At 38.4% G+C, this 72,089-nt stretch overlaps 2 protein-coding genes, 1 long non-coding RNA gene and 1 pseudogene across 3 annotated transcripts; 2 read left to right on the top strand and 2 right to left on the bottom strand.

Moving 5' to 3' along the window:
- Positions 1 to 32,016: 32,016 nt before the first annotated feature.
- Positions 32,017 to 34,747, bottom strand: LOC145801973 (uncharacterized). The gene is made up of 2 exons (XR_014343944.1): positions 34,613 to 34,747; positions 32,017 to 32,717 (listed from the first exon to the last, which is right to left on the bottom strand). It is a non-coding gene; the product is annotated as an uncharacterized LOC145801973 (long non-coding RNA).
- LOC145801972 (uncharacterized) lies at positions 34,672 to 39,576 on the top strand. Its single transcript, XM_082893978.1, has 3 exons — positions 34,672 to 35,075; positions 35,654 to 37,799; positions 38,347 to 39,576. Exons 2-3 carry the CDS (start codon positions 36,710 to 36,712, stop codon positions 39,396 to 39,398), a joined length of 2,142 nt encoding a protein of 713 aa, XP_082750104.1. The 5' UTR covers positions 34,672 to 35,075; positions 35,654 to 36,709; the 3' UTR covers positions 39,399 to 39,576.
- A 2,302-nt stretch (positions 39,577 to 41,878) lies between these two features.
- LOC145801971 (uncharacterized) lies at positions 41,879 to 46,541 on the bottom strand. Its single transcript, XM_082893977.1, has 5 exons — positions 46,404 to 46,541; positions 43,874 to 44,832; positions 43,644 to 43,784; positions 42,156 to 43,005; positions 41,879 to 41,942 (listed from the first exon to the last, which is right to left on the bottom strand). The coding sequence occupies exons 2-4, from the start codon at positions 44,828 to 44,830 to the stop codon at positions 42,202 to 42,204; spliced, it is 1,902 nt and encodes a 633-aa protein (XP_082750103.1). The 5' UTR covers positions 44,831 to 44,832; positions 46,404 to 46,541; the 3' UTR covers positions 41,879 to 41,942; positions 42,156 to 42,201.
- A 5,463-nt stretch (positions 46,542 to 52,004) lies between these two features.
- Positions 52,005 to 57,497, top strand: LOC114292443 (21 kDa protein-like; annotated as a pseudogene).
- The last annotated feature ends 14,592 nt before the right edge of the window (positions 57,498 to 72,089 follow it).

Consider the following 72,089-nt stretch of genomic DNA (forward strand, 5'->3'; position numbering starts at 1 on the left):
TCGAATGGTCGAAAAGGGTGCCCCGGTAAAACCGGGGTTTGTGTTCCCATACTGTCAGAGCCCATAACCGTCAGCCTTATGGTCATGCCTTGACAAGACAAGCCTCCGGCAAACCGTTCAGGAATGGCAGATGGCAAACACGGTGTCCTAGGCGCACCAATGCACATGCAATGCAAAGAAACACATAAGTGAAATCAAAACAGGATATCACGAGTTCGAGTCAAGCTCTCTAAATCCCCAGCGGAGTCGCCAGAAACTGTAGACGCGCCCGAACGCCCCGGGAGGGTGAGTCCCGTTCTGTTCATTTTGGGCTAACTACAGTTCGGACTCTCAAATTGTCACGGTTCTTAATCTGAACCAAAGAGTCCAAATCCGGCAAATCGTTTTGAGAAACAGATTTTTGAAAAGAAGTGTCAAACATGGACTGCTTTGCCAGATACAGAGTCGCCACCTAAATATTTTTTTTATGGGGGAATTTAGGAAACCCTGACTCGGTGCTAAAGGCCACGTGTCCGTCATCGCCAAAGTTGCCTCGGCTCGGGAGCTTGGGTACGATTGGGGAAGGTCAGCTATGAGCACCCCCTCTCGCCCGATCAAAGATCGGCCTCTACTAACCGTGATATCCAGTTTTGAAAACGTTATGTGTTCTTATTCCATTTATTAGCCTAGAATTACTATGTTATGCGCGCAGCAAACAAGTATAGACCAAATCGCCTACATTGGTACAAAACATTGCATGTTCATTTTGAAGATGGTTTGCTACTCGCAAGTAGGCTAAAATGCAGGTTTTGCCACCCTCGAGTGGGCTTTTAGAAAAGATGGTTTTTGCCACTATCTAGTGGGCTTAAAACTCACAGTTTAATGCATTATTCCAATTTAGGTAATTCAACCTCTATCCACAGGCATTCAAGCAGTTATATCACATAAGCAGCTAGCCTCATGGTAATCATGCAATTATGGAAACACTCACACGCATGCGGCATGCTAAAGCATAAAAGCTCACCTAATACTCCGAGCCAAAACAAAAACTAGTTAGTAATCATATGCACGATCCTAGTTCATGTTAAAATGGCTAATGCAACACATGCAAAATGTGACTAAGATAGGCTCGGATAATCTAGAATGACATGTGAAATGCTACAACTAACACGTATTCAATTTGGAATTGAAATACAAATGCAGTTAGAATGATGCGCTGAGCCCGGTGCATGCAAGACAAATGTATGAATGCACGCATGCATAGCATAAGGTATGCTAATTTAAATATACCCTAGTTTACCATCATAAGCGGGTAAATAAAAGGGAAGAAAAACGTGGGGTTGGAAGACATACACACACTCACCCACACTTATTACAAATTTGCCCTCGCTCGGAGGGACCAAAAGAATAATACAAATTAACTAACTCTCAAGCTAATAAATTATTACAAATCACCTAATTAATTAACAAACTAACTAAGCTAAGGAAAGCAGTAAAGGCCTCGGGAAGAGGATCAAATGCGCGTGTGCTCGGGTTTGCTCGGAAATCCAATGCCATGCACAAGTTTGCCTCTGTTTTCCCTGCTATGCTCCTCTGAGGACTGCCAAAGTCCAAGGGTATGCTCTTTGGATGCTGGGGGGTACCACCGACCAAGTAGAAATGCCACCGGCCGGAGGGGATGATCACCGGCCACTGAATAAGCTATCGGCCAAACATGTTTTGCCGGTCGGCAGTATATATGGCCGACCAGCCAAAACTTCCTGCAGAAACCTGTTTGACAGCAGCAAAGGGCAGACAAGGCATGGCAATGCATTTTCAAAGCAATGTGTGCACCACCACATCCCTTATCATGTTTGTGACTCAAAGGGGTATGGTGCTCGATTCTCAGACCACCAATCGCGCATTTCAATGCGTGATGGCCCAAAAGCCAAGTGTGCAACTTCAATATGGAATGAAATGCACAAAACAAACAATGGGCCCCAACCTCCATCATAATCAATTCAAGAGGCAAGAGATGCATGCTAATGTAATGCAACCTAGGCATGTGAGCTAAGTGTGCAACATGATCATGCAAACAACAAAACCATGTGCAATAGGGACATGAACTAAACAAGTAAGCGTGCAAGGCATATAACATCAATGTTAATGACACACATGCAACAACATGAAAGGCATAACACATGTAAATATGCAAAGCGACTTAACACAAGAAGCATGCCAAATGCAATGACACTTAAACATGCAACATGTTAATAGGCTAAGTACCTAAAAATACAAACATGCATAGCATCCAACAACATACCAAAGGGATGGTCTTAAACTAATTTGGACAGCTCTCTACTAGGTCTAAAATAGTGGCGACAATGATGCAAGTGAGGCATGAAAACACACACAAGCATGCATGCACAAGGCCTTAAACATGGAGCATAAGCCATCAACTCTTCAAAGCATGAAAGGGATGGAAAATGCAAGTATGCAAGCATGGAACATGGACTGAAATGTGGTCTTCAATGATGCCAAATCATGAGAACAAGCCAAGTAAAGCATACTAATGACCTACACACCTAAGGCTAGTAAGCTAGAATGCAAAGAAGCTATACAAAGCATGGAAAACATGAATCCAAAGAGCCAAGACAGACCTTAAGCATGTTAAAACATGACCAAAAACTTCACAAAGCTAAGCCAAAATATGCAAGCATGGTGGTCCAAAGGCAAGATGCATTTCTAGGCAAAATAGAGGAATACAAAGCAAGTGTATGATGCATGCCAAGGGTCAACAAACCAACATGGGACAAAGGCAAAACATGCTAAATAAACACCAAATACCTACTGAAATAGAGCCAACACATGTTAGAATGAGGTGCTCCTTTGGAAGGCCATGCAAGGGGTTGTTATACACAGGCAAGAGGGACACTCAATATGACCAAAACAACTCTGGAAATGGCTTATGGGGGTCCTAAAACCCACTGAAAAATGCCTGAACCGAGCTCAAGAAGTGTGCAAATATAGGCCCCTTTGTAAGGCCAAAAAGGGCATCAAACAAGACAACAAGGAGAGGGGATGGCCCTCTCCTTCTTAGGACCTTAAACCACCATCCTCACCACTAAAATCCCTCAAGATTTCAGTGGTGAGGAGGCCCAAACAAGGTGGTCCCGGAGCTCACTAAAAATGCACAAAAATGAGGCCAAACAAGGCCTAAGAGGGGTCAAACAACCCCAAACACCAAAGTGGTCTTAAACAAACTTGAAAAGGAGCTAAAAACAAGACTTTTTTCAGTTATACACTAAGCTCAAAACAGAAAGCAAGACAGGCTAAAAGTGTGTACAAAAATGGGGGATAAAAGAGGGTTAAAGGCTCACCCTTGTAGACCAACGAAACCAGCAGCTTCTTAGACAAAAAACCAGTCCCTTAGCCTCTTAAAATGGCCTCCAAGCACCTTAGGTTGATGATGGAGGTGTTAGGCTAGGGGTTGGTGTGCAAAGGAGCCAAGAACCAAGCAATTTGGAGCCAAAATGGAGGAGATATGGAGAGAGATATATGTATGGAGCCTTAGACCAATTCTTGGAACCTCTTGAATGGAAGGATAGGCTCTATATTTATAGAGCAAGACGAGGTGCCAAGCTTCTTAGAGAAGCTAACAAAAAAGGGGTCAAGGGGGTCAAGCTTCTCTTAGAAGCTTGGTGCAAAAGGGCCAAGAAGGCCAAGCTTCTTGGAGAAGCTAGACAAAAGGGCCAAGCTTCTCTTAGAAGCTTGAAGCAAAGAGTTCAAGCTTCTTGGAGAAGCTAGAATAAGGGTGCAAAAGGTGCAAGCTTCTTGGAGAAACTAAAACCAAGGGTTCAAAAGGTCCAAGCTTCCTCAAGAAGCTAGAACCAAGGGTTCAAAAGGTTCAAGCTTCCTCAAGAAGCTAAAAAGGGTCAAGCTTCTTGGAGAAGCTAAAAAAGGGTCAAAAGGTTCAAGCTTCTTGGAAAAGCTAAAAAAAGGATCAAGCTTCTTGGAGAAGCTAAGAAAAGGGTCAAGCTTCTTGGAGAAGCTAAAAAGGTTCAAGCTTCTTGGAGAAGCTAAAAAAAGATCAAGCTTCGTGGAGAAGCTAAAAAAGGGTCAAGATTCTTGGAGAAGCTAAAAAGGTTCAAGCTTCCTCAAGAAGCTAAAAAAAGGTTCAAAAGGGTCAAGCTCCCTCAAGAAAAGGTCTCAGCCAGGAAAAGTATACGATTGATCAAAAACAGTGGTCGGCCGACCAAACACAATGCCGACCGACCATCAATAGTGCCGACCGGCCATCACCAATGGCCGGTGGCAAGGAAACAAGGCCGGTGGCCTCAAGCCATGGCCGGTGAGGTGTAGGGATGGCTTACAAGCTACTTCCCACCCTCAGAAGCAAAACCACAAGTGTTTGATGCCAAACCACAAGTGTTTGATGCAAAACCAAACACAAAACAAACAAGTCGAGAGGTCTTGAGGTAAAGCGCGTAGCCGAAACCTCCGAGAACTCAAGACGAACACAAACAAGGGTAATCATCGAGTGTTCAAACGATGACGTCCAAGTCTTGAGGACGGTCAAAAATGGGGTGTCTACACTTGGCTTAACTTTAACTTGTAAATTGTCCACAAATTTCAACAAGTGTTAAACAATGATTTCGGTTTAACTTCAACTTGTAAATTGTCCACAAATTTCAACAAGTGTTAAACAATGATTTCGGTTTAACTTCAACTTGTAAATTGTCCACAAATTTCAACAAGTGTTAAACAATGATTTCACCTCTCTCTGCCCCCTCATGTGAACCTAAGTTCTACTTGGGTTCTCATTATACATGTATTCTAGAGACAATGTCAAGTATCTTGAAAAAAAAACCAAGCTGAATCTTTATTTATTTACTTTGGCTAATGACAAAAGAACAAAGGAATTCTAATGATAGAAAAATTTCAAATTGCAACTGTTCCAAGGACTTGGCAACTCTTTGCCCTCATTATCTTCAAGCCGATAAGCCCCATTACCTAGTACCGAGATTATTCTGTAGGGTCCTTCCCAATTTGGGCCAAGCTTCCCCTCTCTGGGATCCTTTTTGTTGCCGACGACTTTTATCCACTTAGTGAAGTAATCAGTTGTCACCAGCAGGTACTTCCTTTGGCCAGTTGCTTGGGGTAGTTGCCTAACGAGATCCATGCCCCATTAGGCAAATGGCCAAGGACTGGATACAGGGTTCAGGTCTGCTGCTGGTTGGTGTATCAGTGGTGCGAATCTCTGGCACTTTTCACATTTCTTCACATATACTTCTGCGTCCTTCTGCATGTAGGGCCACCAATACCCCTGGGTAATGGCCCTATGGGCGAGTGATCTGCCCCCAGCGTGGTTTCCACAAATTCCTTCATGAATTTCACATAAAAAATCTTTAACTTGTAAAGGATGTATGCACCTTAAAAAGGTCCAGTGAAGGACCTTCTGTAGAGATGCCCCTCTGCTGTCAGACTGAATCTTGCCGACTTCAATCTGATCTTGTGTGCCTCTTTGTGATCGTCTGGCAGCTTCCCTTCTTTCAGGACTGAAACGATTGCGTCCATCCAGCTTGGTCCCATGTCCATGCACATTGCTTCATGCTCTGTGGATAGTGGCTCGACGCTCGGGCCCGACAAATAGTTGATCATTATTGTCCTTGCTTTTCCAGGTTGTACTGCACTAGCTAGGTAGGCCAACGCATCAGCGTGGCTGTTATCATCTCAGCTAACCTGAAGTAGTCGGCAGTTCTGAACAAGGCTGCCAACCTGATGACCTCCTTTGCGTAGGCCGACATCCGTTCATCTCGGGCAGTAAACTCGTCCGTTTTCTGGTTGACAATGAGCTGGGAGTCGCAGAAGACTATTACCTCGTCTGTCTCTGCTGCTACTGCCAGCTTCAGTCTTGCAATCAATGCTTCATACTCTGCTTCGTTGTTTGAGGCTTTGAACCCCAAACGAATGGACTGTTCCACTATCTGTCCATCTGGAGATATCAGCACTACTCCTGCCCCCGCTCCCTGTTGGTTTGAACTCCCATCAACGAACAGTCAAAAGGATTCACCAATGTAAATGCTGCAGGGTCTAAGTTTTTCCTCTTTTTTTTGTTTTTTCGCCTTTGGCTAAGCTTCTCCTTTCTTGTTTGGACATCGTTCACCTTGGCTCAATGGAGCCCGATGTTCGATGGATTCTGGCGTGAACTTGGCCACGAAGTTGGCCAGAACCTGGCCTTTGATTGTTGTCCTTGGCCTGTACTCCAAGTCATACTGGCCTAGGGTGACTGCCCACCTAGCTATTCTTCCTGTCAGGTCTTCTTGTTGCAGTAAGGACTTCAAGGGGTGTTCTATTAGCACCACAATTTTATGGGCCTGGAAGTAATGGTTCAACTTCTTTGAAGCCATTACCAAAGCCAGTGAGAATTTTTCTAAAGGTAGATACCTCGTTTCTGCATCGGCCAGGGTTTTGCTTACATAGTAAACAGCCCATTGTTCCCATTTGTCTTCTCAGACTACTACTGTGCTTATCGCATTCTCTGAAACGGCTAAGTATAAAAATAGCTCCTCTCCAGGTTCTGGATTTGAAAGGACTGGAGCTGTGGTCAGATACTTCTTTAGGTCGGCCAAGGCGGCCTCGCATTCTTCGGTCCACAGAAAGTCTGTGGCTTTCTTCACTAAGTTGAAGAAAGGTCTGCACTTGTCTGAACTTCTACTGATGAATCTATTCAGGGCTACGGCCCTTCCAGTTAGCATTTGCACCTGTTTTGCCGATGCCGGGCTCTTCAGTTCTAGGATGGCCTTGATCTGATCTGGGCTAGCCTCAATGCCCCTTCTGGTCACCAGGTATCCCAAAAACTTACCAGATCCAACTCCAAATGCACACTTCGAGGCATTGAGTCGGAGCCGATATGTCTTAAGGATTTCAAATACTTCTTTGAGGTCGGCCAGATGTCCATCGGGTTCCTTGGTCTTCACGACCATGTCGTTGATGTAGACTTCCACCGTTCTGCCAATTAGATGTTTAAACATCTTGGTTACCAACCTTTGGTAAGTCGCTCCTGTGTTTTTCAACCCAAAAGGCATCACTCTGTAGCAGTACAGTCCTTTTGGGATGATAAACGCAGTCTTCTCTTCATCTGGGGGGTACATGACTATCTGATGGTACCCTCTGTAGGCATCCAGGAAGCTCATCCTTCCATGCCCTGAAGTGGCGTCTACCAGCTGGTCAATCTTGGGTAGAGAAAAGCTGTCTTTGGGACAGGCTTTGTTTAAATTGGTAAAGTCTACACAGACCCTCCATTTACCGTTCTTCTTCTTCACCACTACTGTGTTTGATAGCCATGTTAGGTAATTTACCTCTCGGATGGCCCTGGCCTCGAGAAGTCTGTCTACTTCTTCTTCCACTGCTTCGACGTATACCAACGTCGGTCTTCTTGCTCGTTGAATTACAGGTTTGGCCGACCTGTCAACGTTCAGCTTATGGCAAGTGACCTTGGGGTCGATGCCTGGCATTTTGTAAGGCATCCACGCGAACACCTCAATGTTTGCTCTCAAAAAAGCTTCCAATTCTTTTTCCTCTTCTTCGGCTAAGCCCGAGCCGAGAAGAAAGAAGTGTTCTTCATTCTTTTCCTAGACTAGGATTTTCTTCAGTGCTTCTTCACTCTTCTCAGCTGGCTCCTTGCCGACATCTTCTAGGACTTCCACGTCCTCGTCTTCGATCTCTGCCTTTTCTGGTTCTCGAATGCTGCAGGTGGATTTCATTGCTGCCATGGAGCAACTTTTTGCCTGCAGCTGATCTCCTCTGACCTCTTCAATCCCATGCTCTATTGGGAACCGCAATAGTTGATGCAGTGTTGAGGGAACAGCCCCCATTGCATGCAACCATGGCCTTCCCAAGATGATGTTGTAAGGGGAGGGTGTGTCAATTACGGTGAACTCTGTTGTTACCTTCCTGGTGCCTACCCGCACCTCCAAGCTGGTTGTTCCCAGTGGCCATGTCGGCGTTCCATTGAACCCGACCATTGGGCTATTGGATTGCTCCATATCGTCTGGGTGAAGGCCAAGCTCCTTGTAACATCGAACGTACATGATGTCGCAAGAGCTGCCTTGGTCAATCAGGATGCGTTTTACTTGGAACTCCCCAACCTGGAGGGATACTACTAAGGCATCATTATGTGGACGCTGTACCATCTCAAGGTCGGCTTCTGAAAAGGACACTACTAGTCCTTGGCGCTCCTCTGCCCGATGTCTTTTCTCCCCGACTTGGTAGACATGTTGCAGGTGCTTCAACTTCTAGGTCTCCCCCCTAATTTCGTTCTCGTTGACGTTCGAATGAATCACATTGACTACCCGAGGTCCTTCTGCCTGAGGTTGTGGTGCTGGGGGAGGCGGGGCTGCTGGCGCCTGAGGCAATCTTGCCTGTTCTTCCCTTGTCCTGGCCTCATCGACGAGGTCTCTCAGATGGCCTTGCCTCACCAGTTCTTCCAAGTGTGTTTTCAGGGCTCTACAACCCTGAGTCGTGTGCCCATCTTAATTGGGGTAAGCACAATGTCTGCTAACGTTCCTTCTCATAAACTCTCCTGGTGCCTTCGCTGGCATTCTGAAATAGGGTTGGTTCCGAATCCAGTCCAGGACTTTGGGAATCGGGATTCAAAACACAGTCGTTACTTCTTGTGTGGCCCGCAATTCTGTTTCTTGTTTGCTTGATCCATTGTTACCTCGGCATCGCTTCGGCGAGCCGTTTCCTTTCCTTGTTTTGTCTCCTTAGTCCCCGGCGTGTCTTCTTCGGCTCTGGCATACTTCTCAATTCTCGCCATGAGCTCTTCCATACTTTTTGGCAATGTCTGTGCCAAAGACTTTCGTAGTGGACAGTTGTCTTTCAGGCCGTTCTTGAAGGATACGACCGCCACCTCTTGATTGCATTCGGGTATTCTGTTGAACACCTCATAGTATCTTATGCATAGGCCCTAAGGCCTTCATCCTTGCTGATTCTCAGAGCCATCAATGCGTCCACCCTTAATGGCTGCAGCTTGTTTGTCACGAACCTAGCCACAAACATCTCGGCCAGGCCTTCCCAAGTCTTCACTCTTCCCTTTGGTAGTTTGTGGAACCAATCTGATGCAATCTCCCCGAAGGATGAGGGGAACACTTTGCAGAGCAAAGGCTCGTTCCCACTATACAATGCCATTGAGTTCAAATATAATCCAACGTGGAAGTTGGGGTCTAACTTACTATCGTATATTTGAAACCTCAGCATACTGAATCCCTTCGGCGCCTCAAACCTATCCAATTCCACCGAGAATGGTGTCATCGGCTTATCTGGGGAGGTTACCTCGGCGTAGGCATTCTGTTGCTTCCTCTTGAGGTAATCTCTTAAGTCCTCCTTTATCCGCCCAGGAGCTCAGCTATCTCCTGCTTTCAGTCTTTTTGGTGCACTACTTTCAGTTTCGTGGTGAGTCCTCTTCGACCCTTCTCCATGAGTTGTGTCGAAGCACAGCGCTTGCCCCTGAACATTCTGATGTCCTTTGGGGTCTACCTCCTTTGTGCGATGCGTCCTCCGTGATTCTTCTCTTCTTGACTCTCTTCGTCCGACTTCCCTAGAAGGTCGGTGAGAGTATCTTTTGCTCCCGTTGTGCTGAGGGGCTACAGGGATTGTTTTCTGCCCTCCCTTCTGGGCATTGGCCGCTGGAATCGGCGTGTCCTGCAGCGGGAGCGGTGGCTGCATGACGTTATTTTGCATCATGAAATTGACGACCGACTGCAGGTCTGCCAATTTTTTTGCCATCTCTTTTACCTCTTCGTCCCTCCGCAGGCACCTATCCTTCCATACCTGGAGGTCGTCCTCGTTGTAGTATCCACTTCGATCTGGTTTCTTTGGTGGGTCGCCAGTCTAGCCGACGTCTTTTACTCTGTGATTCTGGTCATGAGTTTCTGCGTTGCATTCGTCTCCTGTGATATCAAGGTCAATAGATCTCCCACTCCCAACAGAAGTGTCGTCCCTAATCTTTTCCTTCTGTCCGTTACTGGCCATCTATTCTCCTTTCTTTCCCACAGACGGCACCAAATTGTGTAAGTGATTTTCCGATCACACTGCCCAACTTAGTATTCAGCTGGAGAACACTGGCAGAATAGATGACACTTGGCTAACCTGCAACAGAAAGAGAAGATTCTGACGGTAGTTCGTCCACCCGGGGGCACTCCGACGATCAAGGAAGTATATCTCTCAAAGATAATCAATAGTGTTAAACTCATTATTCAGAATATAAATTGCGTACCTTAGACCCATAGGAGTGCCTTTCTTTTATAGCCAACATAATCCTAGTCCCAATAGGAGCCGAGCTCTAATGAACTTAGGATTACTGCTAATCTTGGACTCCCAGTAGGATTGGGATAAACTCTCTAAGAGTCTTATCATTTCCTAACTGAAGTCTTCTTCTATGCTAGGACTCTTGTCCCCTATCCGCTTATCCCGGACTCCGATATCTTCGAAGATAACCTCGGCCCAGCCGAGATCATCTCGGCATCTCGGTCAAGACACGTGGCACCTCGGCTGAAACGTCGGCTTCACCTTGCCACGTGCTGATATCCTGAAAATATATCCCCACAAAACCTATGGCATAAGCAGTCCGTGTCAAACACATATTACCACTAGAATCCACTTCTTCCAGCTCTCCAGGGTCACATACAAGGGTCGGTTGTGGTTGCCACCCTCAGGTGGCAACTCTTTATCCGTAAAGGATATCATTGGCGTAACGCCACAAGATGTAACCAATGACACTAGCTGGTCAATGGTGGTGTCAATGGTCAACTTCATTCTGTTCATGGCCTCCAATAGCGCCTGCCTATGATCCCGAGAAGCCATCAGTAGCCCCTAGATTGATATGTCTACCTGAATCTTCTTAAGCTATTTCAAGACTAAGTCTTCTTCAACATCATTCTCGTTTGATTTCTCAGCCTCTTTACTAGAGGATTCTGGTTGATCTAAAGTTAGGGGTTTGAAATACCAAGCACTACGGGTCATATAATTGATCTCGTCTATGTACCATGTATCATCCAGGGTGTCAGATTTCCACCCTTTGTTTGTGTACGCATGGCTTAGATCACTATCTTCCCACCACTCCCCTACAGCCATGGCTGGGCTACTCTCAGGTTCCATCCGGAGCATGTTCACATCACGCCCCCTATCATCATACCATTCCTCTTCCACAATAGTTTTGGTTTCTGCATTCCAGTACTTTCTGAGTTTTCTTAGCATTTTCTTCCTATCACTAGGCTCCCACTCGGGCTTTCTCGTGCTTTGGACATCTACCGTTGTTGTTTCAGTCTCTACTTTCCCTTTTCCTTTTCTTTTTCTGTGCTCCAGGGCTATCTTTCTCTAGACTTCTTCTATCATTTTCCGTTGGAATTGCTCTAATGCTTGTTCCCTCTCAGTCAAAGGTGCAGCCTCAGCCTTGCTGCTATCACCAACTTCATCCTCTTTCATAGTCTCTCTCGCATGCTCCTCCACATCTGATTCCTCACTTAACCACCCATTGCTGGTTTCAGGTTGGCTTGGATCCCACCACCCAATTTGTACACTGCCCACATCTTTTTCCCCAAAGAAGTAAAGGTTCTCCAAATCTCTTTCTAGGTTACTCAGGTCCTCTTCTAATTCTGCCAAGTCATTTAGGCCTTGTTTAGGCCAATCGTTCAGATTTTGCCCCAGTTCATCATCCCCAATAGCATTAATGCTGAGGAAGTCCGGCATTATGACTATTGGCTTTGGCTGATCAATGGCCACAATGTATAAGCTGGGGTCATACTCCTCTGCAAATGGCGCCCCCTTCTCTATGACTTGGGTGTCAAGAAACCCCTTTTCTAGTGCATTCTCCTTTTTCTCCACCTCTGCCACCACGGCCCTTGGTTAGGTTTGTGGTGTTATGTCCATCATGCACGTATCTGTTCTTTGAGGAATAATCACCTCAGGATTTGGTAGGTGGGATGGAGTAATATATGCGCTGGGATTAAAGGAGGATGGCAGTGTATGGATGTGGTTAATATTTCTGGGTTAGAGGACTTGGTTATGAGCGGGAAGTGGGTTGGTGGTTACGTTTGGTTTCGCGGGTGGGGCGATGATTTTATTGTCAATGAGATCATGGATCTCATGACTTAAGCGGTAGCAACAGTCGGTGGGGTGACCGTGCTGTTGGTGAAAGATACAGTATTGGGTATGGTCATGTCTAGGTGGTAATGGGTCAGGAAGAGGACGAGGATCGAGGGGCTTGAGATGTGCCTTTTCCATTAATAGTTTAAGGGCGCAAGCTGGGCTCATGTGAAGAGAAGTGAAGGTTCTTTCGTTGCGGCTTGGGCCGGTAGGTTGTGAGGGTTATGAGGTTGTTGTGGCAAAGGGATCGACTATCTTTGCCGTTGTGACAACAGTACTGACATCTGCAGGCTGTGGAATAGTGTTATTGCTAGCCTTGTAGTCCTGGTGAATGGCCTTTTTTGCAGGTTCGCTAGTTCTCTGGATGATGCATTTCTTGAATGCACTCTCAATTTGGACCCCCAACTCGTGTAAAGAAGCAAACTTGGAGAGTGGTACCACTATCATTCTCTGCAGCATATCTGACTCAAGATTCTGGACCACCAACCGGACTTGCTCTCTTTCAGATGGCCTATTTTTCATTCTCACTACTTTTGCCCTCCATCTGGCAAAAAAGTCAATGAAGAGTTCTTTGGGGTTCTGGGTAATGACTTCTGGCTCACTGATGGTTAACCTCTATCTGAGTGTTAATATGAATACTGGTTGACAAACCCCTCAAATAGCTCCTCTCAATTCCTTTTCGTAGAATCCTCTAATTTTGCATACCAGATGGCCGCCACATCGGATAGAGTTCTCCCGAACAATGAGAACTTCTGAGCCCGAGACAGGCCCATCGGTCTTAGTACATCTGAAAACAGGCAAACATGCACTATCGGATCCCCACTCCCATCGAATCTATCAATGTGGGGCATTTTGAACTTCTCTAATAACCTGACCGAAGCCTCAGTGTACCCATCTTCAATATCCAGAATGGAGTTGAAGCCTTGGGACTTTTTTAGTGCTTTCTCTAGCCTGGTAATCTTGATCAATTCCAAATCAATCTCATTGATATCAAAGGAAAGGATTCTCATAGGGGACTGTGCCATGCGTTTGTAAGCTAGAGCTGGTGCAAACATCTCTTGAGGATTCGGGACTTGGGGTTTTCAACTGGTGGAGGTGGATCAGGATTCGGCTGAGCAGCCGGGATTGGGTGGACAGTGGATGCGAATGCCCCAGATGGACGTCGCAGATCGGTGATGATTTCATCTTGTGTGACCATCCTTTGATTTACAATATCCATGGTTCTCTGAAACGCTACCATCATGGCAGCAACTTCTTCTGCATTCTGTGCTATTACTGATCTGGGTGAGTCAGGTACTGGTGAACTGATTGGGTAGGAACGGACAGGTGTTTGTTGAGTGTTCTGTACTGGTGCTGCTGACTTTCTGTTCCTTCTTCGTCGAACAACTGGTGGAAGTGAGACTAACATTGGTTGACCACCAACAAGGTCTCGAGTTTTGTAAACAATACAAGAATGAGTCCACACAACTTAGGGGATACTGGGTTTTTCTGAAGCTATGATGGTAAACTACCTAGCAAAAGAAAGAAAAGAAAAACAACAATCAAAATCGAATAGCACTTCGACCTAATTTCACAACAGTCATGATCATAATTGAAGAACATTCACTAAACTCTACCCTTCCCCCCCAAAAAAAGATACTTGTACTACTGATATGAACATTCCTGTACAATTTCATTGTAAAAACACCTACCAGGTAAAAGAGAACCAAAACACCCCTATGAGGGGGTAGGGTTACCCTGCCCTAGATTTTGACATGATCTAGGCTGCACTATTTCAAACAAAGAGTTTCACAACATCTTGTATATAGGTGGCATCCTATCTTAATTTGGAATAGTCGCTTTGGCTTTACTATATGAAGCTAGGCAAAACAGTCAAAAGGGGTACCTCGGAAAGACTACCTAATATATCTCTCACACCTAACACCAAGAAGTGAAAGGTGGATCAAACGATATAGTGGTAATCCAGATCCAAGGTTTGTGTTCCCAATATAGCAGAGCCCATGGCCGATCAGCCTTTTGGTAAGCTTTAGGCCAGCCTCCGGCAAACCGTCTAAGAATAGTAAATGAAAAACACAGTGTCTTAAAGTAACTATCCAAATGCAATGCAAAGAACATATAAATGTAGATAAAATTTCATATCATGACTTCAAGTCAAGTTCTCTAATTCTCTAGCAGAGTCGTCAGAAACTATAGCTTGCTTTTCGAGCACCTTTCAGATACAATTAGCCCTACAGTTCAGACTCCTGTGATTCTGAATCTTTCTTAATCTGGTTTCACAAGTGCAATGTGAAGCGAATAAGCACAAAAGAGTCCAAATACAGCAAACCTTTTTAGAAATTTAAGTTTTAATCAAAAATGCTAAAAAAAAACTGCATTGCCATATTTTAGAGTCGCTACCTAAAAATTTTTGGGAAATTTAGGAAACCTGTGACTCGTGCCAAAGGCCATCAGTCCGTCATCACTAAAGTGTCTCGGCTCGGGAACTTAGATATGTGAGGGGAAGGTCATCAATTGAGTACCCCACTCACCCAATCAAAGATCGGCCTCTACTAATCATGATGTGATTTTTATCTACATTATATGCTCTTGTTCCGGTTATTATGCTACTGTTACTAGGTGATGCACACACGTATAAACCAACTCATAAAATTTTGAATGCATTAATTTTATATTTGTTTTGAAAAAGTGTTTTAAATACGTGTCACTTGAAAAAGCGAGCTCGTATTTACATTAATCAATTTATTCCAACTTAAGTAAAAAGGCATTCATCCACTGACATTCAAACAGGTATATCACTTAAGCACTTAACCTCATGGAAAACATGCTCAATATAGCAACACAAATATACAATGTAATATGCTAAAGCAATAAAGCTCACCTAGTATTCCAAGACAAGCCAAAAGAAATAAAAGGGTAAGAAAAAAATGCATGATCCTAACGATGTAAAATGACTAATGCAATGCACACATTATGCAAATGATGGGTTCGACTACTAGCATGGAATTTGATTCAATTCAAGACATGGGATAAATCGCGTATTCGAGCAATAAATTTGAAATTAACATTTGATTAGTATGATGAGTCGAATCTTATACATGCAAGACAAATGGATGCAAGTCATAGAAAATGCTAAGTAAATATGATGCTACCATTATAAGCGGGTAAATAAAAGGGAAAAAGAAATGGGAGTTGAAAGGTATACACAATTATTACATATTTTGTCCTCGCGCAGGAGGGTCTGAATGTCCGAGTGCCTGAATTAATTACTAGATATTATAACACCAAATGAATAACACATAAATTAACTATCTAATTTATTACAACAAGGACATTATGCTAATTACAATCAATAATAATTACATCAATTACATTAAGATAAACAACAATAAGAATGCACAATGATCACATGCGCGTTGATGAAGACAGTGTTCAAAAACTGCTCTATCTACCCAGACTGCTCTGTTTCACTCTCTGCCACTGCCCTCTGTTTCTGCCAAAATATTCTGTTTACCAAACACTGGAGCTCGGCTAGCCCCCAATGAGGCCCGTCCGGGTCCAAAAGAGGACGGTCGTGCCCTATTTTCAAGCAAAAAAATATTTTTGTGCTCTGAGGTGAAAACAGTGCACACAGAGCCTTTCTAAGCCCTGTTTGTCCCTTCTGCTCTTCTCTGTCACGGGGAAACTCAAGAGAAGAACGAATTCGATTCTGAAACCATCAATGGCAGTAAATTGATTACTTGATGATTTCGAGCATGTTTGGACAAAAATTTAATAAATGCAATAAAAGACAACCACCCCTCCCTCTTATCATAAAGTGAGCTCAAAGAAGGAGGTAGACACGCCTCAAAATTCATCAAGATATCATGAATTAATATATGATGACTCTTGGCACGATAGACTCGGCATAATGTCTGGCTGAATCCAACCAATTTTATTACTCTTCTTTATGTCGGTTTCATTAATTTTAAAGCCAATTTTATTAGTCATTTGTGACTTACCTTTCCATTTTTTAATCAATTTGTCCCAAAGTGAGATTTAAGTCCACCAAATGAAGAGGAATGCCAAATGAGAAGTGATCCTTAGTATGAAAAAGTGATTATGCCTTGATGATGAACCTTCGAAGACATTAAGCCGTTAAGCATAGTAGACCTCCTTATCATGCCTTGAATAACAATAAATCACTTGAAACCACTCTTAAACAAAGAAAACTAAGAAAGGAGAGAGGGCGCAAAAATGATTATGCAAAGTTGATTATTACCAAAATGAACCCCCTACATGGAAATGAAGTAAAGAGAGCTATCGACTCGAATGACTCAGTGTCTAAGGCCTAAACAACCGAAGCCATGAGGACATACAACACAACAAGCAAAGTATTCAAAGCATAAACTAATTAAATGAATTAAAACAACCCTAAAACATAAGAAAATAGTAGCTAAAAGTATGTTTGAAGAGCACAAAACATAGCCAAAAACAAAGAGATACAAAGACTAGTAAACAAGACCAAGAAGGGATGGCTAACCCCTCCACTTTTGGACTTCTAAACTATTTTTTTTTTAGCCCTTTTAAACTCTGAAAATCAATTTGTAGATACCTCATTGACTTTGTTAGATATTTTTGAGTATCTTGTGCATAATTATTTATTCATGTGGTTTTATGGCATAATTGATACTATTAGCACACATTGTATATGATGTCACCAGGCTTAGATCGGCCTTCTCACACTGGCAATCACCCTGGCACTTGTAGAGCGAGTGGGATGAGACATTAATTATCTTGGCGCTTAGAGAGCGAGTGAGGTAAATGTTTTGTAACTTGAGAAGTGAACAAAACTGATTTATTATTATAAGATGTCGCCTTAGCATTAGCTAAGATAAGACTTTAAAAAAGTCAAACATGAAGTTATCTACTGCTTTATGAAGTTGGAATATAGCCAAATGTGAGATCTTAGATAAGCGCTTGATGAGCGAATATGATAAGAAACTCAGGTTAGGCACTTGTATAGCAACTAGACTAAGACTCGTATGGTGTTAGAGAGTGACAGACCCAATTTAGTGGGAGCTCCGCCATAGCATACATATCATACTGTATGTGCTACCGTCAACCACTTAAAGGAATGGCTAGATAGATCCCTGCTCTAGCACTATATAAGCCCTGTTAGGCCAATAATAGGCCTACTCTATACCCTTGTACTTGGAACTATGTCATGATGCAATGACTTGACATCGCTACTTTAGCATGTCATCCAAAGGTCATGATGAATACAATCCAGAAGACCATGTCTAGGAAAGCGGTCAAGTTTGAGTGAATTGACATGAGTGGCTAGGGAAGATTGTTGGAAATCATGCTCTTGTATTGTAGCTCATTGCCCGGGCGATTATGTCGGATTTGAGATCACAATATAATCATGAGTACAGATATAATGTTGAAGTCAAGCATGTTTACGAGTCATGACTCGCGAGGGTTCTTTTAAATGTTTGATCTAGTGTGATCCAATGAATCTGGGGTATAAACAAGATATTTGGAGTGATGTGCTATGTTAGTTTATGGAGACTCAATATAGCACTCCTACCTTATACCTTCTCATCAGGTCGCTCGTTTCATTTTTTCGTATAAGGAGTGCATTAAATAAGAGATTGCGAAATGATAATTGAGTATATAAGACATGATATGGATGTATGGATGAATGGGAGATATTGAAAATCATAACTTAGAAACCATGTGGTACACATGGTGTGGCCTAACCTTAAAGGCCACATGGTACACATGGCCCATCAACACAAGGCCTAACCATAAGGGACACATGGTCTTGGACATGTGGTACACATGGTGTGGCCTAACCATGGCGTACACATGATTTGCCTTATATGTCTATATAAGGGCTCATGCTCAACATTATATAGACATACCAAAAAATAATAATAAGTTCTCTCTCTATTCATCTATCTTGAGGCTACTACCTTGAGAGCGTAGGAATTTGGAGTGTGGATAATTATTAAGAAACTCTAGTAGCTTCTCAATTGACGAGGAATTTCCCAGACGAGACTCGCAATTCAAGTATTTGATCCAAACTGTTTCCGAATCAAATAATATGATTACCCATATTTTTTTTTTCTTCAACAGACTTTCCCAAATCCACCAACTCAAAGCGGTTTTCTTCTTTGTAAAGGCAGTTAGTAAAACTCATTACTAATGCTATAATTTAATTTCATTTATAAGTATCACATATTCATTTAATTTGTATTTTATTTTTTATTTTTTTGATAACTGTGGGTCTGGTCAGCTTATACACATCTCGATTAATTCTGAAAAATTAATTCCACCACCCACTTACAGGGCCCTATTAATTTAATTTTTATTTTATAATACAATATAATACAAATTAAATAAATATTTTTTTTTATTCTTTTGTATATGTTTTTTTATTCTTTTGTATAATTTGTATTTTATTATTTTGTATATGTTTTTTTATTCTCTTTTTTTTCAATAAATCATCCATTGTATATGTTACAACATATTTTTAAAAAAATAATAATTTTATAATATAATTTAAGTTACGATTTTACAGCACAATGGAAATAAAGATTATTTTCCTGCAATATGCTTTTTAAAAAAATTATTTTGTATGGACTAATTACACTTGATATTCTTATACTTTATCAAAATATCACTTTAGTCCGTATATTTTTACTAAACTCTCATTTTAGTCTCTTTTTTTTATGTTTTTTTGTCAATCTCATTAATGGTAAATGGATAGAATGGTAACTTTGCAACTTAATTTGAAATGGAGAGAGTTAACTATCACAATTATAAGTAAATGAATTAAAGTGATATTACGGTAAAAGTTTAAGGATGTCATTAACCCATTATATATATATATATATATATACAGAAAGAAATAATAAAATAATGACTAATTTAATTAAAATGTATGAAATATTATTTTAAAATATTTTTTCTCATCTATTACGTCACACAGTTCAAACCACTAGGAAATAAGTAAAACAATATAGAGAAATCAAATAAATTTTACAATTTATTTAATTATTTTCAAGTTAATAATTTAAAATTTTTAATAAAATTTTAATTTGAAGTTTTTTTTTTTTTTTTGTTACAGGGAAATCCTCCCACCCTCCCTCAGGTCCAAGGCAGCGCCCCATGAGGAGATCACCAGGGTGTCCTGTTGTCTGTTCCGAGTAAGAGACTATAACCTGAAAGCTTGTTCCGACCTCCCAAGACAAGTTTCGATTAAGTCAGCACTCGCACAGCGGGAGAGCATTAAACCCACACCAAATAGCTGATTAGGCATCCTTGAGGTCCAACCTCCTAACCAACAGTGTTTCGCCCAGGAGATTGTGATGGGTCGTTGAACACACCAAAATTAAATACTAAACTATACCAAATTCTATCAGAATAATGGCAAGTCCAGGTATCGATCCACAGGGACTATTGTGAAATTAAACTAATTTAATTGTTAAATTCCTAAATTAATTTTGATAAAAAGATTGAATGATCATAACCTAATTTAATAATAACTAAATTAAACTAAGGAATTAAATTATCAATAATAAATGAAATTGGATTTACTAAATTGGGGAAAAATCCTAGGGTAGAGAATTCACCACCAACCACATAATTAGGGTTTCCAATTGAAATTAATTATGCTATAGTTTGAACGAATTAATGCTTCACAACTACAAGCTCAAAGCATTTAACAAGAAGATCATCACATTCAATGTACAAGCACGAACCATCTCAAGTAATACGAATCGTTCACTCTAAACTAGGGTAGTGATACGACTCGTTCCTCGTAGCATGGTTCGTCCCATACCTTGAATGTGAAGGAATAGAAAACTCATGTATGGATAATATTCAACAATCACAGAAAGTTAAATATTTGAAAAGATAATGAAAATTATATATAAAGAATTTCTAAAACTCCATACAATGGTTCAAACCTTTACATAATATAAAATCAAAAAAGAAAACTACATCATTACATGGCTAGGGTTTCATCAAAACCCTAGAAAAGAAGACTAGCCACTCATGGAGGAGTGGAAGGAGGTAGAAGGAGAAGGAACAACCATGGGAGACATCTTTGAAGCTTCTTGTTTCTTCCTCTTTTGCAAACCCTAGCCTCTCTCTTTAGGTCAAAATAATTTCAGAACCCTAATCCAGCCTTTTTCTTGTCTTTTTATGCTTCCAATCTCGTCCAAACAGGTTTAAAACGTCGGTTTGACTTTCCCAGAAAAAGTCAACGCACGTGCGGGAAAGTCAACGCACGTGCGGAAAAAGTCAACGCACGTGCGGGAAAGTCAACTCTGCCCAAATTCTGGCTTTTTGCTCATTTTATGCTCCGACGATGTACAACCTGATTGACACTCAACACACATAAAATATACAGTTTGACCAACAAGTGAAGTTAAGAGATTCTAATTAACGGCCTCAATGATGTACATTTCGGCCTTAATCACATCCCCCAACTTACTACTTGCTAGTCCTCAAGCAAGTAAAATAAAATAAAATTAAACAAAATGTATCTATTTCCTCTTTCGTGGGAAAACGATTGCATTTAGCATATGCAACAAGCCTTTAAACCACAAGGTTACCCCAAGTGGACGAGTAAAGTCTCGTGAGGGTTTCCAGAAATGATACCCACAAACATTAATATATTCATATATACTCAACAACAAATGACCACACTACTCCACCTAACAATCAACTTATGTGCCACTACAGTGTGATATTTAGACATCATGAGTCATTAAAGGCACAGTGGACAAGCATGAAGGAACCTATTGAGTCAAAACCACAATTCAGTTAATACAAAAGTAAAGTTCCCTATACTTGTGCATGCTAGTAGACAAGTCATGAGTACCCTCGGTGTAAAGTGCAATCTCCATATTAGTTAACTATCCACTATAATAGCCCAGTGTAACTCATAATAACACCCATCATATACAGAAAAACTAACCTGTTGCAGCCAAGATTTTCAAAAGTTTTTTTTTTTATTATTATTAATTTTTTTTTTTTTAAATGACTGTGCAATGTCTTGATCCTTTAAGCTTTCTAATCAACCCATGTAACGAGCATTGGGCCAATGACTCCCAAACCAGATGATTTTAGGGCACTAGGTGTAAAGACACCCCTACGGGCTTAATAACTCGAGTTGAAAAGGCTACGAATCCGAACAAGTCATTCTTCTTATTTTTCCTTAACTGTGCAATGTCCAAGTCCCTTAAGTTTTCTAATTAACCCATGTAGCAAGTTCTGGGCCAATGACTCCCAAACCAGACGGTTTTAGGGCATTAAGTATAGAGACACCCCTACGGGCTTAATAACTCGAGTTAAAAAGGCTACGGACCCAAACTAGTTAAGTTTTTTTTTTTTTTTTTTTTTGTAGGAATCTTGGCTCCTCATTTATTTTTTCCTGCAACTATAGCTATTATCAATGATGTACACTAGGGATTATAATAAAAAGATCACCGCTATGATAGTGTGTTCATGTGAATTAAGACATACTCATGACAAGTGTACTAAAATCACAAACACAGACAACTCTCCTCATGCAAACATGGCATGCAAGTATCTACCCAATAAATCCTTTTCATACAAGTTACTATGATCTCCAAATAACATATGCAAATATCATCACCCTACTAGCAAAAAGTCACATCAGGTGAAGTAATGCAGTCAAGTGAAACAGGTATAAGCATGAATTATGAGCCAAATAGGAATGCACAAAATAAAATATAACCCTCATCCCCCAACTTGAATATGACATTGTCCTCAATGGAAAAGTAAAGAGAAATGAGAGAAAATTACCAGAATTGTAGGTGCACATCTAGGCAGGTAGAGAGTAACATATACACACTTCACTTTTGTTTGGTTTTGTTTTGTTTTGTTTTTTTTTTTTTTTTTTAGATAAAGGAAAATAAAAATAAAAATAAAAGAGACAAAGCAAGATACAGGCGGGTTCTAGGGAGAAGCCGGTGGTGGTGGTGGTGGTGGGAAATGTTGGGCAAACAAGGCTTGCATCAAAGCGCGCATCTCGAAGGCGTTATCCTGACCCTGTTGCTGGATGGCGAGGTTGTCGGCGTGGAGCTGATCGAAACGCGCCTGAGAATAGTCGCGATAAGCCTGAAAATCCGTGCGCAACTCCAAGAGACTCTGGTGGTGATCACGAAGAGTATGATGGACCTGATCGACAGAGTGCTGAAGCTGTAAGTACTCCTCGCGAGTCATGTAGAGTGGGGCCCTGTGGGGAGGCACAGGGGGAATAGGATGAGATGGGTGGTCATGGACGGGGTCCTGGGCCTCATCAACCGGGGCACCTACCGGCTGCGGGATGCAAGATATGTTGTGCTGCCATTCCCGCTGGCCGAATGTCGGATACCCTCTATCAATCTCCTCATCCTCAGCAATGGGGAGGTGGTTCAGCGCAAACACAAGGGTCAACAAATTGGTGAATGGTAGTGGCCAAGTCAAGTTCTGCATAGGAGTAGGCCGAACTGCCTCACGTAGAAATTTCTGCAAATGCAGCAAAATGAAATCCTCAAGCGGGACCTGATAGCCAAGCTGATACCCGTGTAAAATCCGCACAAACTCCAAACGGCGCTCAGCTCGATGCCCAAGTGGAAGGACATTCTTATGGACCACAGAATCAAGGAAAAGCAAGCGGCTAGGTAGCTTGCTCCGCCGCAGGCAAGTGAAACTGTTGTCACCGTGGGCTCCCGGGAAGTATTGCTGGATGAGGCGATGTATGGGTTGGCGATCCTCAACTTCCGGGAAAGGCTGATATTCCGGTTTGGCAAAAAACTCTAACACTGTGGCAATCATGGCCGAGGTGATGTGAACAACATGACCATCAATGTCAGAGAGCAATCCAACCGTAGTGGGTGTCTCATGCAGGTTCTGGTAGAATAGGCGCACCAGACGAGGATAAGTGGGCGCTGTCACAACACAAATGCCCAACTGTTGCCGGAGTCGGAGCTGCTCAACCGCCCAAGTAGTGTCCTCGTCCTGCTGAAAAAATGGCAGGTTGAACTGTGTGAGCTTGTGAAGAGGCCGTGAAGCCCACTCCGGCCGGGGCAAGTCTCCTGGTGGTGGTGGCGAGGATGGTGGTGATGATGGTGGTGGTGGCGCCGAAGAGGAGGCACCCCTGGCCTTTTTGGAGGCCCGAGCAGTGACACGGCGACTCATATCCTGCACACACCAACAAGAAATACAGATACCCGTAAAACCAGCAGGAGAATCAACTAAATTATGAAAGAACAAATTTGCCCATTAATGTACCACATGCAATTCCCACTTTTTTTTTATTTTTAAAAACGAAATTAATTAAATAAATGAAGTAAAATGTCATTAAATTAAATTAACTAAATTATAAAATAAACTAAACTAAACTAGACTATAAAATAACTAAACTACAAAATAGACTAAAGTATAGAATTAAACAACCAAAACTAAACATGTTTATTTATGTATTTATTTATTTTTTTAAGTGAAGAGAAGAAAATTAAATAAAACTTCAGAAAACAAAATAAAATAAAAATTAAACTACTTAGTAAATATATGAACAATGACATCATAGATTAAGATAAAAATAAAATCATTAACTACACAAGTATAAAAATAAAACCAAATTTCACTAACTAATTAACTTAACCAGAATCACTACGAAGCAATTTAAACTAAATAAATATAACAAATAAAAAAAAAACTAAATTAGGATTAGTGTTAGTACCAATATTTTTTTTTTTTTTTTTTCTGCGCACGTGCGGGAGTCAAGCCGCACGTGCGGCCTCATCTTTCTCCTTAGCCGAGCTTGAGTCTGGTTTTCGTCCTTTTCTTTTCTTTTTTTTTTGTTTTTTTTTTTTTTTTTTTTAAAGAAACAAACAAACATGCATTCTAAAAATAATAATAGGCATAAAAAAAAATAAATAAATAAAATAAAATAAAATAAAATCATAATGACCACCAAAAATACTATAAAAAAAAATCTTCTTTTTTTTTATTTTTTTGTTTATTATTTTTTTTACACTAGATCCAGATAAAATAAATAAATCAATCAATCAAAAACGTTACAAAATAATTTCTACTTTCACAAATCGATGCAAAAGAAAGAAAAGAAGAAAAAGAAAAATTTACCTTGAAAAAGTGGAGAAAGAGAGAAAAAGAATGGAAGTTCGCCGGAAAAAATGGTGGTCGCCGGAGTTTCGCCGGACGGAGAGGGAAGTGGTGTCGACGGTGAGATGATGGTGGTGAGGAAGAAGAAAGAAGAAGAAAAGGGAAGAAGAAGAAGAAGAAGAAGAAAAAAGGAAGAAGAAGAAGATGGGTTTGTGGGGATAAGAAAGAGAGAGAGAGAGAGAGAGAGAGAGAGAGAGAGAGAGATAGAGATCTGAGAGTGTGAGAGTGATTGGGAGAGAGTGAGTAGATAAGGTGGTTTTTTTTTTTTTTTTTTACGAAAATTAAAATAAAATAAAATAAAAATTAGTAAATGAAAATAAATAAATAAAAAATAAAATAATAAAATAAAATAAAATAAAAAAATAATAAGAAAACAAAACAATTTTTTTTTTTTTTTTTTAAATTTCCCCGCCCCGCACGTGCGGGAGTCAAGCCGCACGTGCGGCTGGTCCACGCACGGGCCTCCGCACCTGCTTATTTAGCAGAGTGCATGGATGGTTTTGAGGAATTTTCCCGCACGTGCGGGAGTCAAGGCCGCACGTGCGGTGATTTTTTTTTTTTTTTTTTTTTACAACAAATACAATACAAAATTATTATTATTAATTTTTTTTTTTTTTTTTTTGTTAACATGAACAAGTATAACTTCTTTTTTTTTTTTTTTTTTAAAATCAAAACAAAGCATTTCTATCTTCAATTGACATCCGAAATAAATATAGTACATAAGAAAATAATGGAATGTCCACTAAAGGTATAATCTTCACGCGAAAACCACAGGTACTACTTTTCTCCCTAACTGTATTTGTAACTTTCCCTATTCTCCAACAGGGTGACAGACTAGGTTGATTTGGTATCCAGAATCGAGGTGCATAAAGCTACCTCAATCTATGGGGCTGCCATACAGAGTTCAAGCCGAGGTAGTTTTGAAGCAATCTCCACACCCCTGGGTATTTAAACCAGACTTTAGTCTCGGAAATCCCAAACCTTTGTGTTCTAGGCTTTGCCATTCGAACTCTAGTTTCCACCGTCTCAGTTGGTCTCCTAGGAACTCACTACAAACACAGTTAGGTGGCTATACCAGACCGTCAGATGCCGTTCGGGCACGACAAACACCAAAGGAATTACACCTTTAGAGGATTTAAAGTCTCTTAGACACAAATAAAGCATAACGAGAACACAGAAAAACAAAATAGCATAGAAGGGAAAGAAAAAAGAACAAGAAATCAATTTATCAATCATAGTAAAATGGGTCCATCAAGGCAATGGACTCAATCATATCCCCATTCCCAATCCCCTCTATATATGGTTTCAATCTTTGGCCATTCACTTTGAAAGTGTGGCCAGTTTTTGGATCCCGCACCTCAACGGCGCCATGACTAAATGCCTCAACAACCTCAAAAGGGCCATCCCATCTTGATCTTAGCTTACCCGGAAAGAGTCTCAATTTTGAATTAAAAAGCCACACTTTTTGGTCGGGTTCAAAAGATTTTCTATTAATGTGCTTGTCATGGAATTCCTTAGTCCGAGCTTTAAAAACTCTCGAACTCTCATATGCATCATTCCGGATTTCCTCCAGCTCATTAAGTTGCAATTTCCGATTGAGCCCAGCCGCGGCCATATCGAAGTTAAACTTCTTTATGGCCCACAATGCTCGATGCTCAAGTTCAACCGGGAGATGACAAGCTTTGCCAAACACTGCCCTATATGGTGACATCCCAATGGGTGTCTTATAAGCAGTGCGGTAAGCCCATAATGCATCAATTAACCGTTGTGACCAATCTTTCCTATCCGGTCTCACCGTTTTCTCAATTATGTGCTTTACCTCCCTATTCGAGACTTCTACTTGGCCACTAGTTTGAGGGTGGTATGGAGTGCCAACTTTATGGGTGATAGAGTATTTCTTAACTACCGACTCAAAGAACCGGTTACAAAAATGTGTACCCTGATCACTTATTATGGCTCTAGGAAACCCAAAACGACTAAAGATATTTTCATGCAAAAATTTGATTACCACTCTATGATCGTTTGTTTGGGTAGCTATTGCCTCCACCCACTTAGACACATAATCTACTGCCAAGAGAATGTACTCAAACCCGAACGACGACGGGGAAGGGCCCATAAAATCAATTCCCCAAACATCAAATATTTCTACCACAAGAATAGGGGACATTGGCATCATGTCACGCCGAGACATCGAACCCATTTGCTGACAGCGCAAACAAGTTCTACAAAATTGATGGGCATCTTTAAAAATTGTGGGCCAATAAAACCCGCTTTGTAAAATCTTGGCAGTCGTTTTATGCCCACTAAAATGACCGCCACATGTAGAAGAATGACAAAATTTAAGAATGCTATGCACCTCACTCTCCGGCACACACCGTCGGATCACTTGGTCGGAGCAATATTTAAACAACTCCGGATCCTCCCAAAAGTAATACCTGACCTGTGAAAAGAATCGGTCTTTGTCTTGCTTAGACCAATTCTGCGGAGTTTGCCAAATGGCCAAGTAATTCACAATATGTGCAAACCACGGGGGGCTCGCTTGTGACAGCTCAAAAAGTTGTTCGTTCGGAAACGAATCATGCAAAATAAGAGGGTCACTATTATACTCAACGAGGATTCGGGAGAGATGATCCGCCACCACATTCTCAGATCCTTTCTTATCACGGATCTCTAAATCAAATTCCTGAAGCAACAAAATCCATCTAATCAACGTAGGTTTGGTCTCTTTCTTAGATAGTAAATACCGCAAAGCGGCATGATCAGTGAAGACTATGACCTTGGAACCTAGGAGATAAGACCGGAATTTGTCTAAGGCAAAGACCACAGCTAGCAACTCTTTCTCGGTAGTAGTGTAGTTCAATTGAGCATCCGAGAGAGTGCGACTAGCATAATACATAGCAAATGGTGCCTTATTGACCCTTTGGCCCAACACAGCCCCGACAGCATAATCGGAGGCATCACACATGATTTCAAAGGGAATAGACCAATCTGGTGATTTCATGATTGGGGCGGTAGTCAAGGCCATTCTTAGTGTTTCGAATGCCTTTAAGCATGCTTCATCAAAGACAAAAGGCGTGTCCTTAACTAGTAAACTACACAAAGGACGTGATATCTTACTAAAGTCTTTGATGAACCTACGGTAAAAACCTGCGTGCCCTAGGAAAGACCTAATTTGACGCACAGAATTGGGTGGAGGAAGGCCTGCAATGATGTCGACCTTAGCCTTGTCAACTTCTATACCTCGAGGGGACACAATGTGTCCCAACACTATACCCTCACGAACCATAAAATGGCTCTTTTCCCAACTCAAGATTAGGTTTGCCTCAGTACATCGTTCTAACACTCTAGTTAAGTTCCTAAGGCATTCCTCAAAAGACGGTCCAAACACCGAAAAGTCATCCATAAAAACCTCTAAGAATTTCTCCACCATGTCGGAGAAAATAGCCATCATACACCGTTGAAAAGTCGCCGGTGCATTACACAGCCCAAAGGGCATGCGCCTGTAAGCAAAAGTGCCAAAAGGGCATGTGAATGTGGTCTTTTCCTGGTCAGCGGGGTACACCGGGTCTTTTCCTAGCCATCAAGAAAACAATAGAAACCCTGCCCCGCTAACTGCTCTAGGATTTGGTCAATGAAAGGTAAGGGAAAATGGTCCTTCCTAGTCGAGGAATTTAGTCTCCTATAATCAATGCACACTCGCCACCCAGTAGTGGTCCGTGTGGGGACTAACTCTCCTCCTTCATTCTCAACAACAGTGATGCCCGATTTCTTGGGCACTACTTGTGTGGGACTCACCCACTTGCTATCTGAGATGGGGTATATGATACCCGCATCTAACAATTTCAAAACCTCCTTCTTCACCACCTCTTTCATGTTAGGATTCAGTCTCCGTTGCATTTCGCGAGAAGGTTTGGTGTCCTCCTCTAGGTGTATATAATGCATGCACACGGAGGGATCTATCCCTTTCAAATCAGCCACTGACCACCCTATAGCACTCCGATGTTCCACGAGAACACTCATTAACTGACTCTCCTGCGCTTCAGTCAAGTCAGATGCAATGATGACCGGTAAAGTATCTTGGGGCCCTAAAAATGCATACTTGAGTGTGGCCGGAAGTGGCTTCAACTCAAGTGTAGGTGGTGTGACCAAAGAAGGTGTGGCAGGCTCTCTCGACAGAGGAGGAAGTGACTCAAACCGGGCTTTCCATGGAGGAAAATCCGGTGTAGAAGAAGAATTAAGCAAGACATTCACCTCCTCAATTGACCCATCTATATCAAAATTTTCAAACCCAAAATGAGCTAGACAAGCCTCCAAAGGGTCCTCTACAAGAACGGAGGGCAAAGCCTCCTCAACAATCTCATCCACAATATCCACTAATAAGCACTCCTCTCTCTCATGAGGTTGTTGTGATGCTTGGAAAACATTAAGTTTCACTTGCATGTTACCAAATGAAACTTCCATAACCCCGGTTCGACAATTAATGCATGCATTGGCCGTAGCCAAGAAAGGTCGACCCAAAATCACCGGGATTTGTTTCCTCGAACTAGCTACCGGTTCCATATCTAATACCAAAAAGTCAACAGGGAAGTAGAACCTATCAACCTTAACTAGCACATCTTCAATCATGCCACGTGGCACTTTGAGGGACCGGTCAGCCAACTGAAGAGTAACAGTCGTGGGCTTCAACTCGCCAAACCCAAATTCCTCGTACACAGAGTACGGCAACAAATTAACACTAGCCCCTAAATCCAATAAGGCCCTATCAATGAAGTGGTCCCCTATAATGCATGCAATGGTTGGGGCACCTGGGTCCTTAAGCTTAGGAGGTGTGTCATTCAACAAGATGGAGCTTACTTGCTCCGTGAGTAGGACCTTTTGGGACACATGTGTCCTAGATTTACGCTTTTGCGTACAAAGGTCCTTCAAAAATTTGGCATATGATGGTACTTGCTTAATCGCCTCCAACAGGAGAAGGTTGATTTTTACCTGTTTAAAGACCTCCATCATTGCCTCCATAGATGCCGCCTTCTTATTAAAAGGGGACGGTGTATCAAGGCACTGGGGAAAAGGTGCCTTAGGCACATATGGAGTGCTAGGGACTAACTCATCCCTCTTAAGTGTTTCCCCCTCACCCTTGCTCTCACTTGGTGAACCACCGTGGTCACCCTTCCTAACTCTAGTTACATCAGACGCAACAGATTGAGGCTCTAACTCCCTACCACTTCTTAGAGCAACCACCGCCTGCACTTGCTCATGTTGCTTACCATTCCCACCCGAACTCTCTACCCCGTATTGTCCCTTAGGGTTAGCCACAGTTTGACTTGGTAATTTTCCCTCCTCTCTCCGATTCATGTTGTTAGCCATTTGACCCAATTGGGTCTCTATCTTGGCAATAGAGTGAGTGTGGGAGTGAACTATCGGTGCTAACCCCTTAAGTTCTGAAAGAACTTCCAACACCTGAGTCTCAAAGGAAGAGTTGCCCTGAGGGACAGGCGGGGGTTGTGGTTGACGGTATGGTTGTGGGGGTCTATACGGTTGCGGTGGTCGGTAAGGTGATTGGTTGGCAAAATTATTGAAATTCTGCCTTGGTGGTGGAGGATTGTAAGAAATGCCTTGTGAAGAGGGCCTCCATGAGAAATTAGGGTGATTTCTCCATCCCGGATTATATGTGTTGGAGTATGGGTTATTACCCGGGTTGGAGAATCCTTGAGCCGCATTCACATGCTCTTGGACTAACTCCGGAAATTGTGATGCCGAAGGGCACTCACACAAGTCATGAGCAGGGCTCGCACAAATAACACATGCCTCGTGAAATTGAGGCTGATCATGTTGGGTAGGAGCATGTCCCGTAACTAATAATTGGTCCATCTTGCGGGACAATGCCTCTACTTGTTGGGCTAACTCTAGGTTTTGCCCGACCTCATAAATGCCCCCTCTTTTCGGGGCTCCAACCATGGGTTGCCGGACTTGCCGGGCTGCGGAGGCATGGTGAAGGGAATTATCACTTAGGTTCTCAAACAATTGCCATGCCTCGGCATCATTTTTAGACATAAATGTCCCACCATAGGACGAATCCACCATTTGGCGGTGTGGCTCAGTTAAGCCATAATAAAATATTTGAACAAGTTGCCAATTAGGCACTTGGTGGTGGGGACACTATTGGAGAAGGTCTCGAAGTCTTTCCCAAGTCTCATGGAATTGCTCGCCATCCATTTGAGCAAAGTTTGTGATGGCTCGCCTAAGTTGGTTGGTTTTACCTATGGGAAAATACTTCTCCAAGAACCGTTGCTGTAATTGGTCCCAAGTTGTGATTGAATTAGCAGGTAAAGAATTTAGCCAGTGTTTGGCTTTATCCTTTAACGAGAATGGAAACAATCGCAACATTAAGGCCTCATTTGTGAAATTCTGGATCCTTACTGTCGAGCAAATTTCCAGAAATTCATTCAAATGCTTATAAGGGTCATCATGAGTTAGTCCATGGAATGATGGGAGCATTTGTATGGTGCTGGACTTAATCTCATAATGAGCAGCAGCGGTGTTGGGCAATTGGATGCATGATGGTGATGTATATGCAGTGGGTGTAAAATAATCCTTAAGTGTCCGGTTAGGCTCATTCGGGATATTAGGATCTGCCATCTCTAATGGCTCAATGTATGAATGCTCAAGCCTAGGAATACGGGCAGAGGTCCTAAGTCTCCTAAGGGTCCTTTCTAGTTCAAGGTCCAAACTCCACAATTCAGGGCGACAAGAACGACACCCGTGCATACACTACCCAAACACACACAACAAGTTCCGACTCTATGCACTAAGTATGAAAGCAAAATACCAAAGGAAGAAATACTCACAGCGGTTTAACGAAAACGCTTTACTCGTCTTGCGGATGCTTGACATGTAGACGTTATCTCCAATCTCTGTTTGAGCTTTGACTTCCGTTTTAGCACTTTGGTGCTTTGCTTGTGAGTGTTTGCTTCTGTTTACTCACTTTAGCACTGTGGAGTTTTTTTTTTTTTTTTTAAAGCTTGGTTGCGCTCTGTTTGCACTTCAGTGATAGCTCCAATTTCAAACACTCTGCACACTTAGCAACACCAAAAGCATAAAATCATAAACTAAAAATTAAAATAAGAATGTAACTTTAAATTAACTAATTTCGCCAGAAGTCCCCGGCAACGGTGCCAAAATTTGATGGGTCGTTGAACACACCAAAATTAAATACTAAACTATACCAAATTCTATCAGAATAATGGCAAGTCCAGGTATCGATCCACAGGGACTATTGTGAAATTAAACTAATTTAATTGTTAAATTCCTAAATTAATTTTGATAAAAAGATTGAATGATCATAACCTAATTTAATAATAACTAAATTAAACTAAGGAATTAAATTATCAATAATAAATGAAATTGGATTTACTAAATTGGGAAAAAATCCTAGGGTAGAGAATTCACCACCAACCACATAATTAGGGTTTCCAATTGAAATTAATTATGCTATAGTTTGAACGAATTAATGTTTCACAACTACAAGCTCAAAGCATTTAACAAGAAGATCATCACATTCAATGTACAAGCACGAACCATCTCAAGTAATACGAATCGTTCACTCTAAACTAGGGTAGTGATACGACTCGTTCCTCGTAGCATGGTTCGTCACATACCTTGAATGTGAAGGAATAGAAAACTCATGTATGGATAATATTCAACAATCACAGAAAGTCAAATATTTGAAAAGATAATGAAAATTATATATAAAGAATTTCTAAAACTCCATACAATGGTTCAAACCTTTACATAATATAAAATCAAAAAAGAAAACTACATCATTACATGGCTAGGGTTTCATCAAAACCCTAGAAAAGAAGACTAGCCACTCATGGAGGAGTGGAAGGAGGTAGAAGGAGAAGGAACAACCATGGGAGACATCTTTGAAGCTTCTTGTTTCTTCCTCTTTTGCAAACCTAGCCTCCCTCTTTAGGTCAAAATAATTTCAGAACCCTAATCCAGCCTTTTTCTTGTCTTTTTATGCTTCCAATCTCGTCCAAACAGGTTTAAAACGTCGGTTTGACTTTCTCAGAAAAAGTCAACGCACGTGCGGGAAAGTCAACGCACGTGCGGAAAAAGTCAACTCTGCCCAAATTCTGGCTTTTTGCTCATTTTATGCTCCGACGATGTACAACCTGATTGACACTCAACACACATAAAATATAAAGTTTGACCAACAAGTGAAGTTAAGAGATTCTAATTAACGGCCTCAATGATGTACATTTCGGCCTTAATCAGATTGGCCCAAGGAGAAAATTGAACTTGTGACCGTAGAGCTTAAACTCGAAAGTCTTACCACAATGGCGCTGTTTGGGAAGCCTCTTGAGAGGCTATTGTAGCCTATTTTGGGAAAATAGCCCATAAGTCCCACTGTAGCACCATTTTCTCTGATTTAAAAAAAAAAAAAAAAAAAAAAAAAGGCTCAGGCACGGGACAGTGTAGGCAGCCTACACTGTCACAGCTGCAAAGTGTACCATCAAGGGCGCAATTACCATTTTGCCCCTTTATATCAATTTTAAAAAATAAAAAATTAGGGATAAATCTGTCATTTTAAATTTAAACATCATTTCAACACATTTTTCAATACAACAACTCAACTAAAAATTCATCTCATCTTCCCAAACACAAAACTAAAATAACCTACTAAAATAGCCAAATAACCAAATAGCCTACTAAAATAGTCAGTTCCAAAACGAGGCCAATATCACAACTCCTTGAGTTTAATTTTAAGTGATATTAAACAAATCATAATTTATCAATAGTCCCAGAAAAATCTGACAGTCTGCAGCAAAATTGGCTTGCCATAAAAATTTTCCACTACCATTTCATTAACCAATAAACTTCATGTAATTATTTCGGCCGCACAAATGTGTATCAGTCGGTCATAGGAGATTGAGGCGAAAACAAAATTTTATGCGAGATAGCTTACGGATGAAAAAAATTAAAAAAGAAAAGGCAAGTCTGACGTAGTGGTAAAGTTATTTTTGATGATCTAAGTAGTTATAAGTTTAAATTGCGGAAATCATTTTTCCATTTATAGAGGTACGATTGCGTATATCAACCTTTTTTTTAAACCTATTTAGATGGAATTTCATGCATTAAGTACACTTTTTTTAGAAAAAAAAATTGTTAAAAACAAAAAAATACAAATTGAAGAAAAAAAATTTGGACAAGTGCGTTTTTATTAAAGGTAATAGACATATTTTATCGAAAGTAAGAACAATTATAAATTAAGAAACAATCTTGTTAAGAAACTTCCCAATCTTATTCATCCACTTCCAAGCTTATATAAACCTACATTATGTCATGTCTTTACACAATTTACAACACAACTTTCTAGAATTCACTCAACATCACATATAATATTTTACTCTCTAACATATGATTACTCATCCTCCGTCTCTCCCTCGTTCAGAACACAGAACGATTCACAAAAAAATGTGTTTTACATCTATAAATTGTTACGTTTTTCAAATATATACTTGTAATAAATTTCTTTTATATATATTAATATGTTATTGATTTAATTTATCATGTTGTACTATATATATGTAAGGTTTTTGTAGTGATATTGTTGTTATCATAGGTATAATATCTTATGGTAGGATATGTATACAATTAGATAGATTTTAAACTAATTAGAACTACAAATTCATCAAATGTGATTTTAGAGCTACTATCATCTTCAATAGCTCCAAAATCACATTTGATAAATTTGTAGTTCCAACTAATTTAAAATTCATCTAATTGTATGCATGTCTTAGCAAAGATATTTGTTCATGGAGAAGTTATTAAATAATCTCAAAGTACAGTCACGTACTGTTCTGAAATACAACAATGATTCATCCCCTTTTCCCCTCACCCCCTTTGACCCCCTCTCTCTCTCTCATTGGTTATCTTTTCTTTTTCTTTTTCTTTTTTTTCCTGCTCCTCCAATCACCACCTGCCACGTGGCAAAGGGGGGTGAGGAGGTGACCCCCAAAAAGGGATCACAAGCATTATTCTCTGAAATATTATCATATGTAACTTATAATTTTATATTAAGCTAGCAAGAAACATGAAACACATGATACTCTGAGAATATTAAATAAATTTCCTTGCCTTCGCCTATGATAACAACAATATCACTCCGCAAACTGTATATATATATATATATATATCAATAACACATTAGCATATTTAACAAAAAAAAAAAAAAATTACTACAATCACAGATTCAAAAAAAACGTAACAATTTATAAAATGAATTATATATAAAAAAATATATATATGTAAAACATACCAACACCGATTACATCCACACAAAGCTGCGGCGAAACTCTATACCCGGACCTCTGCTACACCTCCCTCTCCGGTTAGGCCAACGCCGCCCAGCACGACCAGGCTCGACTCGCCCGTGTCGCCATCGGCGTCAATTTCTCCAAAGCCCAACGTCTCCCGCTCCGCCGACTACCGCTACGAGCCCCGCGCCGCTCCGCCCTCCACGACTAGTTGTCCGTCTTCGGAGGCCCCGTCGACCAGATCACGGCTCGCTGAAACAGATGGGCCGCTTGGGAACCGGCGGCGAGTCTGTCCGGTTCGTGATGAGTAACGTGCGCCGCCTTGACGAACGAGAGGACACGCGTACGGATGGATTGGAGGATGTCCCCGACGGCGCTGTGACGACGGACGTCTGTGATCGGGTTGTGAAGGTGAAGGAGGTGACTAGCAATGGGCTGGCGCTGGTGAATAGTTATGCTTCCAAGGTAACGACGCCACAAGGATTCATCGACTGGTAGATTTTTTTTTAAGGGCTTTTTTAAGATTAGGAGAAGAATGTGGAATTTAGAGGATTAATTAATATATTTGTGAGAGTGTATTTGGTTTTTTTTTTTTTTTTTTCTGTCGTAATTTTAACGCTAAATCTTTTTTTTTTTTTCTTTTTAAAAAGAAAATATAAATAGGGATGATCATTTTTTCCAGTGCCGCTTCACATCCGCATCCCCACCTCATCCCATAAGGATTTTTTCCGCCTCAATTAAAAATTGGAGTGGGGACAAGTTTTGGCAGCGTTTCGTAGAATTTTTTAAATATGATGCGAAAGTAGAATTTTAATTTGAGTTTATAAATTTTATAATTATAATTTGAGCATAAAAATTGGTCTAAGGTCCCTCCTCTACTTTTGATATGAGGAGAGGTCCTTTATAATATGTTTTGATGGCTAAGGTCCCTCAAATTTATTTTAGGTTATAAAGTACCTAAATTACCCTTCCTTTATAACATAAATTTGTTTGAATATTATATGGTTGAGTTAACTGATACATTTTGGAAACCGAATTTGAAGGGGAGATTTTGTCGGAGTTTTCGTCGGAGATTTCAGTGGAGATTTCTTCGGAGATTTCAGTGGAGTTGACGAGAAAGATTGCTACGATCGTGTAGATTTTGTTGGAGATTTCGTCGGAGATTTCAGTGGTGTGATAGTGTATTGATCGCGTAGATTTTCAGTGGAGTTGAATCAGGTTTGTTTTCGATGGAGATAGCACATGCATTTTGATATTTGTTTTGAATTTTTGTGTAGAGAGAGGCCAGCTTGATAGAGTTGATTTTTATTTTTGGAATTAATTTTTTATTATTTGTTTTTTAATCAATTTGAAAGAGTGTTGACAGTGTGTTGATCGCGTAGGTTTTTGAGTTGAGTTGGATTAGGTTTGTTTTCGATTTAGATTCCAAATGTATTTTGATTTTTGTTTAGAGAGAGGCCAGCTTGATAGAGTTGATTTTTATTTTTGGAATTAATTTTTCATTCTTTGTTTTTTTGATCAATTTCAGATAGTGTTGACAGTGTAGGTGATTTTGATGTTTAGAGTTCATTTTTGGTGCTCTGTTTTTTATCAACATGATGATGAATTATAGTTGTGTTCTATGTTTTTTCAAACCAGAGAAATTTCATTTTCTGCACTATTGTTTGTGTAGTCCAGAGGAAATTATAAGTGCATATGGACATATTATTAGAAGTTTGTAATGGAGATAGAATATGAGAAAGTCAATGTAAGTTCATAAATTTCTCTATACTTGTATTTGTAGTTCAGAGAAAATTGTAAGTTTGTTACTCACTTTCAGTTTGTAGTTCAGAGAAAAGTATTTCTCTGGACTTGTATTCTATGTGATTTTTTTTTCTATAATTGTGTTTAATTGTTAGCAGTAAATTTCTCTGTGATTCATTAAGTTTCTGTGATTTTGTTTTTTATCATCTTGAAGGTGAATATCAGTTTGTAGATGTCTTTGGAGTTTTATTTTAAGTTCAGAGAAAATTATAATTTTTAGAAATTTCTCTGACCAGAGATGTTGTTATTGTGAAGTGTTTGTGTGATTTTTTTTGTTGTTTTTTGTTTCAGTTTTAATGGACAGTGCAGTGTTGTTGCTGTGCAAATATGGGAATGATACTATTGTCATTAATGTTTCATGCGAATTGAATTTTGAGGAATTGGTTGGCATTTTGTGTAAAACATGGGAGAATTTGAAACCTGAGACTATGTGTATTTCATATTCTATTTTGGGCCATCCGAATTGTATGGTTCGAAATAATATTGATTTTCTGAATATGTTGAGGGTTGTTTGTGCACGCGGTGTTGATATAGTTGATGTTTCAGTTAGTAGATGTAGTACTTCTGATGAAGAGGATGAAGTGGGGTCTAATTGGGTAGATGTTGTGGATGGTGAGTGTGATAGGCTGGTGGATGTTGAAAGGAATTCACTCTCTAAGTTTTGTTCTCACCAAGAAAAGGTGTTATTGTCGGCTAGTTGGCGGAATAATATTACGAGTGTTGGACAAAAGTTTGAGGGTGGTGTGGTTGAGTTCCGTACTTTTTTATGCAAGTATGCTATTGAGGTTGGTTTTCAGTTTACGTATGTTAAAAATGACAAGCTGAGGGTTACGGCAGAATGTGCATATAAGGAATCAAGGGGATGTATGTGGCGTGTACATGCTTCTGTTGAAAAAACAAATGGGTTCTTCTACATAAGGACTTTGAACAATGAACATACGTGTGGTGTGGCGGTTCGTACGAGTAAACATTCGAGGATGACTTCCAGCTTGGTTTCTGGGCTGATACTTGAAGAGGTAAGTGCAAAACCTTTAACTCGTCCAGTGGATGTTGTGAAAGGAATGAAAGACAAGTATGGGGTCTCAATTAGTTATAACTGTGGTTGGTTGAGTGTTGAGAAAGCAAAATGTAGTACATATGGGGATTCTTGTTTGTCATTTGATCAATTACGGTGGTATTTTGATGAGGCATTGAAGAACAATCCAGGGAGTCGTTTTGAGTTAGATTTTGAAGATAACAAGCGTTTCAAAAGAGTGTTTGTGGCTTTTCATGCATGCATTGCTGGTTTCAAATATTGTCGGTCATTGCTTTTTCTTGATGGAACATTTTTGAAAGGACGATACAAAGGAGTTATGCTTGCTGCAACGGGGAAAGATGGGAATGAAGGTAATTGTAAATATATCTATTTTTATCTAAGTATGTGAATTTTCTATACATGTAGGAATTGAGTGAATGTGAATTTTCTCTGGTTTTGGCCACTGTGTGGATTTTCTATTGTTGTGGCCACTGTGAGAATTTTCAATGGATTTTTGTCAGTGTATGAATTTTCTCTGGATGTTGTCATTGTGTGAATTGTATCTGTAGGTGGTCACTAAGTGAATTTTCTCTGTATATTATGATTGTGTGAATTTTCTCTGTAGCTGGTCACTAAGTCAATTTTCTCTGGATGTTGCCAATGTGTGAATTTTCTCTGGATGTTGGCAGTGTCAAACTTCTCTTGTTGTTTTATTGTTCTATTTTTCTCTGTTGTTTTGTAGGTGGTCACTAAGTGAATTTTCTCTGTATATTATGATTGTGTGAATTTTCTCTGTAGCTGGTCACTTATTCAATTTTCTCTGGATGTTGCCAATGTGTGAATTTTCTCTGGATGTTTATTGTTCTATTTTTCTCTTCATGTGCGTACCTAATATGCTTGTTCCTATTTGTTTTGTAGGTTTTTTTCCTGTAGCTTTTGCTGTTGTTGATGCTGAGAATAAAGACAATTGGTGTTGGTTTCTTGAACATTTATATGGAGTATTAGGATCAGAAAGGGTGATAAGTTTCATATCAGATCGACATTGTGGAATTGTGGAGGGAATTGCTAGGTTTTTCCCTAACTGCTTTCATGGATTTTGTCTGGAACATCTAAAGAGAAATTTGAGGGATAAGTTGTCATGTGGAAACACAAATTTGGTTAGGGAGACGATTGTGTCCAAGTTTTCAGAATGTGCATATGCTCCAACAAAGGCATCATTTCATTTCAAGTTAAATGAGTTAAAAAGTGAGGGAGGAGACATTGTGAGTGTTTTCTTGAGAAGTTTACCATATGAAAATTGGAGTGATGCATATTTTGCAGGGAAACGTTATGGTGAGATGTATTCAAATGTTGCTGAGTCATTCAATTCATGGATACGAGAAGCTCGGCACTTGCCAATAACAAATTTGGTGGACATGATACGGTTGCAAATCATGAATATGAGGTCTGATAGGAGGCTGTTCTCTAGTAAATGGAATAAAATTTTGTGTCCTCGTATGGATAGTGTGTTGGAGAAGTCTTTTTTGGACGGGAGGACATGGAATGTGAGTTTATCATCTGATAATGTCTTTGAAGTGCATTGTTTTCCTTCGGTTATGGTTGATCTTGGGTTGAGAACTTGTTCATGTCGAAAATGGGAAATAAATGGGTATCCATGTCAACATGCTGTTGCTGCAATTTTTAGGAGTGGAAAGAATTTGAATTCATTTGTTGAACCATTTTTTCATGCTGATATGTATCGTCAAGCATACTCCTTTTCGATTGGCCCAGTTCCAACTGTTGAAAAACCTGTGTGTAGCATTGAAGATGCTATGATTTTACCTCCATTGAGCAAGAGACCTGCTGGGAGGCCGAAGAAGAACAGAATTGCTTCTACTGGAGAGTTTAAAAGGGTGATTAAGTGTAGTCGCTGTGAGAGTATTGGTCACCATAATAAGAGGACATGCAAGGAACCTTTGTTAAATAGTTGAGGATTATACATTTTATTGATGGAATAATACATTTGATGATTACTTTGTGTATTTTGTTTTGTGAAATTTATTTTTTGGACAGTGTATATAATAATATCAATCAAATTCATCCAGAGAAATTATTCAATATGAGTTAAAGTGTGTTTGTTGATATATACTATAGGCAGTGGGTTTGTAGTACCTGTAAAATTCATCCAGAGAAATTTTCCTATGGACCAGGATAGAATTTCTCTGGACTCACTTGAACTCAGAAATTCAAAAAATTTCTCTGGACCAGGATAGAATTTCTCTGGACTCACTTGAACTCAGAAATTTGTGTCAAAGCCAGAGAAATTTTCATCCAGAGAAATTTTTCACCAACAGAGAAAACTATATGGGCATTGTGGTCTGAAATTTGAAACTCATGCAATGAAATTTTCCAGTGGCAGATAAAATTATTGTGTGCTTTGTGTTTTGTTGAGTTTGATGATTGTTTTGTACCAACACAAAGTTTTACAGATTACATGATCATATAGGCATCCCCTTGGGACGATACAAGTTAAATTTCTCTGTGAATTTCTGGTAGTTTATACCAGAGAAATTTCTGCAGACAATTTTCTCTGGTAGACAATTGTTGAAATTTACATTAGTCGAAATAAAAAAAAAAAATGAAATTTAGATTAGTCAAGAAAGGATATATACATATACGTCAAGGATCATCATTCCTTCAATGTATGAACAAGAAAGGATATATACATATATGTGAGACAATTTTCTCTGTGTGGATATGTACATTGTCTTCCTTTCACTAGTTTCACTATTACATTTGTGGTTCTTCTGGGGGTATTTCAATTGGTTCAGTCCATGACCTGCCAACTTCGGTCACAAATCTCTCTATGAGTTCTGCCCTCATCAACCTTATCTCTTGTGTGGATAATTTGGATTTGATAGGTTCATGCTTGCTATATTGTTTCATTATATAGCAGACGAAGAGGCCACAATCCAGACTGCATACAAATTATAGGTATGGTTAGTTTTAAGAAACATGCAACAGAAATTATCTTATTTATAGATGTATGAAACTTACGAATCGCTTTCTTGTTGTGGAGCATTGTTGACATACTCAAAGTCATAACTTGTATTTTGTGAGTTAATTAATTTGAAAGAGGGTTGTGATTGAGCGTCTCTTTCAAGACAAGCTTTCAGAAAATTCTCCACGTAATCTTGCTGCAAAAAAATAATTTTTATATAAGAGAGAAATTTACGGACAAGTCAATGGGATTCTATGAAAATTATCATCACATAAAGATGATGATGGATCAGAGAAATTTGCACTCGTTACCAATTGTTTTGCATCTTTGACATATTTGTCTTCTGCATCATCCCTCCTTGGCCTCAATGAGTTGTAGAACCTCCATAAATTGTCTTGTTTGTCCAGGACAAGCAAGGTCCAGTGATTTCCATGTGTGGACTTCTCATTACCTCCAGTATTTATTGGGAAATGGAGGAACCTATAGTTCCTCCATGCTGTTTCAATATGCTTGTCAAATAAGGACACTCGAAAACTTTGATTTTCTGTCATGTTGATGAAATTCTGTGCTCAGAGAAAATCAAAAAATGGTTTTGTTAGTGACACAACTGACTTCAAGAAGTATATTAAGAAGAGAAAGTAGAAAGTAAATTCCAGAGAAAATCAAATAAAATAGTAGTAACATACTAAGCACATGGATGTGAAAAAAAATGAGGTTGGTTGTTGTTTCTCTCTGATTTGGTCAGCCAAAAGGATCTCTCCATAGCCATCAATGACCTGAAAAATATGATTTATAATTGTAATATTTGTTTTATAAAGGCTGATGGAACATTGCAGAGAAATGTTGATGAAAGGGAAAGACTTACATTGTTGGCAATTTCTTTTTGCTTTATGAGGTTTCCAATGTCTTCAAAGGTAATGATATTCAACTCACTTGTCCAAATTAAAGCTCTACAAGATGACAAAGAAGGGATTGAATTGTTGTTAATGCAACATAAGTTTGTAATTTGTTGTTTGTTATGTTCTATTTTGTTTGTTGTACTTACTCAAGCCCAGACACATTTGATATGTGCTGCAAGATGTCTTTTATGTGATCTTTTATCAATCTTGAAATGGGAAGAGTTTGTGGAAAGACCCAAGATTTTGTGATGCTTATAGGTTGAGGCAAGACGTATGCATCAGCATCAAGCACTTCTTTGTCCTTTGTGCTTTGCTCAACTTGTTTTGCAGCTTGTTTTGAAGCTCTAGTCACTTTCGCAACTTTTGGATATTGGAATTCTGGATCATGCTGCTTTTCCTTCCTTTCTTTTGCCTTTAAATTTTTTATCATTGAGGTTGGATCTTTTTTGACTGTAGGCAGTGAAAGTATTAGGAAAAGTGAAATTTCTCTGAAGCAACAGATGATATTTCAATATGTAAATTTATTTAATTCAATATTTTGTAGTTACCATAGAGTTTCTTCTTTTGTTTCGGTTGTTGTTTGTGTGGGATTTGCTCTTGTTGGGTTGTTGGTTGTTGTTCCAGTTGGATTCCAACTATACACAGTGAAAATCAAACAAGCCCCAAAAATGGAATAAGAAAATATACAGAGAAATGAAATGAGCAGTAGAAATATAACTAATGTGTTGAGAGAGATATAACTTCCAGAGAAAATTACCAATGACAGAGAAAATTATAATAAATAGAAATTTCTCTGAGTTATGATGGCACAAGGACATAACTTTTTGTGGCTCAAGATTTTCACTGACCTTGTGGTTGAAGTTGTGTTGGTGTTCGGTATGGTTGTGTTGCTAGTTAGACAGATAGTTCTTGAACTTGTTCATGCAATTTGGCATTTTCAGTTTCAAGCTCCGAATTTGAACACCTCAACTGTTGAATTGTTTTTGCATCATCTGCTTTTTCAACCTCCAACATCCTTAGTTTCATTCGGATTGTGCTTTCTTTTTCTTGAAGTTCTGAGTTATGTGATGTCAGGATTCTTATTGAAATATCCTTTTCAGCAAGTAATTCCATCCAATTTCTGTCTTCTTCTTTTTTAGATTGAGACAGTGCCTTCAGTCTTTGACGTAGATCAGCAATTTGGGCATCCTTTGATTCCTCAAATTCTTCAGGCTGATGCATTGTTGAGCCACAAATGCCATCATGTTGTTGGTCCATCTGCTCATTATTTTCTTCTTCATCACTTTCATCCTTGTTCTCTTCTTCTTGTTCATCTTCATCTTCATCTTCTTGTTCACTTTCTTTCTGTTCATTTTCTTCTTCATCACTTTCTTCATCATGTTGTTGGTCCATCTGCTCATTATTTTCTTCTTCATCACTTTCTTCATCATTTTCTTTCTGTTCATTTTGTTCTTTGTCTTCTGGTTCTATTTCTTCACTTTCTTTGGTGGTTTCTTCTTCTGTGCTGCTTGCTTGATGTTCTTGTCCATTGCTGGTTTCTTTGGTGGTTTCTTCTTCTTTTTGTTCATTCCCTCCATCTTCAGATGGATCTTGTAATTTCTCCTTGAATATGACAATTGCCTTTTTTAATTCTTTCTTTGTCTTTTTGCCAAGACAAAACTCCTCAGATGGGTTTTTGACTAGCTGCTTGTTATCAATCTGTAACAGGAGACTCTTTTATTAGAGAAATGTTACAAAATTCACTCAGAGAAAAAATTCAAATAAGGAAAATAAAATTCATCTAAATGATACTAATTGGAAACAAACTTCAGAGAAAATTGTATTGGGCCAGAGAAAATTAGAGGCATGGAGTTAATTGTATGGGGCAGAGAAAATTATGAAACAGTGAAATAAACAGTGTTTATAAGTTAATGTTTTACTATATTTGTGTCAGAGAAATTTGAATTCCAGTGAAAATTCATTAGAAGGGTAGAAATAAACAGTGTTAATCAAAGATGCAAGGCACACAAGTTATGGGCAGAGAAAATTACACACAAGGAGATAAAATTTGATGGGCCAGAGAAAATTATGTGACAAAGAACATAATTCAGATATTAGAGAAAATGAATCAGGGCATATAAGTTAATGTGTTACAATTGTGGTCAGAGAAATTTGGATGGGAGAGAAAATTGATTACAATGGCAGAAATAGACCAGTGGTTAACAAAGAAGAAAACAGAAATTGATATTTCAGAGAAAATTAATCTTAATCAATCAATGCATAAGGAGGGAAACAAAGCAGTAGTCAGAGAAATTTTTGAAATTTCACTGGGATTTCGGTAGCAATAGGAATCTAACCTGTCGAGGTGCAAGAGAGTGGACTGGTGTCTTCTGCAGCTGTTTTGTCAAGGTTTGAAGGTTCCACTTGGCACATCTTGGGAAGTCTGTTGTGTTACTGTCTTCTGAGTCAATGATAGTTGCATGTTCACATAGCCAATACTGTGATGAAAATGAAAGTAAATAAAATTTTGTAAACGCACAAATTTGTAAGTATGATAACTGCAAATTTGAATGGATATTATACTTACCAGCAATGCAATGACACACCCCGTAACTTTTTCTGGAGTTCTATGCAATGCCATGATAGAATCAATCAATGTTGATGTGATTGCTTCCGGCCAATCATACTGTTTCATTGATTCAAGAGGTTCCACATACTTTATAAAAACCCAACCTATTGAATTCCCACTTGTTGCAAAAAATAGGGTGAGACACAAGTACAATGTAACAATGATTGCTACATCTTTGAAGTCAGTTGGTTGCTTGCCTTTCATTGCTTTGACCAAGGCATTTTTAAGAACAGGACCAGTGAGCCTTGTGTCCTTTTGGAATCTTCTCCTGAGGAATGCAGATTTTGGCTTTTTAGAGTATCTTAATGACATGGCTCCTTTACCTCCTTCCAAACCAAAAATCAAGGTCATGTCATTTGTTGTAAAGGTCAGGTTCTTCTTCCCAACTGTGAATGCTTTTGTTTTTTCATTGTAACATTGGATTATGGCAACTACATCATCATCAGATTTCCTAGATTTCTTTGGATCCATCCTTCCAGTGGTTAGAGCTTGAATCAAATACCAGAATGGGGTCTTTTGAAGCTCTAGAAGATGTTTTGAACTGAATTTAAGTGTTTGAAAGAAGGAGACGACAGATGACAGGTTGGATCGGTATTGAATGCTGTAGTGAGCTCTCTTTCTGTAGAGTTTAACAGGTTTTTTCCCCCTTGAGCTTGAGTCTTTTGAAGTTGGGGTACTCATCTGGATGCTAGTTGCTTCATCAGCTTGGACTTGTGTGTTTTGGGAAGGAGTTTGTGGTGTTTTATTGCTGGTTTTTGATCTTAGATGATAAGAGGACTGAGAGAGTTGTTCTTGCTTCCTTGGTGTTTCTAGTGTTTTGCTGCTGGTTTTTGATCCTAGTGCATAAGAAGACTGAGACAGTTTCTGTTTTTTGCTTGGTGTTTCCGGTGTTTCGCTGCCTTTACGTTTTGCCATTTCTAGACAATGATTAAAGCATAGAGATGTCAACATTAAATCCCAGAGAAAAATGGAAATGTCAGAGAAAATTACAGATAAGGGAGAAAATTGGAGATGCAGAGAAAATTACAGATAAGGGAAAATTACAGAAATTTTGACATGTCAGAGAAAATCAACTCAGCATCATAAACATGGGAGAGAAATTTTCAATAATTGTTTAAATTACAGATAGAAGTAAACATACCAGAGAAAATGAATGATAGAAAAAAGTAAACATGGCAAGTGAAAGAAAATTTGCATTCCACAATTAGCAAAGATAAAATAAACAAAGTAATGTAAACATGGCACTGAGAAGTATACCCTATTGAAATCAAGAATTGAACAAAATAAACATACCAGAGAAAAATGCACATTCTGGAAAAAATTACACATTCTTGAGGAAATTTCCATTCCAGAGAAAATTTCAATTCATAATATTAAAATGCAAGAAAAATTTACATACACAAGCAGAGAAAATTAACCATGATAGAGACACTCAATGGAGGAAAGTGGTGCGATGTGGTCAGAGAAAATTATAAATACCAGAGAAACTTAGACAGGGGCAAGAGTGTAATTGACATTGCAGAGAAGGATACATATTCCAGAGAAATTTACAAAGCAGAGATATTCAGAGACAAAATGACAAAACATATTCAAGAATAAGATTAAAATTCAGAGAAATAACTTTTTCTCAAAGTACATATGGCAGAGAAAATTCCAAGAAGAAACATTCATTCCAGTCCACAATATTAAAATTCCAGAGAAAATTTAAAATGACAAAGACACAAGGGAGGAAAGTGGTGCGATGTGGTCAGAGAAAATTGTAAATACCAGAGAAACTTAAGACAGAGGCAAGAGTGTAATTGACATTGCAGAGAAGGATACATATTCCAGAGAAATTTACAAAGCAGAGAAATTCAGATACAAAATGACAGAAACATATTCAAGAATAAGATCAAAATTCAGAGAAATAACTTTTTCTCATAGTACATATGGCAGAGAAAATTACAAGAAGAAACATTCATTCCAGAGAAAATTATAAATACCAGAGAAACTTAAGACAGAGGCAAGAGTGTAATTGACATTGCAGAGAAGGATACATATTCCAGAGAAATTTACAAAGCAGAGAAATTCAGATACAAAATGACAGAAACATATTCAAGAATAAGATCAAAATTCAGAGAAATAACTTTTTCTCATAGTACATATGGCAGAGAAAATTATAAATACCAGAGAAACTTAAGACAGAGGCAAGAGTGTAATTGACATTGCAGAGAAGGATACATATTCCAGAGAAATTTACAAAGCAGAGAAAATTGAAAGAACAAAATTACAATAATCAAAAATCAGAGAAATTCAAATGCCAGAGAAATTTACAGATAAAATCAAACAAACATGTTGAAAAATATGTTCAAAATACACAGAAATAAATTTTTTCAAATGCAGGTAGCTTTTTATTACGAAATTGAAACCCTAATTTATGAAAGGTTATTATAAAATGCTATTAACTGTGTTTCCAGAGAAAATCTAGTTGTATTGTAGAAAAACTGACCAGAGTTAGGATGAAACTTGAATGATGAGCTGATATGGTCCGCGATGAAGATGCGACGTGACGAAGATGGACTGAGATGATGATAAGCCGTGAAAACGAAGCTTTAACGTAGGTCAGAGAAATTTGTGAGGAAGGAATGGGAATGATCTTTGGAGAGGATAACGAAGCTGTAATGTCGATGGTGCAGATGATGTTGAAACCCTAATTCTGCTGGTCTTCTGTTCGTGAAGATGCTGGATGTTTGGAATGTAACTGAGACGTCGGAATGAGTTTGGTTCTGTGTTGATTTTGGCGAGGGTATTTTGGTCCACAAAATAATTAAAAACGCGCGCCAAGTTGCTTCAGGGACGTGAGGCATCACTATCTTTTTGTGTGTCCTTTAGCCTCTAAATTGTTATTATTAGGGACCTTAAAAAAAAATCCCCAAAAATTTATTTGGTTAGTTTTAAAAAGAGTTTTGAATTGAGTGTTTAATTGACTTTTGAATATTTGATATGACATATGAAATAAGAAAATTTATTTATGAGTTTTGAAAAGAGATTTTAAAACTTAATTCAAATTATTATAACTCATAATCAAACACATTACTCAAAACTCTACTGAAAATTCTGATCAACATTCATAACTAAATTCTTTTTAAAATTCAATTAAAAAAATTAATTATTAACAAAAAATAACATTAATTAATTTTTTTAATTGAAAGCATTACAAATGAAATAATTTTTTTTTCAAAATAAATATTCAATTACTGATTTAAAATAACTTTTATTGTATATTTGGTTCGAATTATTTTTTTTAAAATATTTTTTATTTAAAATATTAAAAAATATATTATTTTTGTTAAAAAAATCAAAAACAAATTCCCATTTCTTTTCCAAATAACAACTGGTCGGTCAACTTCCCACTAGACAGAGATGAACTGTTAGAGCAAATTGAAAATCAAATTCATACTTAGTTCAGATTTTCCATTCGGATAGTTGTGCTGTGTGGTTGGTTTTCTCACAATCTGTGCAGATTTGCACAGCTGCTCTGTCTCTGTTTGCTGAGTTTGACAGTTCGCCGTTGTGTGCTGTGTGCTGCTCTGTCTCTATAACGTGCTGTGTGCTGCTGTTTGGTTGTTAGATTTTGCTTTCAAAATACTACTTTGCAATTACTTTATGTTGTTAGATTTTGCTTGGTGTCAATTCTTTTAAGCTAACATTCATGTGCTATTGCAACTTTTCACTTACTTCTATGTTTCACTTGTGCATCGCAGATTCCAATCGACTTGCATCCAATGACAAAAAAAATCTTCTTTAGAAACTGTCTTGACGGTATTGTTGCATAAATTACCAATTCCATTTTAACGTTCTAAGTAGACTGCGTGGCTATGGGATCAAGATGGAATTTCACCCGGAATAGTTCAGCAGGGCCACTTTGATTCTTTTTACTATATGTTTGCACAAAATTTTGAGCGTTATATTGTTTCATCAAGATAGAATTTTACCCGAAATAGTATTATTAGTCGGCACTGCAATGGACTTCTGTTTTCTTGATGGGAGATTTGCAAGGAACATTTAAAAACAATCTTCACGTATGTGTTATGTGTAAGACAAGATTGCAGATGTATGTGCTTTTATGTATGTATACATGTTACAACATACATATATACGATAGCTAACATAGCTGATGGAGACGATCTTTCTAATTGTATAAAGATTGTGTGAATAATGTATGCCGATTAAATTGTGCAGGTTTTACATGCTCGTGGGAAATTTGGTGGTTCAAGTAGTGGTTACAGTGTCTTAGGGGGCCTACATGGTGTAGGCTTATCTGTTGTTAATGCATTATCTGAGGTGCTACTTTCTTTTCTTATAACTTTATTTGGCCATTCACTTCAAGCTGGTTGAGATATGTATATATATTCATGGTTTTCTCTTTCGTTTTAATGTTGTTGGTTTTGGTGGGCCTTTGAGTTCCTTTATGTATCCCTGCACTAGAGTGGAAACATTTAAAATGATGGCCTTCATTTCAAGTTTCAAGTAATGATGAAATGAGCTTTATACATCAATGCTCACAAAAGGTTACCCTTTGTCACCCTTACTGTTTACCTTAGTGGTTGATGTTATAGGCAGATTGATGGGTAGGGCTAAAGAGGTTGTTTTGTGAGTAGGAGGGATGGTGTATTTGTGTTTCATTTGCAGTAGTAAATATGATACCATTTTTCAGGCCTAGCTAATGCTTGAAATTCAACTCAGAATGACCCTTTGTCTTACTTTCCTATTCTGTGACTTTTAGTTTGGTGCGTCCTGGGTCATAGAAGTATTGAGACTACAGTCTGATCTAACTGTAGCTTATGCCACACAGAGAGAGTCCTCTGCTTCAAAAGGATTTACTTCTTATCATCATGATCGTGGCACATCTCACTCTAGTCTCAGAGGCAATTTTCGTGGAACTTGTTTAGCTCATAACATATTTTCTTCTTCTCGAAGTCGATCCCAAACTCAACCTCGCACCAGGCAACCTTTTAGAACAATTTGTCGGATATGTGGTAAAGCTAGTGACTCGGCTTTTGAGTGTTGGCATAGGCTTGATCCTCATTTTCAACCACATTCAAGTCTCTAGCCCTTGGTTCTTAGATTCTGCTGCTCTGCTTCTGTACATGTTACCAATAATCTTCATCATCTGAATTCTTATCAACCCTATAATGGTTGATAGGCTTCCTATTGTCTCTCTATCAATTTGCTCTCATTTTGAATTGTTATATCACACTAAACCTAACTATACATCTCAAAGTGTTTGGTTGCCTATGGTACCCTTGGTAACTTCACATAATATCCTCTATCCTCTTTCTCTATAGATGTTCATAAACATTAATAAACTGTCATAAGAAATAATTTCAAATTCATATTATGTATAGTTCTGAATTTCTCTTTTTTTAACCTGTCTATTGTTTATTTTCTGTAAGTTTCAAGGAACAAAGGATAAAGGAAGTACAATTGTAGCTGTGGATTATGCTCATAGAAGCTTCTTTCATTCCTTTCTTATGAGATGGCTGCTTCAGTGACTTTTGATATGTTTTAATGTGAGTAATGATTCTAATGTCTTTAATGTTCTACTCATCTGGATAATGAATAAAGATATTTGTTTTGCACTAATGTGTATTATGGTTAGGCTGTCAGACTAATACATTTTATTTTATTTTTTTGTGAAGAGAATGGAAGGGAATTGAGGCATTTTCACATCTACTAACATTCTTATCCACACGTAATTGTCACATAGGATTAGGGCTTATTTGTGCCATACTTGATTGGAAGCATTTCTTTAGTAGTTTTGGCTGTGGGAAGCATTTCACCTGGGTAAGTTGTTAGGCGTTAACTACGTTATTTCCTTACTACAGGCTGTCTTGAATATGTCAACAAACCTTTCAATTTTGAATTACCATGATGTTTAAATCAGAATATTGTATAATTGTTAGCTCAGTTGGGCACTTTTAAATTGTATAATGAATTATTGAAGAAGAGCACAGTTGAGGGCTGACAGAGAATTTCGGGATCCTTATTCTAAAGATGGGAAGGGTAATGTTCATTATTGGCTATATTACAGTTACAATGTTATTGCTTCTCTCCACATTTCCTTTCCCTCCACAAATCCCTTCCCAAATCCAAAATCCAAACACATCCTTAAGCTAATGAAGGGCATACCTTTGACCTTCTTGTTTATCCAGATTTCTGCCAGCATCCCTGCACCAACTCCAGCAACATTCCATGCCCCGTAAAAGGCAATTGCAGAGGGTAATGATCTACGAGGAAGAAAAAAACAATCTAGGATTTGCCTAACCTTTATTGGAAGTCGTTTCTTAGTAACAGGCCCTGCACTGGGCTCATTATGGATGGAATCACCAATACTTTTCCAGTCCATTGCAATTACAATTGATCTGTTGGTTCTTCAGATCCCATAGGAGAATACTAGCTTCTGCATGGCTGAATTACACATAGGAGCAAAAGTTTCTGATTGAGATGGAAAACTTATAACAGAGTCACATGAGAAGCAGAGACACAAAATTGCACCAAGATGGTTCAATATCAAATTTGAGACAAATATGTGCACAAACACAAGGAGGGAACAGCATAAATACTGGAAATTTATGCAAAAGTTTCAGTTTTGCAGTTGAGAGTAGACAACTATAGAATACCATGTTGTGCAATACACTTTGAATTGTCATCGAAATTCATAGTACTAGGGCCTTGAATAAATTCCTAAGGTAAGAATTATAGATATTAATGAAAAAAGTAATGCCATACAAACAAACTGATGTTGTAGCTGAGTTGTTCTTATCAATGGTTTGTTATTGCAGGCCACAACAATTTATTAAAAATTTTGTTGTTAATAATAATTCCAAAATTTGTTGGGGTAATGAGTATATTAAGTGAACAATGGACAATTGAGAAGTTTCTTTTTGTACCATCATCATGTTCTCTTAGTTTATTAGTTACCATTGATTAACGAGCAATTTATTATTGAGTAGACATTGTTGTGTCATTATTGCAGCAGTTACACTACTAATGTATGCGATGTTTATTACTCATGTACGTTTGTTACGTAATATAGGTACAATGGTTCCGGGAATCAAGACGGGGCAACGGAAGAGAGCAACAAGTGGCAACGTACTATCAACATCTGAAGCATGTGCACAGGAGATTGGCACCCCGATAACGTTCTCTGATGTGACGCAACCACCAGATGATACACAAACTGTGGTGGAGGAGACGCAACTAGGTGGAGTGGGTAAGAGCATACTATTTAGTTGTTTAAAAAAAATTTGGTTTTGTTTTGTTTTGTTTTTAATTTTGACTACCTTCCCCTTTTATACCAGGGAAAACGAGGTCAACTCGTGTTCGGGGACCTACATTAGGCAAAGGCGTGCAAAAAAAAATTGCTAGGAAAAAATGGGAGAAATTACACGTCTATGTCAATCAGGTGTTGAACGCAATCACAAGAGGGAATGCCACCCCAGCGACGAATGAGTTGGGCCTTCAAATTAGACGGTTGTGCCCTCTTCAGAGCGTGAAGTCATGGATAAAAATTGATCAAAGTACCAAAGATGCGGTCGTCCAAGCGGTGCTAGTATGAGATTCATCTTGCCATAATGTGTTTATTATGTAATTTGTAATTGGTTAAATTAATTGTTCTACTAATCCTGTTACTATGTTTGTAGGACAAGTTTGTTATCAGCGATAATTTTGATAATGATGAACAAGCTCAACAGATCCTCGATAGGAAAGCATATTTGCTATACAAGGATTGGAGGTACAATCTAAAGCAAGAGTTCCTCGAACTTGAGGAAAAGGGTGTTTATGACCCCTATAGTCATCCGCCTAGTGGAGTGAGCTTGGAGGACTGAAAATATCTTATTGATGTTGCTTGGAAAGACGAATCTCACTTGGTAACAAATTAATTAGAAACCCCATTATTGAAATTAATTTATGTGGGGTTGCCATTGACCCATGAAGAAATATCAAGGCAAGTGCTTGGGGAAAAAAAAATTACTTGCGTGGATGTGGGATAGGCCCACAACCCTTTTCCACAGCTTCTAGTACGGCACGAGCACGTGATAAACATATGGAGTCAATGAGAGCGGAACTGGAGGTTCTTCGTGAGCAGCGTCAAAGTGATCACGAGGAGTTGCTGAAGGAGAAAGAAAAGCATGAAAGAGATCGAGAGAAGCTATTGAAGGAGAAAGAGGAGCGGCAAAGAGATCGGGAGGAGCTATTGAAGGAGAAAGAGGAGCGGCAAAGAGATCGGGAGGAAATTACGAGGGAAAGAGAGCAGTTGATCAAACAAGTCGATGAAGAAAAAAAAGCACGGGAGGCACAACAAGTACAACTCAATCATCTGAACGACGTGGTGTCACGGCTCGCAACCCTCTTGCAAGGTTCAAATGGCCATCCTACTATTCAGTAAACAGAATTTCCTTAACAAGCTACTGTAACTTCTACAAAAAATATGGATCATATTGGCATAGAATTGTTTTCTAAAGTTGGTATGCAAATATTTTTTCGTGATATGCTTTGAATAGGTTTTGAGGCATAATGTGCGTAGACATTGTAGCAGCCAACCTGGTGTTTTGATACATTACACAAAGGACCGTAATCTGATTTCCATAAGGTAACCAAGTCCAATTGAATGTCATTTCAGATTTAAGAGTAATTGAAGAAACCAAGAGAAAATAGAATGAATTTTGATTTAGTACAATATAACTAGTACAATATAACTAGTACAAAGGAGCTTTGATTTCAAAACTCTAATTGTAAAGAATGAATATGTGATATTAAGTTTCTTAATAATAAATCTATACAAATAAAACCAAGACTAATTTGATGAACAAAGCTCCACATTTTCAACCTATTTTGGCCTAGTTACAGGAGCTGATGCAACCTAATGCAACCTGGTTGGATGAACACTTGTGCTTGAGGCTGCCCATAACAGATTATCAACCTGATTTGGCCTAGTTACAAGAACTGATGCAAACAAAGTTTTGATCCTTAAAACCTCCACATTTTCCCAATCATAAGCTGCCTTCTAAGTGTGCCATGCATTCTAATCACCTTATCCTACAATTTCTTTGGTTCTTGGTTGTTTTCCAAGAGCTTATTGACTCATAAGAAGTATATTCAGACTAGAGAATCAAATCAAGGAAATCGGTTAGAATATAGCCATAGGAATAAACAACCAAATTTCATTAAAGTAAGGGAGAAAAATCCATGAATCCTTACCTTGTTGCCTACACTTGCATCCAGCTGTACAATTGCAGATGCGCCTGTGTTCAGGCTAAAATCAATTAAATGTGTTCTCCCACATGCTAACCAAGTGGTGGATTGACTCATATAAAAGCGCCAAAAACATAGCCGAAAAAAGGCCTTCGAGGGCCGAAAATTGAAAGCAACCCCTGAACCACTGCGGGGATGGCACGGGTAGCTTCCTCGTGTGAAATAGGACCTGTGGGGACAGATGGGACGTAATTAGCGCGTGTACATTGGGCGTTAACGTGAAACGCGCCATGAACTTAGCCGAAAAAAGGCCTTCGAGGGCCGAAAATTAAGAGCAGCCCCTGAACCACTGTAGGGATGGCACGGGTAGCTTTGTCATGTCAAGTAGGACCTGTGGGGATAGATGGGACGTAATTAGCACGTGTACATTGGGCGTTGGCGTGAAATGCGCCATGAACTTAGCTGAAAAAAGGCATTTGAGGGCCAAAAATTGAGAGCAGCCCCCGAACCACTGCGGGGATGGCACGGGTAGCTTCTTCATGTTGAATAGGACCTGTGCGGACAGACGGGACGTAATTAGCACTTGTACATTGGGAGTTGGCGTGAAAAACATCATAAACTTAACCGAAAAAATGCCTTCGAGTGCCGAAAATTGAGCGCAGCCCCCGAACCACTGCCGGGATAGCATGGGTAGCTTCCTCGTGTCAAGTAGGACTTGTGGGGACAGACGGGATGTAATTAGCACGTGTACATTGGGAGTTGGCGTGAAAACGCCATAAACTTAGCCGAAAAAAGGCTTTCGAGTGCCGAAAATTGAGAGCAGCCCCCAAACCACTATATTGATGGCACGGGTAACTTCCTCATGTCAAAGACAACCTGTGGGGACAGACGGGACGTAATTAGCACGTGTACGTTGGAAGTTGGCATGAAAAACGCATAAAGCTTATACAAATATATTAAAGCTTACAAATATATATATGTTCTATAAGCATCTCTATATATGTACAGTTATGAATAAAATATATATATGTTTACACATTAGACTAAACTTGACTTGGGGTTGACTTGGAAATTTCTTTGCACTTTCAATACAACTGAACGTGTAAAGAAACTATATTGAAATTCCTAAATTCAAACAATATTTACATACAATTGCAATTACAATTGACATGCTTGCAATTTGTGTTTTGTAGATGGCTATAACTTTTTGTTTACAATGGAACTAATGGGTGTAATTTTTGTTGTGTAGATGGCTTTTGGCATTGACATGTGGATCTTCTATTTTTTTGCCCAGAAGATAATTCACACTTATGCAAAGTTGGGAAGTTTTTTGTTGTCCTATACTTTTTGTGTGGACTGTGGATGCATCGAACATATAATTTTTGGCGGGGTACAAACTATTTTTGGAGCTTGTATTAAATGCTCTGGTGGTATAGCATCAATGAACCGTGGAATTTGGATGCATCGTACATATAATTTATAGTGGGGTACATAGTATTTTTGGAGCTTGTATTAATGGCTCTAGCATTAATTAATATAGATTACCTTTTATCGTGGTACATATTACCATAGTAATTTGTACCTTGTCAAATAGTCATTACAATGCATAGTATATAGTAAAAATGTTGTGTATAGAGGACATTGTTTTGATAACGTATTTGGAATGTATGACGTTATTATTTGTAATTGAAATATATATAGTTGGTTCGTACATAAGTTTACATTATTATTTGTAGTTGGAATATATATAGTAGGTGTTCATTTTTGTTTCATGGTTCTAAGTGAAACATGCATTATGGAATAGGTTATAATATATATAGGTTGTATACGTACAGGTTCCGGTGGATACATATAGGTTCGGACGAAATTTAGTAAAATGAAACAAACAAAACAATAATATAAAATGACGCTTTTGGTGACAAATCAATTAGTAGCTAAAAAGAAATAAATTTTTTGGCGACTAAATATTTAGTAGCCAAAATGAATCAAAAACAGTTATGGCGCCTAAATGTTTAGTAGCTAAAACTCAAACGACTTTTGGCGACTAATAATTTGGTAGCCAAAACAACCTGAAAACAATTATGGCGACTAAATGTGTAGTAGGTAAAAATCAAAAAACTTTTGGCGACTAAATATTTAGTAAGCAAACAACTCGAAAACATAAGAAAATAATTATGGCCGACTAAACTAGTTAGTAGCTAAAATCCAACACATTTTTGGCGACTAAAATAACAAAATAACTATGGCCGACTAAACATGCAGTAGCTGAAAGTTTCACTATTGGGGACTAACAATGTCGTCGCCGAAGATATTTCATTTTTTGGCGACAAAAACTTTTAGTAGCTAAATATGTGAGTTAAAGGAATTAATGAACCGTTTGGGTGACTAACATTTTAGTCGCTAATGTCACTTAACAACGACTAAGGCTCTTTTCGTCGCTAATACCTATTATTTTTGCCTACTAAAAGGTTAGTCGATATTTTTGTACTACTTATGGCGACTAAATGTATTTTAGTCGCTAATTCCTTCTGCGACTATATATCCCCGACAAAGCCAGCGACTAAATTATTTTGTCGGCAATGTGTTTCGGCGACTAAAATCAATACTTTTGGCGACTGATATGTTATTCGTCGAAAGTGTATTTTCTTGTAGTGATAGCTTACGAATGAAAAAAATAAAAAAATAAAAAAAGGCAAATCTGACGTAGTAGTAAAGTTACTTTTTGATGATCTAGTAGCTATAAGTTTAAATTGCGGAAATCATTTTTCCGTTTATAGAGATAAGATTGCGTACATTAACCCTTTCTTAAAGCCTACTTAGGTGGAATTTCATGCATTAAGTACACCCTTTTTAGGAAAAAAAAATTGTTAAAAACAAAAAAATACAAATTGAAGAAAAAATTAAAGGTAATAGACATATTTTTCGAAAGTAAGAACAATTATAAATTAAGAAACAATCTTGTTAAGAAACTTTTATTCACCCACTTCCAAGCTTATATAAGCCTACATTATGTCATGTCTTTACACAATTTACAACACAACTATCTAGAATTCACTCAACATCACATATAATATTTTACTCTCTAACATGATTATTCATCCTCCGTCTCTCCCTCGTTCAGAGCACAGAACGATTCACAAAAATATGTGTTTGACATCTATAAATTGTTACGTTTTTCAAATATATACTTGTAATAAATTTCTTTTATATATACTAATATGTTATTGATTTAATTTATCATGTTGTACTATATATATGTAAGGTTTTTGTAGTGATATTGTTGTTATCATAGGTATAATATCTTATGGTAGGATATGTATACAATTAGATAGATTTTAAACTAATTAGAACTACAAATTCATCAAATGTGATTTTAGAGATACTGTCATCTTCAATAGCTCCAAAATCACATTTGATAAATTTGTAGTTCCAACTAATTTAAAATTTGTCTAATTGTATGCATGTCTTAGCAAAGATATTTATTCATGGAAAAGTTATTAAATAATCTCAAAGTACAGTCACGTACTGTTCTGAAATATTATCATCGACGAAGAAGATGTAACTTATAATTTTATATTAAGCCAGCAAGAAACATGAAACACATGGTACTGTAAGAATATTAAATAATTTTCCTTGACTTCGCCTATGATAACAACAATATCACTCCGCAAACTGTATATATATATATATCAATAACACATTAGCATATTTAACAAAAAAAAAAAAAATTACTGCAATCACAGATTCAAAAAAAAACGTAACAATTTATAAAATGAATTATATATAAAAAAAAATATATGTAAAACATACCAACACCGATTACATCCACACAAAGCTGCGGCGAAACTCTATACCCGGACCTCTGCTACACCTCCCTCTCCGGTTACGCCAACGCCGCCCAGCACGACCAGGCTCGACTCGCCCGTGTCGCCATCGGCGTCAGCTTCTCCAAAGCCCAACGTCTCCCGCTCCGCCGACTACCGCTACGAGCCCCACGCCGCTCCGCCCTCCACGACTACTTGTCCGTCTTCGGAGGCCCCGTCGACCAGATCACGGCTCGCTGAAACAGATGGGCCGCTTGGGAACCGGCGGCGAGTCTGTCCGGTTCGTGATGAGTACCGTGCGCCGCCTTGACGAACGAGAGGACACGTGTACGGATGGATTGGAGGATGTCCCCGACGGCGCTGTGAAGACGGACGTCTGTGATCGGGTTGTGAAGGTGAAGGAGGTGACTAGCAATGCGCTGGCGCTGGTGAATAGTTATGCTTCCAAGGTAACGACGCCACAATGATTCATCGACTGGTAGATTTTTTTTTAAGGGCCTTTTTAAGATTAGGAGAAGAATGTGGAATTTAGTGGATTAATTAATATATATTTGTGAGAGTGTATTTGGTTTTTTTTTTTTTTTTTTTTTCTGTCGTAATTTTAACGCTAAATCTTTTTTTTTTTTTCTTTTTAAAAAGAAAATATAAATAGGGATGATCATTTTTTCCAGTGCCGCTTCACATCCGCATCCCCACCTCATCCCATAAGGATTTTTTCCGCCTCAATTAAAAATTGGAGTGGGGACAAGTTTTGGCAGCGTTTCGTAGAATTTTTTAATTATGATGCGAAAATAGAATTTTATTTGGGAAAATTATTCATAGGTCCCATGAAAAACATGTGATCTCCAATTAATCCCATAACTTTTTCACTACACCCAAAAATCCTTTCCTCTCCTCTCTGCTTTTTGCTTCCCTTCTTCTCTCGTTTTTTTTTCTACATTTTTCTGTCACCGTGTTTGTCATAGAAGAGGACCACCGGTGATCATATCTTTCTCCATTGATCGGGGTTCATTGATAACCACCAAGCATTGAAATCAACTCCGACGAAGAAGATGATATATTTTCCGACGAAGAAGATGAATGGATCTACTTAGATCTGATATAGATCTACTCAGATCTACATCAGATCTGAGTAGATCTGCACAGATTTGGTTAGACATCCGTCTTTCCCCTTCGATCTCTTTTTTTTTTTTTTCTCTCTCTGCTATACACTTCTGTTTTTCTGTTCTAATGGAGAAAATTTTCGAATTCTGAACAAGCAGTTTTCGAGTTTTAGTTACAGGCGGTGAAAACTGTAAAATTTTGCAGTTTCAAATTTTTTTTTTTGTGCTGGAATGAATCATGGTTTAAAACTGTAAAATTTTGCAGTTTTATAACATTCTTTAGAACTGTAAAATTTTACAGTTTCATAACATGTTTTTTAATTTTTTTTTTCCGGCAATATTCTAGACATTCCGGTGAGTCTCCGACGACCGTTAAACGGAAGTCCGACGGTAGTAAGATGTGAACAGTGTCTATAAATTAAAAAAAAAAAAAAAAGGATTTTTTGGTAACAATTAAAAATGTGTTGGACTAATTGGTGCAAGTATTTTGTTTTGGGATTAGTTGGGTTTTGAACTTGTTACATTGGACTTATCAGTAAGTTCCCCATTTTATTTTGAGTTTATAAATTTTGTAATTATAATTTTAGTGTAAAAAATTTGTTTGGTTAGTTTTAAAAAGAATTTTGAATTGAGTATTTAATTGAATTTTGAATATTTGATATGACATATGAAATAAGAAAATTTATTTATGAGTTTTAGAAAGAGCTTTCAAAACTTAATTCAAATTATTATAACTCATAATCAAACACATTACTCAAAACTCTACTGAAAAATCTAATCAACATTCATAACTAAATTCTTTTTAAAATTTAATTAAAAAAATTAGTTATTAACAAAAAATAACATTAATTAATTTTTTTAATTGATAGTATTACAAATGAAATAATTTTTTTTTTCAAAATAAATATTCAATTACTGATTTAAAATAACTTTTATTGTATATTTGGTTCAAATTATTTTTTTAAAATATTTTTTATTTAAAATATTAAAAAATATATTATTTTTGTTAAAAAAAATCAAAAACAAATTCTCTTTTTTTTTTTCAAATAACAGGTATCATTTGCAAAATAACAACTGGCCGATCAACTTCCCACTAGACAGAGATGTCCGGGAGGACAACCGAACAGACCAAAAGTGTTCTTTTTAAAATTCAAAATTCAAAACCTCATTGTGCTACCATTTTCGAATGAGTTTTGAAATGTGACTTAGAATCAATTTTGAAAAGCTTAAACCAAGCAATGTATTGAAATAACTCTAGATAAATAACTCTAGAATCAAAATTCCAGAGCTATACCAAACATAGTTTCTCCTGCCCAGTTCCATCCAAATCTCACCCTAATTATATTTATTAAATATATTTATATATATAATATATATAATTTATTCATTTTTTATTATAATAAAACTAAAATATTAAAATACTTTGTTGAATATAAATTTTTATTCATTTATTTTCTATTTTATATAATATAATTTTTATTAAGTAAAAATTATTATTTTTTAAAATTATAAATTATTATTTATAATATAATATATTATTTATAATCTTTATTAATATTTTTATTTTTTAACTTACAAAACTAACCCTGTCCTGCACCTGCTTCCATCTCCAATTTCTGGCTCCGTTTGGGAAGATAAGTTGTGGGCTTTTTTGGCTATTTTAACCATAAAAAACAAAATAGGCTATTTTAGCCATAACAAACAAAATATCACATCCAACCCATAATCATTACACTCTTCTCTTACAAAAAAAGTCAAAAAAGCCAAAAAGTCAAAAAATCCTTCCCAAACCAAGCTTTTTAGCCTAGGCTAAAATAGCCAAAAAAGCCAAAAAGCCAACCCACTTCCCAAACCAACCCTCCAAATTTGACCCATGATCATCTCTAAATGTGAACGGAAAATGTTTGGTGGCCACAAATTATATGGCTCAAATGGTCCGAAATTGCTAAAACGACGTCGTTTTGCGTCGTTTTGGATGTTTTGAGTCATTTGAGCCACAGAATTTATGGCCACCTAGCATTGCTGAATGTGAACTAGTGTTGTTAAGAATATCATCGTTTGGAAAAATCTAATCAAAAACTTTTAGTTTTATTTCTTTTTCTTTTAAAAAAGCTAGTTATGAGTTTTTAATTTTTTTTTTTTTTTTAATGATGTGAAATTTGTTGTGAATTTGATTTGTGAGATTTGGAGCGACTTGATTGCAATTTTTTTGGGTACTTTTGGTTATAACTCAATTTTTTTTTTTTTTTTAACGAGTAAACTCTCTAAATTTGTCATCTGTAAATTTCGGAATCAACTATTTAATATTGGTTAACTAAAGTAGGATGAAACATCAGATATGTGCACCAATTCTACAACGTACACACCATTTCAGTCAAAGAGTGCAACTCAAATTAAATTTAGTCATAAGGTTTGTGATGTTTAATTATAAAACTGATTTTTGTGATTTTTCAGTCATGAATTTTTTAATATATTTCTTTTATGAGCCAACTTTATTTTGAAGCTAAATTAGTGAAAATTATGACGTGACTGAAGGTTTGAGTGTAGATATCATATGCGTCTTTTTGGAGTTATGTATGACACTTATATTTTATTTTTTATTTTTTTTATGGGACACTTATATTTTATTGACTAAATTATAAATACACTTATTAGAATTTTTTTTTTTTTTTAACTACTATTAGGTTTTGTTTAAAGAGTAATGTTAGGAATTATAAAAAAAATATTATGAAAATTTTTGGATTTCATATACCATAAAACAACACACGCTAATTAAAATATAAAAAATTTCATGATATTTGTTTTCATGATCCCCAATATTATTTTTGTTTAAAATACAGATTATTTCTTATGATTCTAAAAATTATATCCCACCCTTTAAAGTTTTCAATTTCATAACAAATAATCTATTTTATTATTAAATTATCAAGTCAATTAACAGTTTTTAATGCTATCAAAATTTTATTTCAATTAATAATTCATGTAATTTTATTATTGTATAAGAAAACAGTTAGAATTTCATTTTTTCAATTAATTCTATTAAATACAAAATTCTAACAATGAGATTTTTGTAATTTTTCAAAGTACAGGAACAATTTGTATTTTAAATAAATTTCAAATGTGTTTTTTTAATTTACTCTATTTTATTTTAGGTTTTTTGAGAAAGCTTTATGGAAGTGACATTTTATTGGCTTTTTTAGCTTTCGAATGTTGAAAATATAATTAGAGCGTGCCAGTAAGGATCAATAAATCCTTATAGAGATAATAAATGTCAACCAATTAATCAACCAATTGTTTCAAAGTTCTTCTAACCCCAATAAAGAAAACTTTTGCTAATGGCTTGTTTTAGGAGAAAATTCAGAAGAATTAATCACAAAAAGTAAAAGAAAGAGGAAGAGAATAGTGTTAAAATAAATTTCATTAAGTAAACCAATATTTACAAATGTACCTTCGCACTTCTACAACCTCAAAGGGAATTACAGCATGAACAGACTAACTTAGAACTACTCGTAGGAAATTGAAATGCAGTGCAGGAAAATAAAGGACTAGAATGTAAAGAACTGGAAAGTAAAGAACTGGAAAAATAAAGAACTGGAAAAAGTAAAGTAAAATAAAATGGTTTCTGGATCTGCTTCTAGTGTCTTTCACTATCAGTTTTCTTCTCTATTTATATGCTCTGGTAGTAACCGTCGAAATGGCTGATAATTGTCAAAATGGATGATAACTGTCGAAGCAACCTCAATGATCATGGGACATGGTTTTAAGCATTTTGCCTCCACTAAGCCATTTCTTGCAGTTGGGCTTCCCTCCCGAATGTGAATTTAAATCTTCAAGAACCATTTAGCTACGTCACCTTGCTCCTTTCGATTGTTCCAGTACTTCGCAGATTCATTACCATTGATATAATTTGCCACGTGTCCTCTGATGACTAGGGACCTTTACGAATTCCTCAAGTCACCCTTGATGGACCACATGTTAAGCTGTGATTAGCTGATACAAAATATATGGCCAACATTATCTCCCACAATAATATAACCAAGACTTGATAATATTAGTGGATCGATGCACTACAGCCCACATTCTGGAATGTGCATGGTAATTAATTGTTCTGGAAGTATAATCATCTTTAAGCAACGTTTAAAATATTGAACTTCTTCCTATGCTTGAACCTTACTTACACTATCTGTGCAAATGAAGAAACCGATACATCCTTGATGACTAATTAAACCTTCTCCTTCATTGATCAAGCATATAAAGAGGTTTTGGACAATGATGGCCGACCTCAAAAGTTTCACAGAATATACACCTTTAGAACAAAAACGTACTCATATGGACCTCGAAGGCTCTTCATCTTCCCTAAAGGTCCTTGCTTGGGATGAGGATGTCTCCTCCTCTGAAAAAGCTACTGGTTGGAATACCTGACCAAAACCAACCCAACCTCAGACAGAGGAGCAAATTCACCATAGATTTGTTGAATTCGATGACCCTACTTTGGTTCTTCCCTTTTCTCGCATCTCAGTGGTATATCCTTATATAACATTTGATCGCCTCCGCTGCCTGGAAGACAATTTACTTTCAACATGGTATACCTCCACTCTGCCAAAAAAAATAGTGCGGAAGACTCCTAATCCAATCGAAGCTCTAGGACTAACTCCTTCACACTTGGCCAAGAAGGCAAAACTCTACTCTTCTGATTGGATAGAGTGTGTGAATGAGCCCTAATTTTCACTTTCTTTTGGAATAGACCTAGCTGCACTTCCCCTTTCTCATAATCCTAACTGGATTGGGAAATTGAAACTCACCCTCTTTGAAGACCGGCATTTTGCCTCATACCAAGCCCTAGCTCTTCCCACTACTTACCAGCAATATAAAGCCTAAACTTTGCTTGTTGCCTTCTCTCATCTATCCTTCAAAGTTCTTAGAGATGACACCCCTCACAAGAACCTTATATAGGCTTGTGATATAGTCTCTCGAAGCCATACCCTCAATCCAGTAGCTCAAACAGAACTTTATACCTTCTTGGACCAACTCCGTCTCTTGCTCAACTGGCATAAAAATGCCCTGGCCACCAGCGAATCATTGGAAGAGATTTATGCTACTCGTATTCAAACCCAGTACGAAGCAGAGAATCGCCTTAAAGAATATGAAGACTTCAAGAACCATGACTCAGCATATGAAGATAATGGTGATATGGATAGGATGGATGAGGTGGAGAAGGCATTGAAGCAAACAGAGTTTGAGATGAAAGCCTAACGGTTTTTCTACCAAATAAGGGCATACCAGCTAGAACGCCCCCAATTAGATAGGATAGAAGGAAGGTTAGAGAGAGAACATATATTCATTGATGTTAGCCCCAAGGTTATTCGAATTTAAATTCTTATTGATTTTAATTATTGACAAATATTTTGAACTTATTTTATTCAAAGTTTTCAAAATAATATTATACAATTGTGCTTCAATGTTTCTAAAAGATATATGCTTCTATAGTGTTGTTTTCTAATGGTTTTTAGCCCCTCAAAACATGAAATTAGCACATGTATGCAAAACACTATTTTTGCTTAAATCAGGTCTAAGGATCGACACCAGAATGAAGTTCACAATGCCTAAGTGTTCCAGCAGCAAGGGTCGACACTAAATTTCAAAACTCATTCCAGCTGCGAGGGTAGACACCAAGACAGCAAAAGGTCAACACTAAATTTCAAAACACAATCCAATAACAAAGGTCGATACCAAGAATGACAAGGGTCAACACTAAAACTCAGCAAACAAAGTTCAGACCTCCAGTAAACAAAATGGTCGACACCCAATTACGAAAGGGTCGACACCAAGAATACCTGGAAAGAAACTCAGAGAAGAAAAGAGAGCAAAGGGTCGACACCCAATCTGCAGAGATCGACACCCGTAAATCTGGGTTTAAAAAAACCCAAATGCCCAATCAGATCTAAACTGACACAACTCATTTCTTAGTCATTTTTTCTGATCTATGTGTAGCATAAGTCATCATTATTGATCCATGAACAGATTTTCTGACACTATATCTTCTACCAAGAGTTGACTTATGAGATTGAGCATTTAATAAAAAGCTTGTGCATTTAATGAAGCTCTTCTCCCAACGACCTGATTGCAGTTTGTATACACCCATCCTATGATCAATGCAACTGGAAGATATCCTCCATGATTTGCTCCAACGGCTAGAAGATTTATCTCTGCCTCTCTCTAACAGCTATAAGCCATTAATACTATAAAGAATAAGCTCTCCTTGTTCGAAATACACAACAATTCAACATAAGAACACCATAGCATTCAAGAGCTTTTATTATACTTTATTGTACTTCCATTTTCATATCTGAGTGACTCTTAAATTCTCTCCGTGCTTACATTTTCATATCCATCTTTTAAGAGAGAAAATTTGTAAAAGAGGATAGTTGTACCTCTGATTCTTATTCCTATTTTTTGAGTAAAACACTTGTAAAGTGAGGCATTTTACTTGAGAAGTCCTCAACAGATAGAAGTAAGTCCTTTGTAAAAATCCACAAGCTAGGTGAAGCTTGGCGGTACATTAATTCACAGTGAAGAAATTCTTAAGGCGGTATATTGAAGAGTGGACGTAGGCCGATGAGCCAAACCACTATAAATCCTTATGTTTGAGCTCTTCTTTCCTTTTCCTTTATTTTCTGTGTATTAATTAATTAGCTGCTGCATTTACTCACTTAGTCATTTGAAATATATTTTCTAGTCATATTTTTTAATTACCCAATTCACCCCCCTCTTAGGTTGCCTTCCTGTGAAACAATTGGTATCAGAGTCTCATATCTAGTATTGTGACTTAACCATCTTGGAGTGATCTATGGCAACCCCTAGCTCCTCTTTTCCTGAAGGTCAAGCCTCAAATAGACCACCCTTCTTCAATGGTACAAATTTCAACTATTAGAAAATCGGTATGATTATGCATATCCAATCTATCGACTATAAGGTGTGAAAAATCATCTCTGATGGCCCCAAAGTCCCCACCAAAACCATAGATGGTCTGACAATTCCCAAACTTGAAAGTGAATGGACTAGTACTGATTATAAAGATATTCAAGCCAATGCCAAAGCTGTCAATATGTTGTATTGTGCACTTGATGCTACTGAGTTCAACAGAATATGCACTTGTACAATGGCGAAAGAAATTTGGGATAAACTTATTGTAACTCATGAGGGAGCTGTTGAAGTCAAAGAATCTAGAGTTAGTTTGCTTGTTCACAACTATGAGCTCTTCAAGATGAAGCGTGGTGAGAACATATCCCAAATGTTCACCCACTTTACAGATATTACAAATAGTCTAAAATCTCTTGGGAAGACTTATACTAATGCAGAAGTTGTCAGAAAAGTCCTTAGGTCGTTACCAAAGAGCTGGGAGAACAAAGTTATCATAGTGATAGAAACAAGGGACTTATCAACATTAAGCCTTGATGAGTTAATGGGGTCTCTCATAACCCATGAGCTCATTATGCAAGATGGAAAAGAAGAAGAAGACAAGAATAAGAAGAAAGGGATAGCCTTTAAGTCTACCTCAAAATTTCAAGAGAAAGAAGAAGATGCTTCAGAGGAAGATGAAGAAATGGCATTTATGCTCGTCGGCTTACATCTTTACATTAGAAATAAAGGTTTAATCCTTTTACAACAATGGCATTCCGCCAACAAATATGGGTCCCATGGCTAACAATTAAGGAAGATCACCAATTTTGAATCATCTTTCAACTTGCACTTGAAAAATGATTAGTAACGTGTGATATGATCCTAAACAAACAATATACAGATATCTATGATCATAAATGCACCATAACGTATAATATAAATAATGTGACAGCTTAATATTTAAAATATACTTACATAAGTACATTTTCTCCAAAAACATCCATTTGAACACCACAAGGTGCCAATTATTTTCTTTTCAATTATCCAATTTAGTTCTAAAAGTATTCCTTCACAGCACAACTTTGTTTCTTTAAATCTTAACGTAAATATATATAAGAATTCCATCTCTACATATGTTTTGAAAACACTTTCACATATACGAGTCACAACCCAATCCCATAACTCAACCCACTACACACACTTATGCAATAACACATCTACTATCTTTCTTGGTCATAGGTCCAAGGCCAAGGAACACCCATAATAGAAATGCCGAGAAATATATATTGCAAAATATAAATAACTGAACGTAATGCATACCTCTACTTCCACCATATTACAGCACAGATGACAAATGATACAACCCACATAACACATAACGATTTAGCGACCTCACTCGAAGGGGAACGACCCCAAGGTCACACTTTATCGAGGGCAAACCGGAAACGAGAGGAACCTATCTCAAGGTGCCACGCTTTATCGGCCTCCTATAGAGAAATGGATCTCAATTTCACACTTTACCAGGCATAAACTAGAAGAGAAATGAACCTCTATCAAGGCGCTACACTTTACTGACTTAACCGGAGAAAAATGGACCTCCAACCACATCACAACATGCTAGATCACATAGCTACCACACAAGTGTATTATATACACATAATCTATTCAACAACAACAATGTCATACTCCACCGTTGACCAAAGACAAAACCTCTAACATTCAAATACATGACTCTTATAATTTGATTTCATAACTAATTCCACCATTTCAAATCAACCATTTTCCATTTCATTAAACCAAAAGAGTTACCAACATAGTTTTGTTATCAAACCCAACCCATTATTCCAAAAATCCCAATACCTTTGTCAAAATCTCTATTCCTTTAATAAAACCCTCTTTAAGATATATATAATTTCAACCCAACTCAACGCAACACAAACAAAGCAATCATAAGGCCCAGTTAATCCTTTTAGCAGCCAAAGCATTAATTCAATCCCCCAAACCATTTGTAAATCTCATAAGCATTAGTTCAATCCCATAACACATAACCTAATTATTGCCCAACTTTACCCCTTTTTGTTTATTAATTCTTAATATAATAAATTAGGGTTTTTTGCCACAATCAACATAGGCATTATTAACTACCACCCAACATACCATAGCAACCAACAATCATACAACTCCAACTCCCAAAACTCAAATCCCAAATCCCTTTTCATGCTTTTGGAGAATCCCTTAACAAACATATTTTTGAATGCAATAAAAGCTACCACATATCTATTTATGAAAGTTATTGAAGAGGAGCAAAAGAATCTGTACCTCTTGAAGCGAATAGAAGGCAATCCAAAAGTCACCAGTGATGAAACAATGATCTACTCAGATTAAATGGAAGCCCTCACCGAGCTCTACGTTTTAGTATATTGAACTATGGGTCAAAGATGTTTAGAAATAGATGAAATCAAGGTTAGAGAGCTTGAAAACTCAAAAATTGTGGAAGGAGAGAGAAAAAATAGTGAAAATTGAAAAGATTTGACATAAAAAGTGACTTTTAAAGATCTTATTGTCAGTAGACTGCTTGAGCGATCAAAAGTGCTCGAGCGGTGAATTGATACCTCCAGTATCTCAGAAAATTTTGAAAAAATAGAGCCAGAAGGGTCTATGGACCGCTCGAGCGAACTATGCAAACAATACAAATTTGTAAACTTCAAACGGGCATAACTCTCTCGTTCGGACTTCGTTTAGAGTCGCTCTTATATCCAAATTGAAGCCTCAAAAGTAAGCTTTCCAATGGTTCTAACATCACATCAAGATTCAAAGTGTGAAGAGATAAAATGATAGAACAATGAAGACTACTCAATAACAACTATTCGAATTATGAGCTTTTGATCCAATCTCGCCCAACCACTATGGTAACTGTAGACACCCCATTTTTGACCGTCCTCAAGACTTGGACGTCACCGTTTGAACACTCGGTGATTATCCATGTTTGTGTTCGTTTGGAGTTCCCGGAGGCCTCGGCTCGCGCGCCTTGCCTCAGGATCTCCGAACCCAACTGTTTAGTGTCTGGTTTTACACCAAACACTTGTGTTTTGCCTTGGAGGGGCAGGGAATGCCTTGTGAGGCATCCCCACTCACCACCGGCAGTGGCTAGAGGCCACCGGCTGGTTTTTGCTGCCATCGGCACTATTTGTTGCCGGTCGGCACATTTTGTTGTAGGTCGGCACTATTTGCTGCCGGTCGGCACTCTTTTTTGCCAAAATGTCATTTTTGGCCGACCGACTACTGTGCATCTGCTTTTGCAGATATTTTAAGACAACTGTCTTGCCTTTTGCTCCCCTCCATACACTCCCTCTTATGAAGCTTGTCTTGTAAGCTTTACAAGACAAGAAGTTCCATAAAGGGAGGGGGCTCTCTCTTGTTGCAAGGGTTAGACACTTGAGATATTTTAGAGAGCTTAGACAGCCATTTTTAGGATTTGAGTTCTAGGGTTAGGGTTTGATACACATTATCTCTCTCTTTTTCCCTCTTGTGTGTGTTAAAGTGTGTTTGTGTCTTACTATTGCACACAAACACATAGTGTTTCACCTTCCTTTGGCTCCTGAGGTTCTAAGGGGCTGATTTTGGTGTTTGGTGTTGGATTCAAGCCAAGGAGGGCCATTGGAGCATCATTGTTGAAGAGGTCTTCAAGGGTGAGAATCTTACCCCTTTTTACCCCAATCTTGCATTGTATTTTTAGCTATCTTAAAATCGTTTTTGAGCTTAGTGTATAATACAAAAAAGTTCTATTTTTTAGCCCTCTTGATTTTTTATTAAGGGTTTTTTCTGGTTTGAGGGTGTTTGACCCCTCTTAGGCCTTGAAAGGCCTCATTTTGTGCTATTTTGAGCAAGCTTCGAGACTTTGGTGTTTGGGCCTCGTCACCACTGAAATCTTGAGGGATTTCAGTGGTGGAGATGGTGCCTTGAAGTCTCCAAAAGGAGAGGGCCACCCCCTCTCCTTGTCCTTAAAATGGACCATTTTTGGCCTCTTGAGAGAGCACCTAGCTAGGCTTCATGTTGACCATGCCTTAGTTGTTTTTTGTGCTTAATATGTCATATTATGCCTCTGTTTTTTGATGGTTTTGGTACACCATGCATGCATAGCATACCTACCATGTAATGCCTTGTTTATGCCTTAATATGCCTTAGGTTGTTAGCCTTTGTTCGAGCATGTTTTAGGCTTAGTCTTGTGAAGATTTTGTGCATATTTTGCCATGTCTTAGGTCTGTCCATGGTTGTTTGGGTCGGATTTGGCATGCTTAGTATAGCCTCTTTGCATTCCGGCTTGTTGGCCTTAAGTATGTGCATGTATAGCATGACATCTTTGCATTGATTTAGTGATTTGGGGCCACCCTACGTGTTATTTCAGTCCCATTTTCATGCCTATGTGTTTGCCTTGAATGCTTCTTTAATGCTTTGAAAGCATGTGTGGTATGTTCCATGTTTTGGCCATAGTGCATGCTTTGAAATTGAGCCCCTTAGATGCCATCTAGGGAGTCCCTTTTGCATGGTCTAGGTCTGTCTTGAACCTATTTTAAGCCCTCTTAGCCTTGTGAGGCTTGGTTGGCTTAACCATGGTTCAAGTCCCCTTGACCGGCTTCAAGTACTTGGATCATTTTGCATGTTAATGTTAGCCTATCTTGTTGCTTGGTTTGACACCATCCTCATGCATTTTCAGAGCTTATGTTGCATGTTAATTGTCCATGATATGCCTCTTCCAAGTGTGCTTGAGAGTTGTCCAATTTGTGCCTAAGTGTTGGTCCTTGTGTGCATGTGTGTTTGCATGCCATTTAGCCCTCATTTTATAGCACTTTGGCTACTGTTTTAGGCCTATTTAGAGTTGCCTAAATCATGTATAAGTCCATCTTTGCATCCATTTGCATGGCCCCATGTTTGCTTGTATGCTTGCATAAGTGCCTTGCCATGCCATGATTGCATCCTTAGCTTGCATGCCTAGGTTGCATTGCATCTTGCATGCATGCCTTGTTCCTTGACTTGATGATAGGAATTGGGCCTTGATTTGTGTGTTTGGTTTGCATTTCATTTGACATGAAAGTTGCATACTTGACTCTTTGGGCCATCATGCATGGAAATGCGTGATTGGTGGTCCGAGAATCGAGACACATGCCCCTTTGAGTCACAAACATGATAAGGGACATGAATGGTGCATATATGCCTTGAATTGTGCTGTCATGCTTTGCCTTGCCCTCTGTTGCTGTCAATTGCAGATTCTGCAGGAACACTTTGCCGACCGGCAGTGTTAAGTGCCGACCGGCAATCCCTTCTCTGCCGACAGCTTCATTTTGTGCCGATGGACATAACACACTGCCGGTGACAGTTCCATTCAGCCGGTGGCACTCCTCAGTGTCCAAGGAAGCAGTCCTGAGGTTTTGACAACCTCCAGAGGAGTGAAGGAAGGAAAACAGAGGCAAACTATGCATGGCGGTGCGATTCCGAACAAGATCCGAGCATGCGCTGCATTTGGCCCTCCCCCTGAGGCGGTTTACTGCTTTTCTTAGCTTATTTAATTTGTTAATTAATTAGGCAATTTGTAATATTAATTAGCTTGCGTAGTTAATTAATTTGTATTATTTATTCGGTCCCTCCGAGTGAGGGCAAATCTGTAATAAGTGTGTGTGAGTGGGGTGTATGTCTTCCAATCCCCGCTTCTTTCTTCCCTTTTACTTACCTGCTTTGATGGTTAGTATTAGGGCACGTTTAATTTAGCATGCCTTATGCTATGCATGCGTGCATTCATGCATTTGTATTATACGCATTAGGCTCGGTACATCACGCTAACTGCATTTGTATTTCAAATTCCAAATTGAATACGTGCATCAAATTGATCGCATTTTCACATGCCATGATTAGACTAGCCGAGCCTACTCTAACTGCATCCTGTATGTGTTGCATTAGACAATTGACATGAACTAGGACATGCATGTTTGCTAACTAGTTTGATTGTTTTGGCACGGAGTACGATGTAAGTATTTTCGCTTTAGCATCTCGCATGCGTGTGAATGTTGCCATGACAGTATGCTTGCCATGCGGCTAAACGCTTATGTGATAAACTGTTTGATTGCCCGTGGGTGGAGGTTGGATTGTTTGAGTTGGAAAAACTCGTTGAAATCCGTATTTTAGCCTACTTGCGAGTAGCAAATTCCAAAGCGCTTTTCAAAACAAACGGATATGCAATGCTTATTTCCAAATTAGACAATCTAGTCTATACTTGTTTGCTGCGCGCATAACATAGTAATTCTAGGCTAATAAATTGAATAAGAACACATAACGTCTTCAAAATCGGATATCATGGTTAGTAGAGGCCGGTCTTCGGACCGGGCGAAAGGGGGTGCTCATAGCTGACCTTCCCCGGTCGTACCCAAGCTCCCGAGCCGAGACAACTCCGGTGATGACGGACATGTGGCCTTCGGCACCGAGTCAGGGTTTCCTAAATTTCCCCATTAAAAAATATTTAGGTGGCGACTCTGTATCTAGCAAAGCAGTCCATGTTTGGCACTACTTTTCAAAAATCTGTTTCTCAAAACGATTTGCCAGATTTGGACTCTTTGGTTCAAGATTAAGAACCGTGACTACAAAATCGAGAGTCCGAACTGTAGTAGCATAAGGCCCCCTCCGCGGGCGCGTCTACAGTTTCTGGCGACTCTACTGGGGAATTTAGAGAGCTTGACTCGAACTCGTGATACCCTGTTTTGATTTCACTTATGTGTTTCTTTGCATTGCATGTGCATTGGTGCGCCTAGGACACCGTGTTTGCCATCTGCCATTCCTGAACGGTTTGCCGGAGGCTTGTCTTGTCAAGGCATGACCATAAGGCTGACCGGCTATGGGCTCTAACAGTATGGGAATACAAACCCCGGTTTTACCGGGGCACCCTTTTTGACTACTCGACCTAGTACATTTTCGGATCCATAGTGACCATTCCAAATTAGGACAGGCTGCTTACCCGATGTTAGGTTGTTTGAGAACCGCTGCGTGCGTAGTGAAACCCTAGCTCCTGACAAAATAGGACAGGGAAACCCTACCCCAACATAGAGGTGTTTTGGTTCTCTTTAC

This window comes from Camellia sinensis, chromosome 11 (genome assembly GCF_055761805.1).
Source record: "Camellia sinensis isolate YWXY chromosome 11, ASM5576180v1, whole genome shotgun sequence".
In the NCBI taxonomy this organism is placed as follows: domain Eukaryota; kingdom Viridiplantae; phylum Streptophyta; class Magnoliopsida; order Ericales; family Theaceae; genus Camellia; species Camellia sinensis.

Coding starts and splice junctions, on each gene's coding strand:
- LOC145801972 (XM_082893978.1), top strand. CDS start 36,710: ATGGACAGTGCAGTGTTGTTGCTGTGCAAATATGGGAATGATACTATT. Junction 37,800..38,346: donor GGGGAAAGATGGGAATGAAG/GTAATTGTAAAT, acceptor TTTGTTTTGTAG/GTTTTTTTCCTGTAGCTTTT.
- LOC145801971 (XM_082893977.1), bottom strand. CDS start 44,830: ATGGCAAAACGTAAAGGCAGCGAAACACCGGAAACACCAAGCAAAAAA. Junction 43,785..43,873: donor GGTGTGTCATTGCATTGCTG/GTAAGTATAATA, acceptor TTTTCATCACAG/TATTGGCTATGTGAACATGC. Junction 43,006..43,643: donor ACTCTCTTGCACCTCGACAG/GTTAGATTCCTA, acceptor CTCCTGTTACAG/ATTGATAACAAGCAGCTAGT.